Here is a 71,611-nt window from a genome sequence, read left to right as displayed (position 1 = left end):
CTTTCCCCCTCCCCCCAAGGGCTCTCCCCCAGGGCTCCCCCCCAGGTCCTCTTACCTCCATGAGGACAGCCCCAATGGTGGTCTTGCCCATGCCGAACTGCTGGCCTACGGATTGGTAGCTGTCTGGAGTGGCCAGCTTCCAGACAGTGATGCCGACCCGTTTCTCGACGGTGAGGGCACGTTGCATGGAGATGTCCTGGTGCCGTAAGGCAGGGGTGAGCCACTGGCAGAGCTCCAGGAATGTCTGCCGGCTCATGAGGAAATTCTGGAGCCAGCGGTCATTGTCCCACTCGCCGAGCACCAGCCGCTCCCACCAGTCCGTGCTCGTGGGGTAGCTCCACAGCCGGCAGCGTGTGCGGCGGGGAGGGGTGGGGGTGGTGCTGGGAGGGCAGCAAGGTCTGGGGCTGCTTCCTCATCCCCTGGGGGGCAGCTCTTCTTCCTCAAATAAAAGATGGTCAGCTGCCTCCTGCATGGCACTGAGCAAGGCAAGCATTGTTCCTCCAGGGGTGAATGTGTGGACCTCTGGCTGCTGCTGCTGCGGGTCCATGCTGCTTCCACGGGGTGTGAGTGCCTATGGCTCTACAGACCACATGCTGTGCAGGCTGATTGTGTCTGGGAGGTGCCCTTTAAGGGAGCGGCTAGCTGTTGCCCTGGAAGTGCTAGTCCACGCTGTGACCCTGTCTGCAGCTGTTCCTGGCACCCTTATTTCAATTTGGGCCACTTTGGTGTGTAGACGCTCCCCTGGAGCGCCTACTTCGATGTAGTGCTGCCCAACATTGACGTTGAACGTCGACGGCACCAGCCCTGGACGACATGTGGACGCTATTCATTGAAATAGCTTATTTCGATTTCGCTACATCGCTACAAGCTATTCGATGTAGCATCCCCGTGTACATGTAGCCCAGAATGGCACATTCACACAAATAGAGTAAACACGTTCGGGGGATTACAAGCTTTTCAATGATAGGTTACATGAAATACTTTGCATAAAGCGTATCTGAGTCAGTCATATTCATAGCCACAGGTGTATTTCCAGGAAGAGAAGCCAGGGTCACCAAAGGAATGAACTGATATCAGGCCATGTGTGCTCCTGCGTGAGCCGAGCAGTCATGCCCCGCCGAGCTTTCTTTGTTTCCCATAGAAAAAAAATGACATGGAAGAGGATGGGATTTTGTGTTCCCTGTGTGGAGTGGCTGGACTATGTCAAACCTGGCCCTGAAACCTCCCCTGGGTGCACGAATTTCAACTCCTCCCCAAGTTCCTGCACCCGTTGTCCTCAGCTTTAAGGGGAGTGGATCATTGTATGGGGAGCAGCTCCCCCATCCGCCTATGTCCTCTGCATCCAGACCCCCCAGACTCCTTGCCAAGCCTTACCAATACACCTACAACCCTGCTACCCATTCACACCCAACCCCTGCCCCACTGAGCCCCGCCCCCTACAGCTGGAGTCCTCTGCATCCAACCCCCCACCCCGCTACCACGGAGTCCCCCCCACCGAGCTCCCTGCACTCACACCGTGCTGTGTGAGCCCCTGCAGCATGACAAGGTGCCATAGCCAGACCTGCACGACACTGACCCCCATTCACCTCATTCGGACCCACCTCTCACCAAGCCCAACTCCCCAGGACCCCGATCCCCGACACTGAGACCCCCACACTGAGACCCCCACAGCAAGACCCCCTCCCACCCGCGAGCCCCAACCACCCTCCCTGGAAGCCCCTATGGAATCCCACTGCCACTTTTCCTGGCACCCCCCTAACAAACCGCTGTGCCCCCCACCTGGATCCCCACCCACTGAGCCAATTCACACGTTTCTCCTGTGGGAGCACGTCTGCCTGCCTCACACCAGGTGCACCAGACACAGAGGCAGGGCCCCAGGTGTCTCTGCGGCAGGCCCAGCTGTTGTGCTGTGTCAGGGTTGGGTACAGCCTCACCACTGAGCCTATGTCCTGTGATGGGGGCCGGGGGGGCTGCAGCGCGACCTCTCAGCATGGTGCAGCTAGTGGCCTCGTCTCCCGCCACCAGGCTGGAGCCTCCAGACTATTTTATCGACAAATAAAAGGTGCCAGAGTCTCGGAGCTGTTAATTTTTGGCCCAGAGGTTCATTGGTCGGTGCTGAACCCCATCAGGCGCAGCAGTAGTTGTGTTTTTCAGTCTCTGCGGCTGCCTCATTGCATTCGTCGGGTTCCTAATGGGAGTGTGGTTAAATGGTCAACTTGTCTCTGCTAAGTGTAGCCAGTTCTGAATGATTCCCAGCAAAGATTCCCTGGGCTCTTCTGACTAGTGCTGCACACGCAGTCGATGTTTCCAGAGAACTGTCCCCAAAGACTCCAAGGTTTTAGCAGCTAACGTTGAGCTGCGGGCTGGGGAGGGAGGGTGCTGATGTCCAGGAGTCTCCTGCCCTCCCTCCTCTTTCTGATGTGCCACATCTCTTCAGAACGGAGTAGTGAGGACAGGGCTCAGACTCAGCAGAGCTGCAGGAAGCTGCTGCTTTCCGAATGAGCCTCCTGACTCACGAGTGCTGCTGTCCTTAAAGAGAAAGTGCACAGCATTTTGCATATATTTCACTGGGGCTTTCTGTGGTGGGCAGACTCCCCCTTTTACTTCAATATTGGTCCACATAAAACAATCTTTCCACACAAAGGTGATAAAAATAGAGGGGCCTTGATTTAGAGCCCAGTGCTTTGAATGCGTAGTTGGGATTGTGTTTTCCCATCGGCGCTACACAGGACATTCGTGGGGGCTGACTAGGGCAGGGGTGTGCAAAGAGGGAGATGGGCACCCTGAGAGGAGAGACGTGTGCGAAATTGTGTAAGGGGTGCACAGCACGATCAGCTGCTGGGTCTCAGGCTCATCCATCTCATCAAAAATGCTGACATATATTGCTGGTTTCTGCATAGATATTCACATTTATGTGCCAACTAATAATAAGTTTACACTCTACATTATGGGTGTCCAAACTTTTGGCTTGCCTGGGCCGCACTGAGTGAAGAGGAATTGTCTTGGGCCGCATATAAAATATGTGATATAGTTAATGTGTATAAATCACATGATAATGTTAAAAGTTTACGATCTTGTGGGGCCGCGTTACTCGTTGTCCAGGGCCGGGGTTGGACGTGCCTGCTCTACATAATTGTTTTCTTACACAAGCCAAGTGTTTCTTTTTGGTTTTTTTCCATATCAACATAACTGACACTTCCGTCGCTTTGGATTACATTGGACAGTTTGGGGGCCCTGCTAACGGCAGGGGTGAAAAATGGGGACCAACATTGAAAGTGCTCCCCCTTGCCTTAGGGTGTCCAAGGACCCCTTCCTGTGACTCCTGTCTTCACCTCCAACTGGAGTCTTTTGCTGAGCTGCAGCCTAACCCCAAGACGACAGTGTCCCCTCTGCCTTCCTTATTTCTTGCTACTGCCCCTGCTTCTGACTCTTCCAGTCTATGTGTTTTAAAAGGGCTGGAAAAACATCTCTCCCTGTTCCCTTTCCCGAGGAAGTGCCATTCCTACCACGCCTGCCCTTTGACAGAGAAGCTGAAGAAAACCGGATTAACCTAGAGTTCATTTACTCCCTTCTTCTGTCTGGATTAAATATCCTTAGGGCTGATAGTCTTTAATGACCAGTCTTTTAACAGGTAGATGACTCTGCCCCAACTTCCTGCCTTTGAACACAAGGAACATGAGCAAAGTGTACAGGAGAAGCCAAAAGACACAAAAATACGGACAGCGCATAAAAGCAAGTGTGAGCTACTAGAGTTCAAATATCTGCTCTCTGTTCCATGGCAGTCAAAAAAGCCAACAGACTGTTGGGAATTGTCAAGAGTGGGATAGACTTTTGCTGTCTGTTTACCAGAAATTAGAAAGGCAGCAACCCAGTGAGCTGTACAAGGACTGATTCCTCAGGATGTCATGCTCAGGAAAGCGTTTATTGTCTTTGACCATCCAGTACATGAGTCAGGAAAGAGGGTCATAGAATCATAGGATCCTAGGGCTGGAAGAGACCTCAGGAAGTTATCACATCCAACCCTCCGCTTCAAGCAGGATCAATGCCAACTAAACCGTCCCTTTCAACTCTTTATCAAGCCAGGACTTATAAACTGTTAAGGATGGAGATTCCACCACCTCTCTAAGTAACATGTTCCAGTCCTTCGCCACTCTCCTGGGGAAACTATGTTTTCTAATATCCAACCTACACCTCTCCGACTGGAACCTGCGACCTTTGATCCTCATTCTATCATCTGTCACCTCTGAAAACAGCCTCTCGCCAACGTCTTTGTAATTCCCTTTCAGGAAGTTGAAAGCTGATATCACATCCCTCCTCACTCTTCTTTTCTGTAGACTAAATAAGCCTAAATCTCTCATCTTTTCCTCTGAAGTCATGTGATTCAGCCCCCTAATAATTTTCATTGTCCTATTCATGATTTGCTTCAGTACGTCCACACCTTTTTTGTAAAGCAAAGCAAAGAACTGGACATAATATTCCAGACGTGGCCTCACCAGTGTACAGTAAAGAGAAATAATCATTTTCCTAGATCTGCGGGCACAGCTCCACCTGATTCAGCCCAATATGTCATTAGCTTTGTTGGTTATAAAGACTCATTGTTGACTCATGTCCAGCTTCTCATATACCCTAATGCTCAAGTCAACATGCCTCTGAATGGAAATCAGTCTGAATCTCAGAACACAAGGAGAAAACGTTAGGTCCATTTACCAGTAAAGAGATGAAGCAGCCTGTCCTGGATAACTTTAGTCCTCACTCCGTAGATGATGGGATTTAGCACTGGGGGTACCAGGGTGTACACATTGGCAAAGAGAATATAGAAATATAAGGCCACATTGTGGCCAAATCGGTGTGTGAGGAAGGAGAAGAGAGCTGGAATGTAAGACACTAAAATGACACAGAGGTGGGAGCTGCAGGTGCCAAAAGTCTTGAGCCGGGCATCCTTGGTTGGGAGGTGGAAGATGGCCCTGACGATATGGATATAGGACACAGTGATAAAAAGCAGATCTAGACCAGTCACCAAGAGTGCCACAAAGAGGCTGTAGTAACTACTCACGCGGATGTCAGCACAGGCCAGCTTCACCACGGCTATGTGCTCGCAGTACGTGTGAGGGATGATGTTGGTTCTGCAATATGGCCACTGCCTGGCCAGCAAGGGATGAGGCAGCACGAGTATGATGCTGCGCAGCACCACGGCCAGGCCAACTGTGGCCACCACGCGGTCTGTCAGGATGGTGGAGTGTCTCAGGGGATGGCAGATGGCCATGTAGCGATCCAAAGCCATGGCCACAAAGATCCTGGAGCCCATTACTGAGAAGCAGTGAGGGAAGAACATCTGGGTGAGTCAGGCAGTGAAACTGATATCTCTAGAATTGAACCACAGGATGCTCAATAATTTGGGCAGAGTGGATGTGGACAGGGCCAGGTCACTGACAGCCAGCGTGCAGAGGAAATAGTACATGGGCTCGTGGAGGCTTGATTGTGTTTTCACAATGAAGAAGATAGTGAAGTTCCCCACAGTGGCTGTGGCATACATAGCACAGAAGGGGATGGAGATCCAGACATGGGCTGACTCCAGTCCAGCAATGCCCAGCAGGATGAAGGTGGAGGGGTTTATGTAGTTGGTTGTGTTGGAACCTGACATTGAGTAAGGCAGCAGATGTGCAGCTGTCAGGAAGAACAATGACTCCTTCATACAATGTATGTTCTGCTGAGCTTCTGTATGTGCCCAGGGTCAAGGGTGATGGTCAGAGTACAGTTCCTAGATAGAGAAGCAATGATAATATGAGCCACGACAGTCACAACTGAAGCATATTTCTACGGCTGAAGCTGATTGGTCACTCATCACAGGCTAAAAAATCTCAGCAGGGTAGTTGTGTTAGTCTGTGTCTGCAAAAAGGAATGAGGAGTCCTGTGACATCTTTGAGACTAAGGCGATGGCTACACTGCAGCTGTAACTCGAAGTAACTTATGCAATTGGTGCAGTGCAAACTGTGTAATTTATTTCAAGTTAATTTATATCATACTTGGTGCTGTCCACATGGCAGCAAATTTTAAAATAAGAGTCTGTTTTGAGGTTTCTGGTACCCTCATGCAGCAAAGGGAATTGGAACCCAAACACTGAGCTGCTATTTCGAGTGCAGTGCTTAGCCATGTTGCTGCTATTTCAGGATCTATTTGTCTCCTAAAATAGAGGCTGTAGCGTAGCCAGAGACTAACAGATCTATTTGGGCATAAGCTTTTGTGGAGAAAAAACAAGTTTGATCCAAAGAAATGTTTACTACCCATGAAAGCTTCTGACCAAATACATCCATTAATCTTTAACATGCCAGGGATTCCTCCTTGTTTAGATTGATAATGACCTTTTCAACATCCAGATAAATGTACTGTACATAACTAACTCTACCAATGCCAAGTCCATGTTCGATGGTGCTCCATGCATCAATAACTCCTGCACATCTGGGACTGTTTAGATATGAGTCAAGGAAGGGGCCACATGAGAGCCGAGAACAAAATGGAATTATGAGAACTGAGAACAGCTCCTTAACTGTAATGTGAATAGGCACTTCCTGATTTCAAAGGTCTAATTCTTCAAAGCCAGGAAAAATTTTACCCTGGGGTGGTTCTAGTGGGGTTCTGCAGGGATCTCATTCCAATGCTATTCAGTGTTTATGTCAGTGGTCTGGAAGCAACCGAAAGTCACTGCAGATAAAGTTTGTAGGTAACCCAAGATTAGCAGTGTGGTTGCACGCCAGTTGAGCTGATTCATTTGCACAGCTGGAAACAAAATGTTGGAATACAGTAAACTGCTGGGTTATGTCCCTAAGAACAAGAGAAGCAGGCCTGATGCCCAGACTAAGGCACTGTATTAGGAAACGCAGGGACACTGAGAAGTACATGGGGTCACTATGGACAACCAACTCTTTGGGAATGCCCAGGGCAAAGCTGGGGGCCAAAAGGACTGAAGTGAAACAGCTACCTGAACAGGTGGCTGGTGAGCAGGAGAAGGGAAAGGATTTCATCTCTGCCCATAATACTGGTGAAACACTGTTTGAATCCCTCATTTGACAAAGGTTATAGGCCAAATTGGGGAGGATGCATAAAAGAGCCACAAAAATGATGTGAGGCTGGAGAAAATTCTGGAGAGAAAGAGACTCAAAAAGCTTTGTCTATCTATATTAGTATAAAGGTAATCCAAAAATACATTGGTAGAGAGAAAATGGACAGTAACAACCGGTTCTAATGGAGAAAGGCCGAGAAAGGCCCGAGTGAAGCCGGACAAATTCCATGAGGAAATAAGCGTCACATATTATTCACGGAGGGCTACTAGCCATGAGAGCAAACTGCTAAGGGAAGGCGTGGGCTGTCCGCTGAGCCACATGTGCACATGCAGGTTGGATGCTTCTCTGAAAGATCTGCTTGAGGGCTTGTCTGCATTTGTAATGCTGCAGTGCTGCTGCCCCAATGCTTACACCAACTGTAGGGGTAGTCCCATCACCACAGGTCACCACCTTGCCAAGAGATGGTGCCTATGTCCATGGAAGGCTTCTTCCATTGACCTGACAATGTCTGCACCAAGAATCAGGTGGCACAACTGTTTCTCTCAGGGGTGTAAAGGTTTTGCTAGTGCAAAAAAAAAAAAAGGAAATACAGTTTTCATGTGCATTACAGAGGCAGAGTTCATGGTGGGAAGGGAAGTGTCAGTTATGCTCTACCCAGTGCTGGTTTGGCCTCAGCTGGAGCACGGTGTCCAGTTCTGGTGACTGGTTTATAGGAAGGAAATAGAGAAACTGGAAAGGATCCACAGGTGAGAGATAAAGACAAGCCAAGGGATGGAATAAAACTGATGTGAGCAATGGCTGAAGGAACTCAATGTGTTTGGAAGAGAGCAGATTGAGGAGGACATAACAGTGGGTTGCAGTCACTGAGAAAGATGACATAAAAAGGAGAAACTTCATTCTGACTTATACCTGTGGACATAGTGAAAGAGAACGAGTTCAGTCTGCAGGATTGATGGTGGCACTAAACATTAAAAAGGTTGTAGAGCAGTTTTTAAACTAAGAGATGGAGGAAAGCTGATTGGTGCAGAGGAACACGTGGATCATAGAATAATAGAAGAGTAGGACTGGAAGGGACCTTGAGAGGCCATCGAGTCCAGCCCCCTGCCCTCATGGCAGGACCAAGCACTTTCTAGGCCATCCCTGAAAGCCATCTATCTAACCTCTTCTTAAATAGCTCCAGTGATGGAGATTCTACCACCTCCCTTGGCAATTCGTTCCAGTGTTTGATCACCCTGACAGTTAGCAACTTTTTCCTATTGTCCAACCTGAACCTCCCCTGCGGCAATTTAAGTCCTTTGCCTCTTGTTCTGTCCTCAGAGGCAAGGAAGAACAAGTTCCCTCCCTCTGCCTTATGACACCCTTTTAGATACCTGAAAACTGCTATCATGTCCCCCCTCAATCTTCTCTTTTCCATACTAAACAAGCCCAATTCTTTCAGCTTTTCTTCATAGGTCATGTTCTCTAGACCTTCGATCATTCTCGTTGCTCTCCTCTGGACCCTCTCCAATTTCTCCACATCCTTCCTGAACTGCAGTGCCCAGAACTGGACACAATACTCCAGCTGAGGCCTAACCAGAGCAGAGTAGTGCGGGAGAATGACTTCTCGTGTCTTGTTCACAACACACCTGTTAATGCATCCTACAATCATGTTTGCTTTTTTTGCAACAGCATCGGACAGAAACTCCTCCTAGAGAAGAATTCATCCTCAAAGAGACTCTCAGCTTTAGTAAAAAAGAGAGGAGGGGAGATATCAAACAATGGGCTAGATCAGACAAACTATCACATATACAAGAAGCTAATACATCTGGGATGGGAAGACTAATAAGCAGAGGCCAATCTTTAAAATGCTTCTACACAAATGCTAGAAGTCTAACTAATAAGATGTGTGAACTGGAGTACCTCCTATTAAAGGAGGAAATTGACATAACAGGCATCACAAAAGCCTGGTGGAATGAAGACAATGTATGGGACACCATCATACCAGGATATAAAATATATCGGTAGGATAGAATGGGCCGTGTGGGTGGCTGGGTGGCACTGTATGTGAAAGATAATGTAGAATCAAATGAAATAAGAATTTTAAATGAATCCGAATGTTCCCTAGAATCACTCTGGATAGTAATTCCGAGCTCTACTAAGAATATAGCAGTAAGGATATATTATCGACCGCCTGATCAGGACAGTGATAATGATGTTGAAATGCTAAGGGAGATTAGAGAGACTACCGAAATAACATACTCAATAGTAATGGGGGATTTCAATTATCCCCATATTGACTGGGTACACGTCACATCAGACGAGACACAGAAATAAGGTTTCTCAATGCCATTAATGACTGCTTCTTGGAGCAACTGGTACGGGAACCCACGAGGGGAGGGGCAATTCTCGATCTAGTACTGAGCGGAGCGCAGGATCTGGTCCATGAGGTCACTAGTACAGGACCGCTTGGGAATAGTGATCATAAAGTAATAACATTTAATATTCCTGTGGTGGGAAGAACACTTAGGAAGACCAACATTCCGGCATTTAAGTTCAAAAGGGGGAATGATGCAAAACATGAGGAGGTTAGTTAAACAGAAATTAAAAGCCAGAGTGACTAGAACAAAAGCCCTGCAAGCTGCATGGAAGCTTCTCAAAGACACTATAATAGAGGCCCAATTAAATGTATACCCCAAATTAAAAACACATACTAAGAGACCGAAAAAAGAGCAACCAGGGATTAACACCCATGTAAAACAAACAGTGAAAAAAGGCATTTTTCAAAAGGTGTAAGGCAAATCCTAGTGAGGTAAATAGAAAGGAACATAAACACTACCAAATTAAGTGTAAAACTGTAATAAGGAAAGCCAAAAAAGATTTTGAGGAGCAGCTAGCCAGAAGCTCAAAAAATAATAACAAAATGTTTTTTTAACTATTTAGAAGCAGGAAGCCTGCTAAAAAACCAGTGGGTCCCCTGGACGATACAAATACAAAAGGAGCAATCAAGGATGATAAAGCCATTGTGGAGAGACTAAATGAATTCTTTGCTTTGGTCTTCACGGCTCAGGATGTTGGGAGATTCCCAAACCTGCACCATTTTTTGTGGGAAATGAAACTGAGGAACTGTCCCTTATTGAAGTGTCATTAGAAGAGGTTTTGGAGCAAATAGATAAACTTAATGTTAACAAATCATCGGGACTGGACAGCATTCATCCAAGGGTTCTGAAAGAAGGCAAATGGGAAATTGCAGAACTATTAACGCTAGTTTGTAACCTGTCCTTTGGATCAGCTTCCGTACCTAATGACTGGAAGATAGCTAATGTGACACCAATATTTAAAAAGGGCTCTAGAGGTGACCCTGGAAACTACAGACCAGTAAGTTTAACGTCAATTCTGGGCAAATTGCAGTTGAAACTATAGTAAAAAATAAAATTGTCAGGCACGTAGAAGAACATAATTTGATGGGCAAAAGTCAACATGGGTTTCTGCAGTGGGAGATCACGTCTTACTAACCTGTTAGAGTTCTGTGAAGGGGTTAACAATGTGCAGACAGGGGAGATCCATTGGATATAGTACACTTAGATTTCCAGAAAGCCTTTGGCAAGGTACCTCCTCAAAGGCTCTTATGTAAATTAAGTTGTGATGGGATAAGAGGGAAGGTCCTTTCATGGATTCAGAACTGGTTAAAAGACAGGAAACAGAGGGTCGGCACAAATGGTAAATTTTCCAAATGGAGAGGGGTAACTAGTGGTGTCCCCCAAGGGTCAGTCCTAGGACCAATCCTGTCCAAATTGTCCATAAATGATCTGGAGAAGGGGTTGAGCAGTGAGGTGGCAGAGTTTTCAGGTGACACTAAACCGTTCAAGATAGTCAAGACAAAGGCAGACTGTGAAGAACGTCAAAAAAATCTCATCAAACTGAGTGACTGGCCAACAAAATGGCAAATTAAATTTAATGTGGGTAAGTGTAAGGTAATGCACATTGGAAAAATAACCCCAACTGTACTTACAATATGACAGGTGTTAATTTAGCTATAACCAATCAGGAAAGAGATCTTGGAGTTATTGCGGATAGTTCTTGAAAACATCCACGCAGTGTTCAGACGCAGTCAAAAAGTCAAATAGGATGTTAGGTATTATTAAAAAAGGGATAGAAAATAAGAGAAGGAGTATCTTACTGCCCCTATATAGATCTATGGTACACCCACACCTTGAATACTGTGTAGAGAAGTGGTCTCCTGACCTTAAAAAGAAGATATCCTGGCACTGGAAAAGGTTCAGAAAAGGGCAACTAAAATGATTAGGGGTTTGGAACAGGTCCCATATGAGGAGAGGCTAAAAATATTGGGATTTTTCAGTTTAGAAAAGAGGAGGCTGAAGGGAGTGTATATATATATATAGAGAGAGAGAGACAGAGAGAGAGAGAGAGAGAGAGAGAGAGAGAGAGGGAGGTATATAACATTACGACGTGTGGGGAAGGTGAATAAGGAGATGTTATTTACTTGTGCCCATAATACAAGAACTAGAGGACACCTAATGAAATTAATGGGTAGCAGGTTTAATATTAATAAAAGAAAGTTCTTCTTCACTCAGTGCATGGTTAACCTGTGGAACTCCTTGCCAGAGGAGACTGTGAAGGCTAGGACTATAACAGAATTTAAGAAAGAGCTAGATACATTCATAGAGGTTAGGTCCATAAAAGTCTATTAGCCAAGGGTAGGAATGGTGTCCCTGGCCTCTGATTGTCAGAGGCTAGAGATGGATGTCAGGAGACAAATCGCTTGATCATTGTCTTCGGTCCACCCCTCTGGGGCACCTGGTACTGGCCACTGTCGGCAGACAGGCTACTGGGATGGATGGACCTTTGGTCTGGCTCAGTATAGCCATTCTTAGGTCCTCATGTTCTTATTGCAGCTACAGATGAAAAACTTGCTAAATATTAACAGGTGAATTAGGGAACCGTCACCTTGAGAGGTCACAGGATCTCCTTTGCTGTAGGATTCCAAACGGAGGCTGTAAAGACAGGCGTGCATCCCTTGCTCTTAGAGGATAAATTTGCATTTTATAATTGTTCCAGTGATAACTGCTAGCACCTCCATGATTTCCATTAGATAAATAACAGGTCATGGAGCTTCTATTAACAGGGTTGGTGTGCAGAAAGAGTGACAATTTGTACAGTGATACTGGAGCAAATGCTTAAACTGTGACAAAGGCTGTGGGAGTTTAATGGATGCATGAAGCAGAAAGGAACACAGACTTACTCTGTATCCAGTGATGCTAAAGCTGCACTGGGTTTGTCGAGTAGGTGACCTCCTCAGTAAAAGATGTCTACTTGTGAATCCTGAGACATAAGTGTCTTCACAGGGCATCCTGCTTCATTTGCCATATACCACACCTCTCTCAGCCCAGAATCTGTAGCTGCATGCCATGCCAAAAGTTGACACAGCGATAAGCAGCATTAATAATACAGATCTGTGTATTCCTGTCAGTCTCTAGAGGAGTAACAGCATCGAAATGTAAACAGGCTGGAAATAAGGTGGTCCGCGCTTCTGTACAATTAAACCAGTTTTAGGAGTAAACAGTAATTAAGGGCCCTTCCCAAAGGGACATGAGAACTCCTGGGCTCTGGGCTGAGTCAGAAAGGGACAAGCTATTCCATGTATTTTTGTAGATTTACAAATTATGGTTTATTGTGAGGAAAACTTGGCATAATGTTTAGAACTTCATTGGGCCTGATACTCCATAAAAGCCCACAATGGCTGTGTATGTCGTAGAGAGAAATCTCGCCATATAACTGAGAGGGACTTGTACTTTCTGCAGACATATGGCTCTTGCTAATTCATCACGTAACAGTAATTCTCCTCAGTGGCTACAATCATGTTCAGTGACTTTGACTGAAGGGCCTTTAGAGCACTGGAAAGGAAGATCACTTTGAACACATCCCTGTGATACAGAGATGTCAACTGACGCACAGGGAGCAGTGACCTGGTGAAAATCACACTAGGATTGTGTGGCACGTATCCAGACTTCCCTGCCTAAACTATCGTCTCACCATCAAGATAGGATGGAAATGGACTCCCACTCTGGCAGGAAATGTTCATTGGGTGGGATGCAGAGGAAAGGCTGGAAGAGGGAGTCTGGTCCTTCACCACCCTCTCCAGGAGAGGCTCAGGGCTTCTAAACCATCTGGTTTCTCTTATCTCCCCAATCCTGGATGCATGAACTCCAGCATTCCACCTGCCAGACCACCCCAGCCACTGTGGGCACACTGGGAGAAGAGCTGTAGTAAAAGCAACACCAACAGAATGGTCCTATGGACAGAGGGCAGCTGCTACTGTGGGGAAGCTCCCCAAGGTTGATTTCAACAAATATGGAGGAACTGGTTGACCATTTGGAGGTGGCAGGCAGCTTGGGCGGAAGTGATCATGAAATGATGGAGTTCACGATAGTAAGGAACTGAAGGGTGAACAGCAAAATAAAGACTGGATTTCAGGAAGGCTTTATTAAACTCAGAGAGCTGATAGGCAACATCCCATGGGAAGTAAGAAAAATAGGGAAAAAAACAAAGACATTTGGCACTTTTTCAAGGGGACATTATTAAGGGCCCAACAGCAAATGTTTCCACTTTGTAGGAAAGACAGGAAGTAGGGCCAGGGACCTCCTTGGCTTAACCAGGAGATCTTAAATGATATAAAATGAAAATAAAAGCAAAACAAAAAATATATAAAAAGTAGAAACTAGGTCAATGTACAAAAGATGAATACAAGCAAATAACCCAAGTGGAAGGAGCAAAATTAGAAAGGCTGAGAATAGGGCAACAAAAATGATGAGAGGCTTGGAACAGTCACTGAATGAAGAGAGTTTATAAAGACTGGGACTTTCTCTCTTAGAAATCAGAAGAATTAGGTAGAATGTGACAGACATCTATAAAATCATGGCTGGTGTGGAAAAAGGGAATAAGGAAAAGTTATTTATCTGTTCCCATAAGATAAGAACTTGGGGTCACCAAATGAAATTAATGGGTGGCAAATTTAAAACTAACAAAAGGAAGTTTTTCTTCATGCAGTGTATGGTAGAACTGTGGAAATTCCTTGTAAGAGAATGTTATGATGACCAGGACTTAACAGAGTTAAAAAAAGAACTAGATAAATTCATGGAGGTTAGATCCTTCAATGGCTGTTAGCCAGGAAGGGTAGGAATGGTGACCTTAGCCACTATTTGTCAGAAGCTGGAAATGGGTCACAGGAGAAGAAGGTCATACCAGGCCTTGATATTTGCTTCTATACGTGTTAACTATCCTTGTACAATATTCACCAAAATAATGATAACAACAAGGGAAACAACACAAACACAACACAATTATTGCTGTGATAATACACTTATGGAAGAGCGGAGTCCCTTGGCCAGGCGCTCGAACCCCGCCTACACTACACTAGCAAGTACATTCGAAATTCAGATCAGAAGACTGAGTTCTTTCGAAAGAACCCACAGAGCTTCTACGCTGACACGGCGCTCTTTCGAAATTAACTTTGAAAGAACTTCCCCATTCTTTCGAAGTTGGTCCTTCATCCCCGGGAAGGGAACAGCACCCTCTTTCGAAAGACTATTTCAAAAGAGAGCAAGTTTAGATGCTCCAGGGCCCACTGTTTCGAAAGAGGGAGTCCTCCATGGCCGCGATCAGCTGGCAGGCGGTGGCACCGCTCAGAGCACAAGCAGAGCTCTGTGGCTCCAGTGTTCGGCCGCCCATCAGGACGCAGGCTCCCAGAAACCCTCAGACAGGAAGCTGACAGCGTGAAGGCAGCAGGGAGCCCACGCTGCTGATCAGCCTGCTGCCAGCCACCACGCCCGAGGTGAAGCCTCAGTGCCACCAGCACCATGACCAGCAGCCAGGACTCCTGCCCATCCCAGGGGCCATCCAGGGTTGGGGGGAGTCCTCCCAAGAGAGGAGCCAGCCCCCCAAGCTCTGGGCTCCCTCCTGGACCGAAGATGAGCTGCAGGACCTGCTCACCCTGTGGGAAGAGGAAGAGGTCCTGCAGCAGACAGAGGTCTGGCGTGGAATGCGGCAGCGTTTGAGCACCTGGCCAAGGGCCTCACTGACCAGGGTCACCCCACCCGGGCCCTGGACCAGGGGAGCTTGAGGGTCCAGGAGCTCTGGCAGGGCTACTGCCGGGCTCGGGACATGGCCGGCGGTCAGGGGAAGCGCACACCAGCTGCCCCTACTTTAAAGAACTGGACTGACTCTTTGAGTCCAAGGAGGCGGGACCCCAGGCTGTGTACCTGAACACCACCAAGCCCCCGACTGAACCAGAGGAGACGGGGACCAAGGGGGGGACCGTCCCAGCTCACCGGCCACCCACAGGTGCATCCCCCGGAACCAGGCTAGCAGCAACGATGAGGGCTCGAGTAAGGGGGCCCTCGTCATTGACATCCCATCGAGCCTATCCAGCCTGGCTCCCTCCAACTGCATCTTGCCTGAGTTCCTGGAGGGACCCCCAGGCAGGTACCACGCACGCGGGCAGCCGAGGGGCCGGGGGAAGGGCATGCAGTCTTGTGTGGGGCAGCCACAGCCCATACACAGAGATACCAGCCCCAGGACACAAGCAGGCCAGACGGCCCTGCCACCCCATCCCCAGGGGGCTGAAGTGTGACATCCATCACCATGCGGGCCGGACAGCAACACGGGCCGCCAGGCCGTGGAGGGCCGGAGGGTGGCAGAGGGGAGCCAGCGCACCCGCAACCCAGAGGGGGAACCCTGGATGTGGTCCATGCAGGGCCTCTCGCATGGGGTGGGAGGGACAGGGGGGTCCAAGGGGTCCCTCACTGGGACTAATGGCCAGTTCCTCCCCCCTTATATCTCCAAAGCTCCAGCAGCTAGAAGCCAGACCAGCCCCATGATGGGCCCGGGGAGCCCGACCACAGAGGGTGAAGGGGAGCGGTACAGGCTTTGTCTGGGACAGCGCAGGGCCACTGCTGGTCTCTCCACCAGCACCACCAGGCCGGGGATGAGGAGGCAGGGGACACAGCCCACAGAGCCTCCCTCAGGGACCTGATGGGCGTCGTGCAGCAGTGGCTTGCCATAGAGCATCAGGCGTGGGACCAGGTGGAGTCCAGCCTGGACGCCCTCACCCAGACTGTGGTCTGCCACTTGGCCCCTGCCACCACTCCATCGCAGGTCACTCCCGCACCCACGCCCCCCTTCGCTCCCCACCATGTCCCATGCCCCCGTCGCCCATGCGTCCCCTCCCCTCCTCCCCAGCGGTTCCCCACCCCACTCCAATCCCCCATTTCCCTGCCTCTCCCGCAATGGCCCCCCCAAGGAATCCAACCTTGAGGACCTGCTCCCTCCTCACCTCCCCCCAGACAACCTCATCCACCTGGTCCACACCCTGCTGGCCAGGGCTGGCCAGATGGAGGCTGATCGCCCTTCCCCCCCAAGCCCTGCACAGGTGTGGGGACTGTGCCCGAGCCACACCCCTACCTCCCTGTGCCACCAGCCACAGTGGGGGCCCCAGACATGGGGAGGAAGCGGCAGGTGCAGGTGATGCGGCTCCCAGCCATCGAGCCCCATGGAGGGGTGAGGCTCCCCACCAGGCTCCCCATTTACTCTCCCTCCTCCACATGTAAATAGCTTCCCCTGGCTCCCCATTCACCCTCCCCCCCCACATGTAAATAATTCCCCTAGAAAATGAGGGGCACAGGTTTTTAAGTAAATAGTTTATTTTTATGGTTTACCCTGTGTCCCCCATGCATGCATGCTGGTGGGTGTGCATGTGTGTGTGTGCAGGCTACGGTGCGGGGGGCAGTGTTCGGGGTGGAGGGGTTACTGTGGCCCCCACTCAAAGGCCTGCTGCAGGGCCTCCCTTACACACACCCCATCCTGCTGGGCCTTGTGGCAAAGGGCAAAGGGGCTGTTCGTACCCTTGCCACGCCTCTGCGCCCCACCCCTGCATACAGGGCTCGTGTTTCACCTCCACCCGCTTATGGAGGGTGCAGCAGGCCCCGACCACCACTGGGATGGTGGGGAGGCCCAGCTCCAGCCTGGTGCAGAGGCATCTAAACTGCCCCTTGAGGCAGCCAAATGCCCGCTCGATGATGTTCCGGGCCTGGTTCAGCGTCTCATTAAAAAGGTCCTGGCTTGGCTGGGTGTGTATGGGGGAGGTCGCGTCCGCCACGACGCAGAGCAGCATCGTAGTGTCCCCGATGGTGAGCTCCCACGGGGGAATGAAGGTCCCCTCAGCCGTACAACGTCTCAGCCCTGAGTTCTGGAAAACCCTCTCATCGTGTGCGTGGCTGGACCAGCCCATGTGGATGTCCTGGAGCCAGCCGTTGGCATCGACCAGGGCCTGCAGGACCACCAAGTGGTAGCCCTTGCGATTCACGTAGGCCCCGCAGCTGTGCTCCAGGGCCCGGATGGCGATGTGAGTGCAATCCAGGGCCCCAAAGCAGTTGGGGAAGCCCAGCTCCTGGAATCACCGGATGGTGTGGTCCAGGTCCCCAACACGAACCAGCTGCCTCAGGAGCACCTTGTTGATCACCCTGTTGGCCACCCTTTTGTGCAGGGGGAGCGCCAGCCTCAGGTGTGTGTCCTGGTGCTGGAGGACCGGGGCGAGCCAGTGGCACAGCTCCAGGAATATCCCTTTGGTCATCCTGAAGTTCTGTAGCCACCGGTCATCACCCCAGTCTTCCAGCACCAGCCGGTCCCACCTGTCGATGCTTGTGGGGAAGCTCCACAGGCGGCGCATGACCTGGGGGACTGGCTGGGGACATTGCTCCCTGAGGATGGCGTGCAGGAGGGTGCCCATTGTGGTGGCCACCAGGAGCCGCTGCAGCACAGCAGCCAGCCATGGCTGCGATGGAGGGTGGGTGCTGCTTGGTGTCCATGGGGGTCTGGGAAGCCTCTTCTGATCTCTCTCTCTCTTGCTCTCTCTCTGCCCAGGGACAGGGTTGCTGGCCATCAGCGTATGCAGGCTGAGGCACAGGGGGAACCTTTAAGGGGATGGCGGGGAGTGGCCCCGGAAGGGCTTGTCTGCCATGCGACCCTGCCCATGGCGCTTCCTGCCCCTGCTCTTTCGAAAGAGCTCCCTGGTGCGTGTGGGCTCTCTCTTTCAAAATTGTGCTGGAGGGCTTTCGAGAGAACAGACCGAAGCTTAGGTCCCTGCCAGCTTGTGGGGATGCTCCATTTCGACAGGCCATCTTTCAATGTTCTTCTTCGAAACACGTTCTTTCAAAACAGAACTGTCGTGTAGACGCAGCCATGGAGTTCTGGTTTCTTTTTCTGCTGCCTCCATCTTGTCAAAAGAGTGTCTGAAAGAAAGAAAAGGAAAATTTGCTACACCCCTGGTGGGGACAGATTATAACCTGTGATTCAAAGTGATTCATTTCGGGATGACCAACGTTAGACTTCTTTGTGGTGTCCAATGTTCAGAAAATCCCAGTCATCTTCCAAGAAAGAAGCCCTTTGAAGAATGTCAGTAACTCAAGTAATACTATAATCCCTAGCTCCCAGAAGGCAGTTTTCATGACAGCATAAGAACAGAAGAGTGTCCATTCTGGGCAACACTGAAAGGCAGGGGTGGGGGGCAGAAGGAGGTGGGTGTAAGTATGAAGAGGTCGAGCACGGCTGTGGGGGAAGGGTCAGGTAGGGATAGGGCCTGTGTGGGAAAGGGGCTTGAGCACCCTGGGCCTGGAGGAAGCTGGTACCTCTAGGGTTATTAGCTACTGGGACAACTTACCAAGGACTGAAGTGAATTCTCGAGCCCTGGCAATTCAAGCATCAAGATTGGATGTTTGTGTACCATGTCTGAACTAGGTCAGCAGGAGCTGATTCAGGGAAAGACTGTGGTCTGTTACACCAGGACTCTGGACGAGATCGTCGTGATAATGCAGTCTGTTTTAGGCCAGGATGATGGTCTTAGTTTGTGGTGAGCAAGGACTTGGGGGTGGGAGTGTATACCCCAGGTTACTGCTTAAAGATACGCCCTCCTTTTACCAATCTCCTTGCTGATTGCAGGAGAAGGAGGGTTACCTGCATACTTCCCTTGTTCTGTTCCATGGGACAGGCCTGGTTACAATGGTTGCTCTCCTTAATGGAAAGGGTGACTTATGCCACTGGCCAGTTATGAAGTTACTGAGGTGTAGAGCCTGGGTTTTGCCTGCTGGACAACAGACCAGGTTTGCAATGGTCCCTGTGCCGCGCCAAGCTCCCAGGTTACGCACACATTACACTTGTATGGCAGTGTTACCAGGAGAACTTAACGCGAGATTTGTTTTCAGGTCCCTTTTTTAAGCTGTTTGTAATTTTTCCCACAAACACGCATCCTAGACAGGTTACAGGGATACTGACTAGCTTACGTCTCAAGGTTAATGTTACTGCTTTTGTACATTGTACCCTTGCCATTGAAAGGGATCAGAGAATCTTCCCATCATAACAATTCCTCCTGTACATACATCCCTGCAGGGGCAGCAGGTCAGGATAAGGCTGACTAATTCCAGAGCAGCTTTGTAACCCCTTCCTGCCCAGTGAGGGTATGTGTATCCATCACAGCCAGCAGCTGGGGCTTTACAGGAAAACATCAAAGCTGGCCTGACTTCTGATCCAGAGAAGAACATGTCAGTGTGTGATAATCTCAGCTCTCCTGGGAAGTCTTAATGAACTGCATACTGGGGAAAGGGCCGGGGCTGATGGGGCGCTGCAGGCAGGGGCTTTGAGACAGAGGAGCTGTTACATATCTGCTTGATCTGGGCTCAGCACAAGAGGAAGAACTGGAGACACCCAGACTCAGAGCCCTTAAGGGCAGAAGTGATCATCATGGCTGTCTAGTGTCACCTCTTGCACATTGCAAGTCACAGTCTCCACCCACCCACTGCAGGAGTAGGCCCCAAACCGCTGTCATATTCCTTTGGGAAGGTCCCTGTCCTACTGGATAAAAACCACAGAAGTGCAGCAATGGAAAGAGGCAAACTGGCTAGGGAGATGCCAGTCTCCACCCTGTTTACATTCAGATGCTGCTTCTTCCCTAGAGGCCGAGAGAACCCCGGTAGGACTGCACAGAGCTGGATTATAAATGGTGCACACCTCTATGTCAGCTCTCAGCGTGGGGTGCTGCTGCAGATGCTGGACTGAGAGATGTAGGACACTTCTACCTGAGGGGGATTCCCAGGGAAGATACTTCCAGCTCACAACTCACAGGTACCCAGCTCATGCTCAGGAGCTCACCTTCTTGAAAACCCCCTTACCTAGTGGAAGTGATTGGATAGAGAATAAGTCTGTGGTCCTTTGTGCCCTGCACAGACGTTGAACATCCTAGGGTGCTTGCTTTCGGAAATCAGTTTTCTCCAGTGTCCTGGGCCAAACCAGGTCTGCTCTGAACACCCACACCCATCCCAGGTGACATCCCCAGCTTGAAGGTGGCTGGATTTCAGTGGCACGGCAGATCTTTCGTGCTGAAAGGTGTTAGTAGATGTACAAGACAAGCCCAGATTCTGAGGTTGTGGCCAGTAGTTTTGTCCGGCCTCACTCTGACGAATCCCCCTGTGGAGTAAGAACTGGGTAAAGACTTTAAGAGCCTGCTGCATGCTGATGCCCAGAAACTGTCTCCTCCCCATTTCAAATTTTGGGGCTCTGGCTGTTCACTGAGGGAGAGTATGTATCTGTTTCCTGACTTTATGTGCTGGAAAAATGGAAGTGCCAGGCTCCTCCGTTCAATAGCTATAGGAATTGTTCCACATGGGCAGGGCACCTTCCCTCCCACAGTCATACGAGTCGTCTGCTGAACCATCATGGCTGTAGCTTTGAAAGAAAATAGTCAGGTGGAAGCAAACACCCAGCATGGGACATGGTAATCCAAATGGTTAGACTTGGCAAACTTCTATGAGGTCTTCTAATTGAATGTGTCAAGTGGCCCTAGGAAAAGTCAGTGCCACAAGCACCACTGACAATGAGCAACATACCAGAGAGGTAGCCGTGTTAGTCTGTAGCTTTGAGAACAACACGAAGTCTTGTGGCACCTTGTAGAATAACAGATATTTTGGAGCATAAGCTTTTGTGGGCAAAGACCCGCTTCATCAGATTCATGAGTGGGATGAGGTTCAGAGGGGTATTTAAGGAATGGGGTCCCAGTAAAAGGGAGGGGAGAGCTGACAAGGTCTGTTTAGTCAGGGTGGTAATAGCCCATTATCAGTGGTATGTATCAAAAGAGGAAAAAACAAGTCAGATCAGACAGGGGGGATGTAGCCCATTGTCAGAATCTAATGTGGAGATGTTAACACCCAGGGCAGAGAAGCTGCTTTTGTAAGGGGCCAGCCACTCCCAGTCTCTGTTTAATCCTTGGTTGATGGAGTCAAATTTGCAAATAAATTGCAACTCAGAGATTTCTCTCTCCATTTGATTTTTGAATTTTTTTTTTTGTTGTAGAACTGCTACGTTTAAATCTGCTACTGAGTGTCCGGGGAGATTGAAGTGTTCTCCCACCGGTGTCTGTACATTACCATTCCTGATGTCTGATTTATGTCCATTTATTCTTTTAAGTAGAAACTGTCCAGTTTGGCCAATGTAAATTGCAGTGGGGCATTGCTGGTACATGATGACATATATTATATTAGTAGATGTGCAGATAAAGAAACCCCTGATGGTATGGTTGATGTTAGGTCCTGTGATGATATCATTGGTGTAGACATGTGAGCAGAGCTAGCACCGAGGTTTCTTGCAGGGTCTGGTTCCAGAATTACTGTGTTGTGATCTATAGTTGCTGGTGAGAATTTGTTTAAGGTTGGCGGGCTGTCTGTAGGTAAGGACAGGCCTGCCTCCCAAGGTCTGTGAGAGTGAAGGATCTGATACATACCACTGATAATGGGCCATTTCCATCTTGACAGAATAGACCTTGTCAGCTCTGGCCCTCCCTTTCACTGGGACCCCACTCTTTAAATACCCCTCTGAACCACCCCCCCTGCCACTTATGCATCTGATGAAGTGGGTCTTTGCCCATGAAAGTTTATGCTTCAAAATATCTGTTAGTCTATAAGGTGCCACAGAACTTCTTGTTGTCCTTGAATGACCAACATAGTTGTGACTCCCATTCATCTGATGTCTTTGCTCCAGTGATATCTGGGGCAAGAGTTCCACAGGTCAGTTCTGGAAATTATGGTCTAATCAGCCTTACATGTTAAGCCTTCCAGGGTGAATGAATGTCACCACATGTCTGCATTGTGAGGAAGAGTACATAGAAATGCCTGATCCATTTCTTGTCAGAGTTTAGGCTCATAATGGATCATGAGAACATCCAGTCTGAGCTCCTGTGTAATACAGCCCATTAAATGTCATCCCGTTAGAGTCAGCAACTGTGGTGTTTAAATCATGTCAGACGGATGACTAACCAGGTTCCTTTGGGATACCTCCAGTGAAGAAGCTTCCAGACCCTCCCGCACCATTCCATCCAGTGTCCTCCTCTTCTCACAGCTAGGGATCTTTTCCTTTTCTTTTAGGTAAATCTGCTGCACTGTACTTTGAATGCAAGGTCGCCTGTTTTCCACTCTGCAACCAGAGAGAACAACTTCCTGGAATTTTCCTTTGAATGAATAGTATCAGAGCTAGAGCTGATATAAACAACCCACACTAGAAATTGCTTCCTTCCCTTTCACAATGCTTTTGGTTTCTTGGCTAGAGTTATGTGTTCTGTACTGGCATTGGAGTGTGGATATTATTTGAATGCTTTCCTGTATTAAATCAAAGGCCCCATGGAAATGAAACCCTAATCCATCCACACAGTTCCCTTAATCAACCAAATATGTACTCCCATTAAAGGATAAAACTGGCTTTATTTGAGAAGACCCATTTTGTATTAACTCATGTTGCTGGCCAGAATTAATTCTATGCCTAGACACTTTTAACAAATCCCATATGAGCTTTTATATTCTTTACTCATTTGTCAAATCTTTTCTTCCAAGACTCCATTACAGTTAACATTTAACAAAGAACTGCCCTATATTCTCTTTATTTTCTTTCTTTTTATTTTTTCTAGCAGCTGCCTGACTGCATAGATCTGGTTCTGAACATGATGCATGACTGTTCAGTAGTTTATAATTCTGATATTTATTTCTCAAAGGTTGTACTATAGCTCCTGGGGCTGCAGAAAAAAAAACTTCTTCTTGTACATATCCACTATTTTTAGGCAAGATTAACAAGTTTCCTTTCTTCCTCTAGGAATCAGCCTAACCCTTTTCAAGAATTTCTTTCCTTCTTAGAATATTTACTAAAAGTTTTTTTATGATTCTCCACCGTGACATGACTGGACTTCCCCTGATTTCTTTACTTTCAGTTTCTCTTGCTGTCTGTCTATTTTTCCAGCTTCCGGTTTGTTAAACATTACATCCCTCCATTAGTTGCTGCCTTTTGTTTGCCACTGAACTGTGCTTTTCTCCAAAATTACTGCAGAATCTTGGATTTTAACCAGCTAATGATTTTTTTTCAATATCTCCTACTTTGCCTTCACAGTTCTTCATATAATTTTTCTGCCCAATCAGTTGTGAAGATAATTTGCTTTAGCTTCGGGGAGCAACCTTTTGAAAGGGTAAGTGCCTATCGGTATTATTGGTTGGGAAGTGGTCTCTCTTTGTACAAGTGAATGTTTTCAGTTCTATTCTTTATTTTCCTCTCATCTTCCATATGCCCCACTTCTGTGTCTCTTCTTCAAACTAAACAGTACCAGTCTTTCCAGTCTGTCTGCATATGGCGACTTACCCAGTTCCCGTAACTTAACTTGGAAACCCCTTGTTGTATCTGCTCTACTGTTTACAGATTGTTGGTGAGCACGTGTGCAGAGAAAATTATTATGCAATATGCTCCTTTGACATCCCAAGCTTGTGCTTATTCTGCCTCCTTCAGCAAACGACCAGACATTTCTCTTTGAGCTTTTATCACTGATGTACCGGACTTTGCCCTTAATTCTCTTAGAACTGGGATGATTCCCCCAGGACCTCTCTTACCAAACACTAAATGCGGGATTTTCATTAATAGGATGAGTTGTTCACAATTCATTTTTTCTGAATTCATGTTTCGGCGTATGAGGAGGAGCCAATCTGCTACACACATTACACCAGTCTTCAGCAGGGCATAAGTTGTCTCATACTAACATTTTCTCTCCATTCAGGCATTTGTACTCTGCCCGTCTCTCTAGAGCCTGAGAACCTACACAAAGTTGGGGGAACGGACTTTACATGCAGGATACACCATTCTGCCTCCCAGCTGGACACCTTCTTCCCTTAATTCATGTCAGATTCCAACATCACAGACTTCACTAACCCCTCCACCTTCACCCTGTTGGGTATTGCTGGCTTAGAGGCAGCCCATGTCTGGATCTCCATCCCCTTCTGTTTCATGTATGCCACAGCCCTCTTGGGTAACTCCACCATCCTGTTCATTGTGAAGAGGGAACCGAACCTTCATGCCCCCATGTACTATTTCCTCTGCATGCTGGCCATCAGTGACCTGGTCCTCTCTACATGTATCTTGCCCAAAATGCTGGCGATCTTCTGGTTAAATTCCAGAGAGATCAATTTCAGTGCTTGCCTCACCCAGCTATACTTCATTCACTGCTTCTCAGTAATGGAGTCTGGTATCTTTGTGGCCATGGCTTTGGATCGCTATGTGGCCATCTGCCATCCCCTGAGACATTCCACCATCCTGACAAGCGATATTGTAGCCAAGATTGGCCTGGCTGTGGTGCTGCGAGGTGGCATATTTGTGCTGCCCTATCCCTTCCTGGCAAGCCAATGGCCATATTGCAGAACCAACATCATCCCCCAACTGTACTGCACTCACATAGGTGTGGTGAAGCTGGCCTGCGCCGACATCCGCATCAGTAATTACTATGGGCTCTTTGTGCAATTTAGTGTGATGGGGCTCGATGTGCTTTTTATGTCTGTGTCCTACGTCCAGATCCTCAGGGCCATCTTCAGGCTCCCCACAAAGGATGCCCGGCACAAGACTTTTGAAACTTGTGTCTCCCACCTTTGTGCCATTCTAACCATTTACATCCCAGGTCTCTTCTTTGCCCTCACACAGCGGTTTGGCCAAGATGTGGCCCTGCCTTTCCAAACTCTTATTGTCAATGTGTACCTCCTGATGCCCCCCATGCTAAACCCCATTATCTATGGGGTGAAGACCAAAGAGATCCGGGGCAGACTGTTCCACCTCTTCTCTCATAAAGGGACATAAGGTTTTCTCCTGGTGCTCTGGCTCAGAGATTGAGCTCCATGCACAGCTGCCTCGTAAGAAGGTACTTGGACTCCTTCTCTGAATCACTCACTGGGCTGTCACAGTGACAGTAGGAATTGGTCTGTGTACAGCTCAAGCCTCCTCTCCTGCCCAGACTATTCCCACAAGTACTTGTTCCCTTCTCCACCTCTTCCACTAAGGGCTGGTCTTTGTTCTTCCTCTTGCCTCAAAGCTCCAACCCTGTTTTTCATCCCTCTCCTTCCCACTTGCAGCCAACTACCTGCACCATCTCACCCCTCTGTGCACTCACCTGGGCTCCCCTGCTCCAAGACTGGGACAGGAGCTGCTGCAACCTGACAAGGAGCCTACAGGGAGGGATGCAGCACTGGTGCAGATGGGCCAATGAGGGCAGGAGAGGGAAGTCATGAAGCCAAGTAAAAGATGCTGAGGGTTGGGAGCAGGGTTATTTGTCTGGCAGGGGAGGCTGTACACCATACAGCTTCTCCACTGGCCTCTCCAGTGGACCTCATTCCAGCACAGAACTCACAGCTGCCAGTCCCACATTGAAATAGGCAATCTCATTGGGTGATTTCCCCGGACATCTCCTTGTTGACCACATGGAACACCACTAAGTGTCCCATTGCTTTTAAAGTCTCTGAGGCAGAAATTTGGACAAAGGATAAATCTATAATACACCAGCATCAGCAGACACCTGACTAATTCTTTTTCATATCAATTCTCCCCCAGTTACGAGCTCCTAGTCTGCAAAGTTAGTGATGATAAAACTGTGTGAGTGTATCCTAGCAACACTCAAAAGACCACTACTCAGTTTGTGACAATACCGCCATCTTCATACCCTGTTTCAACACTGATGGTGCCTATGTGGATCTATATAGCCTGATCAATAGGCTGTAAGAACAGGGCCTGAATCACGACATCATCTCAGTGATATTTGTGAGGAGGGAGGGGCAGGGAACCTTCCTTTTGGAGGATTATTTTGGGGATCTCAGACCTGAGATTCCACCAGATGAAAAACCTCACTGAGTTTGTTTCAGCAAGCCCAAAAGTTTACAGATACAAGCTGTCAGGAGGAAAGGCCTATATGAAAGATAAAGGATGATTCTGAATGTAGCAAACTGAATGCAGAAAGAATTGGGCTTGTTTAGTTTGGAAAAGAGAAGATTGAGGGGAGACATGATAGCGGTTTTCAGGGATCTAAAAAGGTGTCATAAGGAGGAGGGAGAAAACTTGTTCTTTTTTGCCTCTGAGGATAGAACAAGAGGCAATGGGCTTAAACTGCAGCAAGGGAGGTTTAGGTTGGACATTTGGAAAAAGTTCCTAACTGTCAGGGTGGTCAAAGAGTGGAATAAATTGCCTGGGGAGGTTGTGGAATCTCTGGAGATATTTAAGAACAGGTTCATAAGTGTCTATCAGGGAAGGTCTAGACAGTATTTGGTCCTGCCATGAGGGCAGGGGGCTGGACTTGATGACCTCTCAAAGGATCTTCCAGTCCTAGTATTCTATGATTGTATGATTCTATGAAACTATGAAACAAGCAACTTTGATAGTTTGAAAGAGTTAGTTCTGCATTATAGCATACACCTGGGAGAGAACACCCCAAAAAAGGTAGAGGTGCAGCAGCCCTCTCATAACAAATAGAAATTAGTAGCAACGAGAGACAAAGACTTAAGAAAACTCAGCAAGAAGGGATTAAAACCCTGCCCCGTGGATTTTGAAAATGGATATGTAGTGGAAACACCTATTTCCTTTCATTCTTGCAGGGCAAGAGTGGGAAAAAGCTTTTCATAAAAATTGCACTGGGAGGCACTGAACAAATGTTATAAGTTACACTTGAGAACACTGTGTGATGTTATAGTTGCTGGCAACCTATGTATAAAGAAGTGGTTGGAAAATATTCCTTTGTCAATTACATGGAGGGAGTGACCAACACTTTTGACAATGAGTGTTCCCTACAAATAATGTAAGTCTGATTATCGTAGAAGATCAGGTGAATTTTACTTATGGAAGTGATGGAATTGAGAAAGATTTACAAAGTACATGTGTCACAGAAACCTCAGCATTATGCATCAGATTCAGAACATACATTGTCAGGTTGCAGGTTTCCCATCCCTGATCTATGAGGTTCTTGGGTGTGCCATGAATGCAAGGAACTGGTCTTAATACTGTCATGATCATGAGGGTTAGCCAACAGCCTGGGAGTGAAAGAGTTAACCTCCTTAGCCAGGTGGCATTGGCCTATAGGAATGTAGGTAAGAATTGACTTTTTGGCTCCCCCCCTTTTCTGTTCTCTGTTGCTTTTTCTTTATTCCTGCCATGAGGGAGAGAGACACAGAATATCTCCCTCCAAGAACAGGCCCTCCAATCTACTGTAAGTAGGGCAAAGTTTAGATAAGTCCATTAGGCTTTGCTGTTTTATGGTTTGGGAGATGGGGTCTGACGTCTGTGCACTTTTTAGAAATGTTCTTTTACTCTCCTTGTAACTAGGTTCTAGGCCCATGGTGGAGACTCCCCATGTGTTTTACTTTGTGACTCTTCCATCTAGTCATGAGGCTTCCAACACGAATATTGTTGTAATAATAAAAGTTCTCTCTTTTTCTTTTTGTTAACCTGGTATTGGTTAATGTTTGTGTCCTGTTTATTTTTAATTTTGGCACTGAAATTTCCCAAGTATTCTCTCCCTGGTTTCCTTATTATTACTTGGGTGGTGGCAGCGAATTTTATCCCCAACATCTAAGGGTTTTAGGATTTTGGTGGGGGGGAGTTTATACCAAAACCTGGTAGATAAAGTTTTGGAGGTACTTTTGCTGGCCCCCACTTCTGCATTTGTCTTGCTAGAGTGGGGAAGGAGCTGTGACAAATACACTTTCCGGTTTTGTGATTCTCTAAGATAAACCTTCACCCTGCAGACCCCATTGTCACTCAAGTACCGCTAGTTACTCGACTAGCAAGCTTTTCAAAAGAGGTTGGCCAAGCCTGTTGAAGTCACCCAGAAGCAATCATTGGAAATCCTTGTCCACGGCCACAACTCATAAGGTGAAGTGCAGAAATGACACACACATGTGTGGAGTAGAAACAACCTCAACAAATCATTAGCTTTTCATGCACACCTTCCTTGACCCACTGCCTCCAAGATTTGTTGCAGAGGTAATAGCTGCAGCAATGATTTGTCTCTTCATTTGACAATCTAATAATATCACTCCTGTCTCACACCAGGCCAGGGAAGCACACCCATGCCGCCCAAATCTATGTCACCTCCCGCTTGAGCAAACATAGAGCCAGATGGGACAGTAGCAGACTGAAGCTCTTTCCCCTCATGGCCAAGTGTAGCTGCCTAGCATCCCAAGAGCCTCCCTCCTGTGCTCCCCCAGCAGCCGCCTGCCTTTCTGGGTGGGAAAAGGGACAAGGAATCACTGATGCCTCTGGCTAGCAAAGGAGACAGGTGGCTCACACCTCTTGCACACCCGACCTGGACTTCCCAGCAGACCATCCCTGGCACATGTCTGGTGGAGGAGATCCAGGAGCCTGTGGGGCTGCTTCTCACTTAGCAGCTCCACTGGGGATAAGTGGAGGCATGGGATAAACCAGGCTGAGTGACAGGGATCTGAGCCCTGGTCTTACACCTCTGGCTGGTTCACCAAGTGAGTTCTGGATTCAAAGAGTGCAACACAATGTACAGTCCAATGTCTGCACACAAGAAGGGATCTGCAGCTCCTTCCGGTTCCTGTGAAGGGACAGGCTATATCACGTCTCTTCCCTTTACTCCTTCCCAGCAGAGGATAAAGGGGTGTGGGCTCCCCGCCCCCGAAATGGGAAGTGAGTGTGGGAGCTTGAGCCCTCCCTCTTCACTGAGTAAATGGGCACACGCCTCCCTCAGGGCCCTCTAGATGTTTGAGTGAAGGGGTCTCTAGGGTTAGGCCAAGGCTGCCCCCTGCTCTGAGGCCTGGGGCAGCAACTCGTGGCAGAATCTCCCCTGCAGTCCAGACTCCTGCTGCATCTTCTTCAGATCCTCAGCTATCAAACAAGCTACAGACCAACAATTGCTCATAGTCATTATTCAGCAAGTACTTGAGAAGAACTGACACAATAAAGGAAGCAGTGAGATCACCCACATACATGATTGCTTGGGACTTATTTGTCTGGCCTTAAAAGAGAACAAAAGACTCAAGTCTTCCCTGGCACTAGTCCCCTGCTTGGCAGGGAGTGAGAGGGATGCAGCTCTCAGCAGATGTCTCAAAGGATGGTCCAGGTCACCACCAGAGGGGATAAGGCCCAGAGCGAGTCCATCCCTAGCTTTGGGATTGCCTCCCACAATGAAAGCAAACCCCACCCCCACAAAACACATAGACACACACACACCATCAACACAACCACTCCCATCATCATCATCATCATCATCATCATCATCATCATCCTTGGTGGAGGGAGAGGAGAAAGGAAAAGAGAAAGACGAGAAAGAGGGAGGGAAGGAGGAGAAGGGAAGTGATTTGACAGGACAAAGTCTTTAACCTGGTGATTTCTATGCCGAGAATTAAGTTGCTGCCAGGGGGTCAGACACAACAGGCAGCAGCCCCATTCCAAACAGGCTACACAGAGTCAGTGGTAGGGAAGGAGAAAATGCCGATGATGGTTCTCCTCAGGCTCACTTGTTCTGTCAGGGGGAAACTTGGAGCCCCCACAGGTTTTGCTGGAGGACAATCTGCTGAAACCTCATAAAAAGGAATGACCAGGAACAATGGGCCAGAACTTAAAGCCAGCAAGAGGATTTGAAGTGAAATCTGATGGCCAAGTGGCTGGGACCACTGAAGGTTATGAACAGGGCAAGGGCAACTGATGATGAAATCCACCATTCAGGGAAGGGACGAGAAGTGAGACAGAGGTTGTACCACATGGACTGACTGAAGACTTGAAAAGACCAAGAGGGACTCCTCCTCCTCATGTCTCTTTCACCAGAACTTCAGCTTAAGCGCTAGCCCCTTAGTCCAAGTGTCCCCAAGTGCAGCCTTTCTCCAACTGAGGGCTCACAACCCAAAAGGGGATCACAGGGTGAGTGTGGGGGAGTCATGAGTAAGGTCACTAGCCGAGCAGGCTTTCCCTGACATGACCTCTGCTTTGGCCCTCAAATCTTCCTCTGAGCAGATCTGGGAACTGTTGAAAACTGTCTGTGATTTTTCCTGGCTTTCCAAGCCGGGTGGCTGGGGAACAGTAGCCTCTGTCTGGGCACCCAGTTCGGATGGCAGACCACTGCTTGCAGAAGCACATCAGGAAGGGTGGCATAGTACGGTATTGTCACCTTTCCATCTGTCCTGCTGCTGGTGGCAGCACTGCCTTTGGATCTGGGCAGCAGCAAAGCAGTGGGCACTAGCAGGTCACTGAGCTCAGAACTCAGCCCTACCACTAGCCACAGCACAGAAGAAAGTCTGGAACTATATGGCATTGACTCCTTTCCTTCTGCGCTGCTGCTGGTGGTGGGGCTGCTTCTGAGCCACAGAGCCCTGGCCCACTGTCTGGGTACCCAGCGCAGATGGCAGCCCCACTGCCAGCAGCAGCACAGAAGGAAGGGTGGTATGGTATGGTAATGCCACTTCTTCCTGTGCCACTGCTGATGTTAGCACTGACTTCTGAGGTCCTGCTGTGATGTTATTGGGTTTATGGCATGGCTGCCGATTGTGAAAGGTTCCTAGTCAAGTGAAGCAGTACTTGATGGACAAAGGGCCTTATCGAATTCCAATCAACCTCCGAGGAACCTGGCTGTAAGGTGTAACCCAGCAGAGAATCAATGGCAGACCGCCTAAAAGGGACATGGACAGGTGACCTGGTCATGTGACAGGCTCCATCTTGGACATGGCTTCAACACAGGGAGAAACAATAGAATTCCCTCCTCTGAGATGTCATTGACTTCCTGAGGAAATTACAAAACATTGGAAACCTTCCTGACAGTACCATCCTTCTCACCATGGAAGTAGAAGCTCTCTACACCAGATTTTCACCAGATTTTATATAATTGGGTCCCTTTTTTTTTAGTACCTTTTTTGCGGCCCAAAAACATAAACGCATATAAAAAAATTAAAAATGAATGAAGTTTCACTGTTTATTATTTATTCACATTAATAATAGTACATAATGATAATCTGTATATTTTCTCAGGACCATTATTTTTTTTCCAATGACTGGTACTGGGCTGCAAAACACACTGTGAGAAACGCTGCTCTACACCAATATTCCACATCGATCATAGAATTATAGAATGCTAGGACTGGAAGGGACCTTGAGAGGTCAGTGCATCCAGCCCCCTGCCCTCATGGCAGGACCAAGTACTGTCTAGATCATCCCTGATAGACACATCTAACCTGTTCTTAAATATCTCCAGATATGGAGATTCCACAACCTCCCTTGGCAATTTATTCCAGTGTTTGACCACCCTGACAGTTAGGAACTTTTTCCTAATGTCCAATCTAAATCTCCCTTGCTGCAATTGAAGCCCATTGCTTCTTGTTCTATCCTCAGTGGCCAAGAAGAACAAGTTTTCTCCCTCCTCCTTATGACACCCTTTCAGATACCTGAAAACTGCTATCATGTCCCCCTTTAATCTTCTTTTCTCCAAACTAAACGAGCCCAATTCTTTCAGCCTTTCTTCATAAGTCATGTTCTCTAGACCTTTGGTCATTCCTGTTGCTCTCCTCCGGACCCTTTCCAATTTCTCCACATCTTTCTTCAAATGCGGTGCCCAGAACTGGACACAGTACTCCAGCTGAGACCTAACCAGCACAGAGTAGAGCAGAAGAATGACTTCTCGTGTCTTGTTCACAACACACCTGTTAATGCATCCCAGAATCATGTTTGCTTTCTTTGCAACAGCATCACACTGCTGACATATTTAACTTGTGGTCCACTATACCGCTAAAGATGGATTACAAGTGATCAGGAATATTATCCCTGATGTTACCACAGCTAATCTGGTGCCTGACCTCTGTAACTTTGTTTTCACCCACAATTATTTCCAGTTTGGGGACAATTTATACCTCCAGATTAGCTGCACTGATATGGGCACTCACATGGCCTCACAGTATGCTAACATTTTTATGGCTGACTTAGAACAATGATTCCTCAGCTCTCATCCCCTGGTACCCCTCCTCTACTTGTGCTACATCAATGACATCTTTATCATTTGGACCCACAGTATAGAGACACTGGAAGAATTCCAGAGATTTTAACAATTTACATCCTACCATCAATCTCTGCCTTTAGTATTCCACATGAGAGACATGTTTCCTGGACACCACAGTACAAATCACTGATGACCACATCAATACCACTTTATACCAGAAACCCACTGACTCCTACACTTACCTACATACTTCCAGCCTATATCTAGCACACATCACACAATCCATTGTTTACAGTCAAGCCCTTAGACACAATCACATCTACCCTGATCCTACTGACAGGGAGTAAAAGCTTCAAGATCTCTGCCAAACATTCATAAAACTAAATTACCCCCTGGGAGAAGTTACAAAAAAAAATATTGACAGGGTCAGACAAATACTCAGAAACCAGCTACTTCAAGATAGTCCCAAGAAGGTCAGTAACAGAACACCACTTGTCATCATTAAAACCTACAACCTATTCTGGATCAGGATGCTACGCTCCAGAAGGCCCAAGGTGACAGGCCTGACCTCTCCTATAGACAACCTCCTAACCTATGAAAGAATCTCACTAGCAATCACAGGCTATACCACAGTAATACTAATCCTGGAACTTTTCCTTGCAACAAACTTAGTAGCCAACGTTGTCCATATATTTATTCTCCTGATACCATCGCTGGCCCTAACCATGGTAATTACAAGATCAAGGGCTCATTCTCATGCACCTCGACCAATATTACATATGCTATTATGTGCCAACAATGCCCCCGTACAATGTTCATTAGACCAGCTGGGCGAACACTTCACCAAAGAATTAATGGACACAGAGCAGACATTAGGAATGACAATACATATAAGCTGGTCAGTGAACATTTCAATGAAGTGGGACATTCTGTTAAAGACCTGAGAATATGCATCCTACAACAAAGAGACTTTAACAACAGATTACATAGGGAGATTTGAGAACTGGGCTTCATATTCAAATTCAATATATTAACACTTGGTAGCTGCGTCTACACGTGCACGCTACTTCGAAGTAGCGGCACCAACTTCGACGTTAGGCGGCAAGACGTCGAAGTCGCTAACCTCATGAGGAGATCGGAATAGCGCCCTACTTCGACGTTCAACGTCGAAGTAGGGACCGTGTAGACGATCCGCGTCCCGCAACGTCAAAATTGCTGGGTCCTCCATGGCGGCCATCAGCTGGGGGGTTGAGAGATGCTCTCTCTCCAGCCCCTGCAGGGCTCTATGGTCACCGTGGGCAGCAGCCCTTAGCCCAGGGCTTCTGGCTGCTTCTGCGGCAGCTGGGGATCTATGCTGCAGGCACAGGGTCTGCAACCAGTTGTCAGCTCTGTGTATCTTGTGTTGTTTAGTGCAAGTGTGTCTGGGAGGGGCCCTTTAAGGGAGCGGCTTGCTGTTAAGTCCGCCCTGTGACCCTGTTGCAGCTGTGCCTGGCATCCCTATTTCGATGTGTGCTACTTTGACGTGTAGACGTTCCCTCGCTGCGCCTATTTCGATGTTGGGCTGAGCAACGTTGAAGTTGAACATCGACGTTGCCGGCCCTGGAGGACGTGTAGACGTTATTCATCGAAATAGCCTATTTCGATGTTGGCTGCACGTGTAGACGTAGCCGGTATGAACAGAGACAGCAATTACCTCATGCATTTCAAGGACTGTTTCCCTTCCTTTGATATTCGTAATGATCTCAGGCAAGACACTTAACACCCCCCACCCCTCACCCTATGCCTTCAGTTCATGTATGCGATTTGTCAGCTTTTATTCAATTTATTTTGGACCTTTGTACTATATAACTGGGTCTGGACTGGAAATTCTATAGTTCTGAGGAAGTGGGTCTGTCCCACGAAAGCTCATCACCTAATGAATTATTTTGTTCGTCTTTAAAGTGCTACATGACCGCTGGTTTGTTTTGTTACTATACATACAGCCATTGTGGGCTTTGGCGGGGTATCAGGCCCAATGAAGATCTAAACATTATTCCAAGATTTTTTCCTAATAAAACAGAGAGGTAGCCGTGTTAGTCTGAAGTCTAACAGAAGAAAACAGCCATGACTGCTGGTTTGTTTTGTCCTAATAAACCACAATTTTTAAATAAACACAAATACACAGAGCAGCCAATTCCTGTCTGACTCAGCCCAGAGCCCAGGAGTTCTCACCTCCCTTTGGGAAGGGCCCTTAATTACTGTTTACTTGTAGAGAAGTGCAGACCACCTTGTCTCAAGTCTGATTAAAATCAGATGCTGCTACCTCTAGAGACTGAGAGAACTACACAGATCAGCATTATAAATGGTGCTCACCGCTGTGTCCACTCTCAGTGTGGGCTCTGGCTGCAGATTTTGGGCTGAGAGAGGTGTTGGACATGGAGACTGAAGGAGGATACCACGGGAAGACACGTCTGGCTCAGGATTCACAGGTAAATGTCTTTTACTGAGAAGTTCACCTGCTCAACATACTAGGTGCAGCTTTGGCATCAGTGGATACAGAGAAAGTCTGTGTTCCTTTCAGCTCCATGCAGCCATTCCCAGGGCCCTTGTCACAGTTTAAGCGTTTGCTCCAGTATCACTGTACAAACGTCACTCTTCTCTGCACACCAGACCCTCCCAGCACAAGGCCTCCAGCCCCAAGGGGTTCCATTTCAAAGGCAGTGAAAGCTAGCATGAAAGGGGTTAGTAGACGTACAATAGCAAAAGCAAATTCTGACCCCACTGAGGCAAAACTCCCCACTGAGTAAGAAGTAAATAAAGACCTGAGGTGCCCGCTGTGTATTAATGCACCCACCCCGTCAGCTCCTCTGCTTGCATGTCAGAGCTTTTGCATTTAATAGAGGCTCTATTCCCTGATTTTTATCTGAAGGAAAGTATGTAGATACTAGCAGTTATCACTGGAACAATTTTAAAGTGGAACGGTGTCCTCTAAGAGCAAGGGATGCAAACCTGTCTTTGCAGGCTCCTTAGAAAACCTACAGCAAAGGAGATGCTCTGACTACTCAAGACGGCTTTTCTCTAATCTCCCGATTCTTAACCTTAAGAACATAAGAACATAAGAACATAAGAACGGCCATACTGGGTCAGACCAAAGGTCCACCAGCCCAGTATCTCGTCTGCTGACAGTGGCCAATGCCAGGTGCCCCAGAGAAGGAGAACAGAAGACAATGATCAAGTGACTTATCTCCTGCCATCCATCTCCTGCCCTTGTACTGAAGGCTAGGGCACCATACTTTACCCCTGGCTAATAGCCATTTATGGACCTAACCTGCAAAAATTTATTGAGCTCTTTTTTTAAACCCTAATAGAGTCCTGGCCTTCACACCCTCCTCCGGCAAGGAGTTCCACAGGTTGACTGTGCGCTGTGTGAAGAAAAATTTCCTTTTATTAGTTTTGAACCTACTACCCATCAATTTCATTTGGTGTCCCCTAGTTCTTGTATTATGGGAAAAGGTAAATAATTTTTCTATATTCACTTTCTCCACACCATTCATGATTTTATATACCTCTATCATATCGCCCCTCAATCGCCTCTTTTCCAGACTGGGAAGGAAGATAATGCCATTGCAGAGAAACTAAATGATTTCTTTGCTTCAGTCTTCATGGCTGAGGATATTACAGAGGTTCCCAAATCTGAGCCTTCCTTTGTAGGTGACAAATCTGAGGAACTCTCCCAGATTGAAGTGTCAGTAGAAGAGGTTTTGGAACTATTTGATAAGCTAAACAGTCACAAGTCTCCAGGACCAGATGGCATTCACCCAAGGGTTCTGAAAGAACTCAAATGTGAAATTGCAGAGCTATTCATGGTGGTTTGTAACCTATCCTTTAAATCAGCTTCAGTACCCAATGACTGGAAGACAGCTAATATAACGCCAATATTTAAAAAGGGCTCTAGAGGAGACCCTGGCAGTTACAGGGAGACCGTGGCAATTACAGACCGGTAAGTCTAACGTCAGTACAGGGCAAATTAGTAGAAACAATAGTAAAAAATAAAATTGTCAGACACGTAGAAGAACATGATTTGTTGGGGAAAAGTCAGCATGGTTTCTGTAGAGGGAAGTCGTGTCTTACTAATCTATTAGAGTTCTTTGAAGGGGTTAACAAACATGCAGACAGGGGGGATCCAATGGACATAATATACTTAGATTTCCAGAAAGCCTTTGACAAGGTCCCTCACAAAAGGCTTTTATGTAAATTAGGTGGTCATGGGATAGGAGGAAAGATCCTCTCATGGATTGGAAACTGGTTAAAAGACAGGAAACAAAGGGTTGGAACAAATGGTAAATTTTCACAATGGAGGGGGTAACTAGTGGTGTTCAGAAAAGGGCAACTAAAATGATTAAGGGTTTGGAACGAGTCCCATATGAGGAGAGGCTAGAGAGACTGGGACTTTTCAGTCTAGAAAAGAGGCGATTGAGGGGCGATATGATAGAGGTATATAAAATAATGAATGGTGTGGAGAAAGTGAATATTGAAAAGTTATTTACTTGTTCCCGTAATATAAGAACTAGAGGACACCAAATGAAATTAATGGGTAGTAGGTTCTAAACTAATAAAAGAAAATTTTTCTTCACACAGCGCACAGTCAACCTGTGGAACTCTTTGCCAGAGGAGGCTGTGAAGGCCAGCACTCTGTGGCTACATCTACACATGAAGCCAACATCAAAATAGCTTATTTCGATGTAGCAACATCGAAATAGGCTATTTCGATGAATAACGTCTACACGTCCTCCAGGGCTGGCAACGTCGATGTTCAACTTCGACATTGCGTGGCACCACATCGAAATAGGCGCTGCGAGGGAACGTCTACACGCCAAAGTAGCACACATCGAAATAAGGGTGCCAGGCACAGCTGCAGACAGGGTCACAGGGCGGACTCAACAGCAAGCCGCTCCCTTAAAGGGCCCCTCCCAGACACAGTTGCACTAAACAACACAAGATCCACAGAGCCGACAACGAGTTGCAGACCCTGTGCCTGCAGCATGGATCCCCAGCTGCCGCAGCAGCAGCCAGAAGCCCTGGGCTAAGGGCTGCTGCCCACGGTGACCATAGAGCTCCGCAGGGGCTGGAGAGAGAGCATCTCTCAACCCCCCAGCTGATGGCCGCCATGGAGGACCCGGCAATTTCGACGTTGCAGGACGTGGATTGTCTACACGGTCCCTACTTCGACGTTGAACGTCGAAGTAGGGCGCTATTCCGATCCCCTCATGAGGTTAGCGACTTCGACATCTTGCCGCCTAACGTCGAAGTTAACTTCGAAATAGCTCCCGACGCGTGTAGCCGCGACGGGTGCTATTTCGAAGTTAGTGCCGCTACTTCGAAGTAGCGTGCACGTGTAGACACAGCTTAACAGAGTTTAAAAAAGAGCTTGATAAATTTTTGGAGGTTAGGTCCATAAATGGCTATAAGCCAAGGGTAAAGTATGGTGCCCCTGGCCTTTAGTCAAAGGCTGGAGATAGATGTCAGGAGACAAATCGCTTGATCATTGTCTTCGGTTCACCTCCGCTGGGGCACCTGGCACTGGCCACTGTCGGCAGACAGGATACTGGGCTGGATGGACCTTTGGTCTGACCCAGTATGGCCGTTCTTATGTTCTTATGGATATGCCCCCTTCTTTGATTTGTTTCTAAACAGTCCCAGATGTGCAGGAATTATTGATTCATGGAGCACCATTGAATATGGACTTGTCATTGCTAGAGTCAGTTTTACATAAAACATTTATCTGACTAATTAAAAGGGCATTTTTCAAACTAAATGAGGAGGAATCTGTGGCACATGAGACTAACGGATGTATTTGGTCAGAAGCTTTCATGGTAAAAACCACTTCCTTGCATGCAGCTTGTTGTTTCCCCCTCAAAAAAATTATGTCTAAATAAATCTGTTAGTCTTTAAGATGTCACAGGATTTCTCACTGTTTTTCCCAGATAGACTAACACAGCTACCCTGCAGAAATTTTTCAGTCTGAGAAGACTGACCAATCAGTTTCAGCCATGAAAACAGCCTCCAGTTGTCAATTTAGTTTGTCATATTAACTTTGCTTCTCTGTCTAGGAATTTGTACTCCAACCATCCCCCTAGAGCCTGGGCTCATACAGGAAGTCAGCAGAACATACATTATATGAAGGAAACACTGTTCTTCCTGAGACTTGCACAGCTTCTGCCTTAATCAATGTCAGATTCCAACACAAGCAACTTCAGCAATCCCTCCAGCTTCATCCTGCTGGGCATTCCAGGCCTGGAGTCAGCCCATGTCTGGATCTCCATCCCCTTCTGTGCCATGTACGCCATAACTGTCGTGGGGAATTTCACCATCCTGTTCATTGTGAAAAGGGAGACAAGCCTCCATGAGCCCATGTACTATTTCCTCTGCATGCTGGCTGTCAATGACATGGTTTCATCCACATCCATCCTGCCCAAATTGCTGGGCATCTTGTGGTTCAATTCTAGGGAGATCGATTTCAGTACCTGCCTCGCCCAGATGTTCTTCCTTCACTGCTTCTCAGTGATGGCCTCCGGGATCTTTGTGGCCATGGCTTTGGATCGCTACGTGGCCATCTGCCATCCCCTGAGACACTCCACCATCCTGACAGACCGTGTGGTGGCCACAGTTGGCCTGGCCGTGGTGCTGCGCAGCATCATACTTGTGCTGCCCCATCCCTTGCTGGCCAGGCAGTGGCCATATTGCAGAACCAACATCATCCCTCACACGTACTGTGAGCACATAGCCGTGGTGAAGCTGGCCTGTGCTGACATCCGCGTGAGTAGTTACTACAGCCTCTTTTTGACATTCTTTGTGACTGGTTTGGATCTGTTTTTTATCACTGTGTCCTATGCCCACATCGTCAGGGCCATCTTCCACCTCCCAACCAAGGATGCCCGGCTCAAGACTTTTGGCACCTGCAGCTCCCACCTCTGTGTCATTTTAGTGTCTTACATCCCAGCTCTCTTCTCCTTCCTCACACACCAATTTGGCCACAAAGAGTCCCTATATTTCCATATTCTCGTTGCCAATGTGTACATCCTGCTACCCCCTATGCTACACCCCATCTTCTATGGAGTGAGGACTAAACTGATCCGGGACAGGCTGCTCCATCTCTTTACTGGCAGAGTGACCTAATGTTTACTCCTTGTGTTCTGGATTCCAGACAGATCTCCACACAGATTACCTTCTTGGCCCATCTTTCCCGAATCACTTACGGGATGGTCAGAGACAATAAACCCTTTCCTGACCGTGACAACCTGAGGAATCAGTCCTTCTACTGGGTTGCTACCTTTCTAATTTCTGGTAAACAGACCCCAGAACACCACCACCCCGCCCCATCTCCTCTGTCGAGTTCCACTCCTGCTTCTCCTTCGCTGCCCAAAGTCACTCCCTGGACAGTTGCTCTTCTCTTATCCATCCCTGTCATTCGTTGGACCTTCTCCATCTCTTTTGCGCAGTTGCAAGAGGTGCAGTGCAGCTTTTTATCAGGGAGAGGAAATTTAAGCATGATTCCAGGGGCTACTTAAGCTCTTCAAAACACTTGTTTTTGGCAGATAACTTATTAGATGTCAGGAGCACTGTATTTAATTCCTATTAAAAAGTATTGAAATTAGATAAATATTAGACCCACTGAGCTGTAATATTAGCATGTTCTAACATATTTTGGCATAGTAACGAAGAGGTAGCTGTGTTAGTCTGTATTCTAACAAAACAAACCAGCAGCCATGTAGCACTTTAAAGACTAACCGAATAGTTTATTAGGTGATAAGCTTTCATGGGGCTGATCCACTTCTTCAGGTCTGGAGACATATCATTTCTAGTACAGACCAACAGCTTGTATAACTGTATAACACACTATAACTGTCAGTCTGTATTGGAAATGCTGTATCTCCAGATTTGAAGAAGTGGGTGTTCCCCACAAAAGCTCATCACCTAATAAATTATTTTGTTGGTCTTAAAGTGCTACATGACTGCTGGTTTGTCTTTTGGCATGCCACCTAAGGACATTGGTTAGGTATAAAATTTTAATATATATTTTTACTTTGTTACTAACTTTGCAGATTCACAGACTCCCTGGGCAAAGAGTTCCACAGGTTAACTAAAGAAACTCTTTCCTTTGTTTGTTTTAATTCTTCTGTGTATTAAATTCTTTGGGCGACTACTGTAGTTCTTGTGTTATGGGAAGGAACAAACAGCACTTCCTATTTCAGTTTTTCCACTCATGATTTTATAGCCTCCTCTTATTTCATCCACTTAATTCTCATATCCCACCACTCATCTCTTTTACAAGCTGAATAGTCCCAATCTTTCCTCAGACCGTATGGCCATGGCCACACTTGGCCAAAATGTCGAAAGGGCCATGCTGATGGTCAAGTCGGAGGATACTAATGAGGTACTGAAATGAACATTCACCACCTCATTAGCACGCTGCCGGCCATAGCACTTCAAAAGCGTTGTGTTCCGATTGCATGCGGCTTGGCTACACAGTAGTCCTTTTCAAAAGGACCCCACAGACTTTGAAATCCCCTAATTACGATCAGCTAAGGGGATTTTGAAGTCTGTGGGGTCCTTTTGAAAAGACCCCGTGTAGCTGAGCTGCACGCAATCGGAACACAACACTTTTGAAGTGCTATGGCCGGCAGCATGTTAATAAGGTGCTGAATGTTCATTTCAGCGTCATGATTTGCCCGGCAACAGACCCAACATTCAATAAACCCCTGTGACTTATTGGTTGGCTGGCATCAAAGGAGCCAAACAAACACCCTTCTTTGTGGCTGGTCTGGGATGACTTTGGCAACACTTGTTTGGAAGAGTCATTGCAGCAAGGGGGACAGCCAGGAGCTTTGTGATGCCAACAGCAGCGTCACCTACACAATGAGTTGAGCTAGCAGGCTGCACCTTACATTTTAAAGTATACGTATTGCTAACCACAAGACATGTGACATACTCGTTTATCAGACAGACGGGTCTGCGTGTGAGAGAGGCTACAGCTCTGCACTCCACCCTGGATACCTAGGGAAGGTCCCTAGATTACACAATTGTCTCCAGCCACATAAGCCTATTAAAGACTCAGGAAAAAGAGAAACAGTATCAAGAATGAGGAAGAGGCACAGGTCACATGGACAGGTTAAGTCTACTGTGACTCAGGCTTAAACAACACAGGGGCAGATGCTTTAGTTTTAAACAGATCTGTTACGAATGAGGAAGAAAAGAATGATGTAAAAGCAGCATGTGGCTGTAGAAAAGTAAAGCATGCAACAGGGAGGGCTGCCACCCACATTTGAACAATGCTGTCTTGTGTACCCCATGGGAAGGGAGAACAATTACCAGAGGAGGTGAGCTGGGAGGTATGTGTTACTGAATCTTGAGCTCAGTATTGATGCTTCAATTTCAGCACAGGCCAGTGCTGGCCAAAAGTTATTGCTGTCTCTGCCGGGAACCTGTGCAAAATGAGGGAGTGGCCAGAGAGTAGTGTGTGAGGGACAGATGTCTACAACAGAAATGCCATACCCTGATGGCTTGAGGCAGCCTGCATACTGACTGCATGGTCTATGCATGCATGGAGAATTTTTGTCAGGGGACCTTTCACAAGCAGCACTGCCTGTGCCACTTGGCTAACAAATCTAGGACCCCATGGCTGTCACTGTGCTGCCCTTGTAAATATCTGGACCTTCACAGCAACAGCAAGAGGACTCAGATCCTCAGCTTCAAGCACAGACTTCTACAACATTAGCTGAAGTAGAATCTCTGGGCTGCAGTACTGGGGCTATGACAAACAATTCTGATTCCCTCCAGTGAAGGATAATGATACAGTTTAGATCTCTAGGGGCAGGGACGCAGACAATGTGTCTCTGCACAGCATGCATTCTGCCATGGAGACAGGCTGAACTAACAATGTTTTCAAACGTCTATTTTATATCTGCAACAGCACTAGAGGCTTGATATCTCCGAGCTGTTGAGCATCCACAGGTTCCTATTATAATCAGCAAGCCCCGAACCACCTTTAATGCCACACAGGATTCAAACTAAAACATAAAATGATTTTAATGATTTGCCCTTAAGCAAGGGTGCTGATCTCCAGCTCTTTCTACAATCTAAACCACAATGGCATTTTCCAAGCTACCTTTGTAACTGGCAGAAATCTTCTGTTGCGCAGGGCCCCATTTCTGGGCAGAAACATGAGCCAGTTATATTTAAGCATTTAAAAAAAAATAGATCCTGATTCATAAAGTGCCCGGCATTTTTTTTTTTTGGGTGGCCAGGAGTTGAGTGCTGCTGCTTTCCTTTCCGCAGCTTGTGCTTGCAATGTTACAACTAATATTAGATCACTTCATGTGAAAATGTGCCAAGTGCTGCAGCACTAGGATTAAGCTTCTGTGACATAAAATGACACAGACCACAACATTCCTTCCATCCCAGCATGGGTGCTAAAGTAATCTTCAAGTCAAAGGCTGCCCACAAAACACTGACACTGGCCTGACCCTTTACACAGAAATGCAGCCTGTAGAGATGACACATCCCTTCATTCACAACTCCATCTGGATTCAGGGGAGGCTGTTGGGACAGAGATGGACTGTGGTGCAGCAGAGACCTGTTGTCTCGCTGCATCATCCAGACCAAGATGGACCAGCACCATGTGCAAGGTGATGTCACGGGAGGGCAGTTCACATGGTGACCGAACATCACTTGCCTGGGAAGTGGATATGAGAGGCAGGGGAAGATCATGACCTCCCAAGCTGGGCAACAGGTCAGGCCCACACTTTGCCTCCTACAACCTTCCCATTCAGTGAGGCTCCCCCATTTCTATTAGGGTTTAAAAAAGAGCTTGATAAATTTTTGCAGGTTAGGTCCATAAATGGCTATTAGCCAGGGATAAAGTATGGTGCCCTAGCCTTCAGAACAAGGGCAGGAGATGGATGGCAGGAGATAAATCACTTGATCATTGTCTTCTGTTCTCCTTCTCTGGGGCACCTGGCATTGGCCACCGTCGGCAGATGGGATGCTGGGCTTGATGGACCTTTGGTCTGACCCAGTATGGCCATTCTTATGTTCTTATGTTCTTATTTCCAGGGGCTGCCTGGGCTTCAGCCCTGTGGTGGCTGGGGTTGGACGTTGCCCACACTTTTGGGTGAGGGGTGCTGCCCACCCTACCTCCCCGTGTCTTGTGGGGGGGGAAGGAGAAGACTGGAGGGGGCTCCTACAAGGGGATCACAGGTAGCAGAGGCAGGGGTGGGGCTGGGGGCTCTCCTCCCTCAATCCTAGGTTCACCCACTGCCCATGATCACGTGCTATGACTAACAGTAGGAGCTGCCATCTCCACGGCAGTAGCATCCACGCTTGTGCTATGCAGGGGACCCCCTAAAATAATAATCACAGCAGTGTGGTCCCTTCTGACCTTGCAGCTTAGGATCTAAGCCAGCCTGAGGGCCTGGCCCCTGCTCCCTTTCACACCCGTGCAGCAGGAGTTCCGGGCACACAGGCCGGTGCTGGGGGGCTGTTGCACCCTTGGTTTGGGTCAGTGGCTCTCAGCACGCCCACGACACGGTAGGACGTGCTGCAGCCGGCGACCTCGCCCCCTGCTGGAGTTCAACCCCCGCCTGGTGACACTGGCCCCGCCGCGAGCAAAGATCAGACTGGGGCAGCCTGGGAGGGGAAACGTGGCAGCTGCTGCACAGCACAACCACACTGCAGGTGGCACCGCCACTCTAACTGGCGGCCTCCTCCACCCCGCCCTCACCCTGATTGGCCCGTGCGGCCCTTGTCACTGGACGGCTGCAGCGTCAGTCAAGCTCCGTGGGGCCGGAGGAGGCCGCCCAGCCGCTGGCTCAGTGCTGGGCTGGCCTGCCCGAGCCCAGCGGGGCGGCCATGTTGAGTGTGGCCAATGGCCCTGGGGGGTGGGGCTGCCTGGAGGGCACGGGGGCTGAGGCCTATCCCAGCCAGCTGCAGACACAAGGCGGGGCCATTGCTGTAGCTGGGCAGATCCTGGGTGCCATGGGAGCAGGATTGGGGGTCACTGGCCAGCCTGGGGCAGGAGGGAAGTCCAAGACCCTTGGCTAGGGACACCCCTGAGCACTCTGCCTCTCCCCTGGGACCCCAATTTTAGTAACCCCGGCATACCAAGGGGGGCCGTACCACCACAGGCAGGGTCTGGGTGTGCTTGGTGCTGTACAAACCAGAGCCCCAGCAGCAGTCTCAGCCCCAAAGAGATGACCTGGCCTGTGAGATTTCATTATAGGGTGTCCAGATGTCCTGATTTTTAACCGGACAGTCCCAGTATTTGGTGCTTTACCTTATATAGGTGCCTAGTACCAATCCTCCAGCCTGTCCTGATATTTCACACTTGTTCCCTATATTTCAATTCTCCCCCTGCACCTCAAGTATTGGGTGTGACACATGGTCATAGCACAGCTGGATGGGCATGTTCCAGGAGAGATGATTTACATCAGCACAGTTCATGATGGGTTACGTGATGAATGAGGGGCATAAACTGGCCAGGAATAAATTCAGGCGGGAAGATAGAAGAGGGGTGAGGCCCTGGAGATGTTGCCTGTATAGGCACATGGGGATGGGGCAAATAACCACAGTAGTCACAAGTTTATTAAGAGGATTTTATGGAGGGGGGGTTGCCAACAACAGTAGGAACTGGCTTTGGTGACCCAAGAAGTCCCTATGATGTGCTGAGAAGCACTGACTGACCCAATCATATTCCATCAGATATGGTCAGACTGTGATGCCAGACTGTTATACCAGGACAGGGGTTGCCAGCATTTAACACGTAGCTGCACTGAGTGTTATGACACTGTGTTTTTTGCCACTTGTTGATTGAGGGGATTTTTAGTGCTCTGGAGAACCAGATCCATCGGATCATATCTACCCAATGCATGGTCCTCCAGTTCCCAGTGATTTCTCTTGCACTCAGGCCTTGCCTACGTTGGGAAGTAGTTGATGATGCTAAGTACCATTTGCTTCCCTTTGGCTTACCCAGGTGAACCACATGTCCCCAACTGGAGCTGTCCCAAGTGATGTGAGACTCACCCCAGTTCTGACAGGTTCCCCTCTTGCAGAGCGCCAGCTTTCAAGAAGTGAGGACCATTGTCTTTGAGCTTTTTAGTGATCTTTCTTAGACAATGAAAAGTTGTTGCTGTTCCCAGGGGGTCTGAATTAGAGAGGGGTGGGGTGGGAGAGGCTGGAGGGATACATAGGTGTAGTTTGACTTCTATCTTGAGGGATGGCTTCAGCCAAGCCACTGAGTCCAAATGTGGGTGGGGGGAGTGGCAAATTCAATAACAGGGGCATCATTTCAGATTTTTTTGGGTGGGGGTGGAGGAAGGAAAAATTCCAGGGGCTACCTGGGCAACTGAAAATGAGTATTTATTGCAGATAATGTAAAAATGTTCTGACAGGAGTGCTGGGTCTAATTTCTGTATCAATAAAGAAAATTAAGTAAGTATTAACTGCACTCAGCTCTAATGCTCACTTGCTCTGACAGCCTGTGGCAAGTCACTTGAGGGACACTGGTTAGGTTCAAAATTGTAATGGAGATTCTTTCCTGGTGTCTCTAACCAAAGTCAGAAGGGACCATCGTGGTCTTCTAGTCTGGCCCGCTGCATGTGGCAGGCCACAGACCCTCACCACGCATGCCGGTAATAGGCCTATAACCGCTGGGTGAGTTACTCAAACCAGTTCGCAAATCTTACTGATGTCCTCAAGTCATGGTTTAAGGTGAAAGTGAAAGTAGGCCCATGCACCCTGGTGTGGCACTGTGGTAAGAGATGGCCAGCTGGGGGCAGGGCTCTGGATGCTGCCAGCTCCTAGGCTAATCAGATACAGCGCACTCCGGCCCCAACCCTGGGGCTTGTGCAGCTGGGCAGCACATGGCTGCATGCCCAGCTCTGAGACCCCCGCACGTCCCAGTCAGAGCTGTCCTGTCCATGGGATGAGGTGGGGTAGCTGCCCCAGACCCTGTGCTTTTGGGGCCCTTGCAGCAGCCGCCCCAGCCGTGCTATGGAGGGGCTGGGGAGGATTACCTGGAACAAGGCACTGAGGGAGCAGCGGGTGGCTGCAGCAGCAGGGGGTCACCTCCCCCACTCCACCTGCACTCATTCAGCGCTAGCAGCAGCCTGCTTCGCTCCCCTCCGCCGCGCCCTCCCGGCCTGCTGAGACCCACTCCTCCGTGGCAGCGGGAAGCAGGGCTCAGCAGGCCGGGAGAGCGCCGGGGAGCGGAGCAGAGCGGAGCAGAGCAGAGCAGAGCAGAGCAGAGCAGAGCAGAGCAGAGCGGAGCAGAGCAGAGCGGAGCAGAGCAGGCTGCCGCTCACGCTGTGTGGTGGGTGGCGGGGGAGGAGCAAGGGGAGGTAACCCCCCATCGCTGCCGCTGAAGCTGCCCTCAGCCCTGCCCCAGGCAATCCCTGGCCTCGTGAGTCGGTAAGGGGGTAAGGTGGGGGCACAGCGGGGGTGGGGCAAGGCCTGTGTTGCTGAGCGGTTGCCCAGGCCCCCGTGCCTGAGATGCTGGGGGGAGTTGCCCCAGGGCCTGCCCCCCCTTGCGGCCATGCCCACAACCACCTGCCATGAGCCCCCCGTACCCCACAACACCCTTCGCTGATTCCTGCACCGCATACGTCTATACCCCTGCCCTGAGCACCCCATACCCCACAACACCCTTCACTGATTCCTGCACCGCATACGTCTATACCCCTGCCCTGAGCACCCCGTACCCCACAACACCCTTCACTGATTCCTGCACCGCATACGTCTATACCCCTGCCCTGAGCACCCCATACCCCACAACACCCTTCACTGATTCCTGCACCGCATACGTCTATACCCCTGCCCTGAGCACCCCATACCTCACAACACCCTTCACTGATTCCTGCACCGCATACGTCTATACCCCTGCCCTGAGCCCCCCATACCCCACAACACCCTTCGCTGATTCCTGCACCGCATACGTCTATACCCCTGCCCTGAGCACCCCATACCTCTTGCCCTGACTCCTGCACTCGCCACATCTCCAACCTCTGCCCTGAGCTGCCTTGTCCCTCAGTCTCCTGGGATGGCTCAGTGGTTTCAGCAGTATCCTTGTAAACCTGCAGTTGTGAGCTCAATCTTTGAGGGGACTATTTAGGGAGCTGGGGTTTAAAAAAAAAACCGAGGCAGGGGTTCTGCTTGGGCTGGCCAAGAGGGCAAGGGAACAGATTGATTCCCTTCCAGCTCTATGAGATGTGTATCTCTATTTATTAAACCCTCGGCCCTCTCACACCTAGATTTCTTACAGGTTCTCGCCTACTGCAACCCCTCATCCCACTGCCCTGACCCTGAGCCCCCTGCCTGGGCAGGGGGGTTGCAATAATAATAGTACCTGTAAGAAGCTGAAGTTACTTTCACCCCTGGTTTAAAGACTTCAAGTTACAGAGGATTCTTCATTTACACTAGTCTAAACCTGTGAGTGATCTACGCCCCATGCTGCAGAGGACACAAAAAAACATGCGGGCAGTCCTCCCAACCCAAATACAGCAATCAGTTAGACCCTGAGCATCTTAGGGATGATCAAATTTAACTGGTTAGTCAGCAAGCCTCATACTAACCAGGTAAAGCTTATGGTTATGGTTAACTGGTGTGGGCTGGAGCAGCCTGTCATGGCGAGAGGATTGCTTTAGCCCCATAAGGTAGCACTCCAGCCAAGCCAGAGTAGCCCCATCTATGGCAGGCCCCTCCCTCCCCCAGTGGGGGAGGGGAAGCTGGGAACAGTAGATGGGGCTGCTGGGCATGCCGCAGGCAGGGGTTTGCCAGCCAGGCTGAAGCAGCCCCAGTCGCAGTGCCTCCCAACCGGGAGCACTCCAGCCCAGTTGGAGCAGCCCCCGTCTGCGGCAGGGGACCACTCCGGCCCAGCTGTCCTCCCAAAACAAGAGACACAACGTACTCTGAAGCCAATAGAACTTATGGGGATCCAGTGAGGGAAGAATCAAGGTGAACATCAGCAAATAAGCACATAAAACATAAAATGTGCTCACTTACAAGGACATTAAACTCTATTGCAAACAGATGTTTAGCTGCTTGGATTCCCCACCCCAGCCCCCACCCAAGCAGTAAAGTACACAAGACGAATGGCGTTAGGGTACTGCACAAGCAGAGGGAGGAAGGTGATCCACCAATGCCAAGTGCCAAGGACAACAAGGACGCTTGCTTGTGTCCTATTAAAGCTTATTTGAGATAAATCACTTTACTAAGGGTCCATTTCCCCCTCAGTTCACTAGCAGCTCAAGGCTTGAAAGAGCCCCTCAGAGAGGTAGGTAGTCATGTCGGGGCATATGCGTCAACTAAATTAAAATAGGAACTGCAGTCTTCAGAATACTTTCTAATTCTGTTCCTAACCGGTGGGCTTTGGTAATGGTGAAACTTGACCGAGAAAGCGCTCAGGGCAGACGTTGTCATTGTACTCATTGTGCATTCCTTTTAACCATCTTGTCTAACAAAGCCTCTGGTGAGGAAGAGAGGAAATGGAATGATGAAGCTCAATAAAGGAGATTCACAGTGGGGGCTGGCCCTGTACCAGTATAACCAACATGGTTTCTCTCTAGCCATATTTAGAGGCTTAGAGCTCTTCTGCTTCCAGACTAAAGAGTATCAGCCATTAACTGTGAAGCTACAGGTCACGTACTCACATTGCATCTACATTTCAGTGCAACAGTGTCACACTAGGCTGTTAAGAAGACTACCACATCCTAATACCACCCACTGTTACCAGATAAAGAAACAATGAAGGGTCCTGTGGCACCTTATAGACTAACAGTTAGTCAGTCTATAAGGTGCCACAGGACCCTTCGTTGCTGCTACAGATCCAGACTAACACAGCTACCCCTCAGATAAAGAAACAGTTCTCAAGATCAATCATAGAATCATAGAACACTAGGACTGGAAGCGACCTCGAGAGGCCATCAAGTCCAGCCCCCTACCCCAATGGCAGGACCAAGTACTACCTAAACCATCCCTGACAGACATCTATCTAACCTGTTCTTAAATGTCTCCAGCGATGGAGATTCCACAACCTCCCTTGGCAAGCATAGAGTCTGAATGTAGAAAAGAAACTTTTAATGAAAGAGGCACAAAAGCCATCTGGCATAAGCTTGGGAAAATACCACACCCAAAGTTCATAACCAATCCTCAAGTAACTGTCCCAGCTCAGATGGATTGAGCAGTGTTCTTTGTCTCTCAGGACTACCAGTCCAATACTCCTCCTGCAATGTGGTTTACAGGGGTGTTGGAATAGTGCGCCCATTATCTTGAAAGTCCAAGTCCAATACTGTAAACAGCCAATCCACACACCCAAACTTTCTTCATATCCCCCTTTCTAATGCTCCGCTTATGACTCGGTCCAATCTGTACAGGCCGTAACACATCACCCTTATGCATTCCCTTATTGAACCTGAGGCAATGCCCTTTTATGCCGGTCCAGCATTCTGCTTGCTCCCTTCCAGCTGCCTCAGATGCCAGCCACCGGTCGCTCCTGCCAGCCACCAGTTGCTTCTTCTACTGGACGACCACCAGTTCCACCTTCTGGCTGGCTCCCAGTCACGTCTGCCAGCCATCCACAGCTCTTCCTACCAGCCATCCGTCAGTCGCACCTGCCGTCCGTCTGCTGTTCCTCCTACCGGCCATCCACCAGTTGCCTGCTGCAGTCTGCTGGGTTTTGCTATTGGCAAAACTCCACGATTCCATGATTTCAGTGATTTCAGCTCATAACAGCATTCAGCTCTTGGCTTAGCCACACCACCTCAATAGCCACTAAGGTGGATTCTGACAGAATAACTATAGACCCACCTTTACATCTACCTCTGAACAGTAGGGGGAGAACTAGTCAAACCAGTCACAGCTAATGCTTTGGGGGGGGGGAGCCCTCTGCAATCCATATTTTACACAGTAATGATGACTGCCCTGTACCCCCAGAAAACTTCAAACATTATTGAGACTCCACAGTTCTTACACTGGGTGATAGCGTACATTGTGACTTTAAAACAACATGTTGTTTTCAATAGACAAAACTCATTGCTTTGCCTGCTCCCATCAGGTTTTGTTTACAAGATATTACAAATGCACACCTTTCTATTTTCATGCAAATGATCTTTGAAGGACACATTATTTTGCTCTTTTAGTGATTTTGACTAAATCATCTCTGTAAACCATGGTAGTAGCCACTCTCCTGACCCCTTGCATAATTCATTTTATGACAAAGCTTCCACCCACTGTGATGGTACCGAGTTGCACATAGAGGTACATTTACATGACTGGCTCATGAATGGCTGGTGAAAGCATTCATATAACAAACAGGGTGTGATGCTGCCAGTGTATTGCTGTGTAAGTGCAAGACCTGGAGAGGATTTTATACCATCACGGACTCACTGCATGTTGACATCCATTTTAAGGCCATCTCTTCTTGTGCAAACTTTGGCTCTTAATTTAAATAACTCCTCACTCTCTCTGGTTCTTACCTCTCTGAGGTATTTATACCAAAAAAAAACCAGTCATGTAGCACTTTGAAGACTAACAAAATAATTTATTAGGTGTTGAGCCTTCCTGGGACAGACCCATTTCTTCAGTTTTTGTTTGGTTTTGGTTTGGCAGAAAACAAACTAACACGGCAACCACTCTGTATTTATACAGTGTTACCATAGCCCCATTCAGCCTTCCTCTGGTTGAGCTAAACAAGTCCTGCATCGGGTCAGGTCTGTTCACTCTGCAGCTTCTTGGTGGCAAGAGAGGGACATATGGGTAAATGGGTTCAGTCAGTTTCTATAAATTCTGCTTAGTGTGTCCTTGTGGTAAACTTCTCCCAGGTCTCGGAGGGATCATTGAGGTCACATATATGCTGCAGGAGCATCAGAAAGAGAAGCTGCTTTACCAGCTTTCCGCTGTTTCTCCAGTCCCTCCCTCCCTGTCCTTGTGCGCTTGATTGTCTTGGGTTGTCTTAAGATAAATTGAACTCAGCTCCAACAACAGAAACCCAAACACCACTTCCTAAGTCTGCATCTCTTTGTCTCAACAGGGCCTTCAACACCAACCAAAGATTCTCAACAGGGAACTTTAAAAAAAGCTCTAAAGATGAAAGCAAAATCCTTATACTGAATGTTTAAATTAATCTTGTACATTCAGGACTATTGATGGGGTTGGGGGCAAAGGGGACAATTCAAAGGGGCCTGGGGCTCCCAGCAATTACCCTTGCCACTACAGCAGTGGCAGCAGCTGGAGGGCTGGGCCCTTTACAACACTACAGGAGTGCCATACCATTTGCTCCAGGCTATGCTGTTGGCTGGCTGCCCCAGGCCTGCCCCTTCTCCTTTTGGTTCTCCTCTTCCAGGAGTGTGAAGCTGATTTCTCCCACCTTGCCCATGGGGCCCCTTGAAGGCTGTTGCAGGTTATGAGTGCTGTAACTTCTTTCCCTAAAAATCATAGACTCATGAGGTGAGAAGGGCATGTCTGACTCCTGCCAAACTGCCCAAACCTTTCTTTCTGTAGGTAGTAAAAGGTGAATATGTGTTTGATGGCAAGTGTTACCATGGGAACTGCCAGCTGTCAGTGTATGTGAAAGGCTGGACCCCACTGAACAATCTAATGTTACACCAACACCACAAGAGATCTATTAATCCCTTCTCCCCACCGTGCTTGAGACGCCCGCTTCCTCCTCACACACACAGAAGAACTAATGTGTAGGGCCAAAAGGACTTGTGCTCAAGAAGGTGATATCTGATCTTAGGAGATCCAACTGCTGCCCATTAGGGATGGTTAGTGAGTATGGGAGACAAAACTTGCATGGGAACTGGAAGGAACCCCAAGAGGTCATCAATCCAGCATCCTGCATTCATGGGAAGATCAAGCAGCTCGTGGTCCTCGTCTCCTGTATTGACTCCCAGGGGACAGCGGAATTGCCACCAGTCTCACAAAGTTGAAAACTAAAGGCAAAGCAGTGCTTTGAATTAGCTCCCAACCCTGCACCCCAAGCCAATAAAGAGAGAAAAAGTGTGACTGATATTTTAAATGAGTGGCACTTTGATTCTCTGTTGGTGGAGGATTTAGGAGTAAATAGAAATTTAGTTTCATGGGGTCCATTTATCTACCTCAGTGCAATTGGTGACATGCAGCAGAGAAGCCCACTTGCATGACCTATAGGATTATTTGTCATAGGCTGGATATTCCCAAAATATGTTGCAGGGAACAGAAAGGGTCTGCGAATCACATCCCTGCAGTCCAGAAAGAGGTGGCTGCTCACAATGGCTGGATCCCTTCTTAATTGCCAGCTTCCAAATAATAAGTGACAGGAGGCTAAATCTACACCACCTACATTCCCAATATTGCTTTTCCATGCCACTCAATGCTCTGGTTGCTTGAAGGATGTATTATGATAATGAAAGGGACAAGAAGGTAATGATGATAATGAATGGGAGAGGAGATCTTAAAAGCACCTGGTGTGGAAAAGGAGGATTACCCTTTTGCGGATCTTTTTGGTTCTTACCCCATAGATGAGGGGGTTCATCATGAGTGGAACCAGGACATATACGTTGGCTACAATAATGTGAACATGAGGAGCCAAGCTGTGGCCAAACCGATGGGTAATAATGGAGAAAAGTGCTGGACTATAAAACCCCAGGATAACGCCAATATGAGAACCACAGGTGCCGAGGGATGTGAGATGTGCCTCCTTGGAAGGGAGCTTGAAAATGGCCCACAGGATTAGGAAGTAAGACAGGACAATGAGCATTAAATCTATCCCTGCCATTAGAAATGCCACCAGTAGACTGAAAGTACTCATGATTGTCATGTCCACACAAGCCAGATTCACCAGTGCCATGAACTCACAATAGGTGTGAGAAACGATGTGGGTCCTGCAGTATGGGAGCTGGCTCAGCAAGATTGGGTGTGGACCCACCACCACAGCCCCTCTCATCACTACACCCAGCCCTATCTTGGCTACAACCCTGTTGGTCAGGATGGCGGAGTGTCGCAGCGGGTTACAGATAGCAATGTAGCGGTCAAAGGCCATGGCCGGCATGAACGCAGACTCCATGACTGACAGAGAGTGAAGGAGGTAAATCTGGGCCAGGCGCGCATTGATGTGAATGGTCCGGTCCCTGAACCAGAAAACAGAGAGGGCTTTGGGCATGACAGCGGTGGAGACGACCAGGTCAACAGATGCCAGCATGGCAAGGAAAAGGAACATGGGCTCATGGAGAGCTGGTTCTGTCTTGATAATGGCCAGGAGGAGGCTGTACCTGAGAAGGGACAGGACATAGATGGAGCAGAAGGGGATGGGAATCCAGACGTGTGCCTCCTCCAATCCTGGGATGCTGATGAGGATGAAGGTGGATGGGTGGGAGAAGGTCCATTTGGAAGCTGCCATGGTGGGGCCAGTTTGGTGTGGTCAGTTTGATGGCACAGCTGCTTCCTGCCCCTGTAACTAACCATTAAACAATCATTAACAACTCTCTGGTGGGAATAAGACCAAGTATTGTTTTCTCAGCAGTAATTAATGCAATAACTGCCGAGCATCACAGGGACGATGAATTGTAACAAATCTCTAGTATTCAGTGTGGGTTTACAACCCTGAGCAGTGCTAAAGGAAACCAACTCTATCTTTCCCAGGTCCCTGTGTAGAGGGTGGAATTTGCCCCATGTGGCACAAATTCAGGCCAGTGAAGAAGGACTGAAAGGTCCCTGGAATCTGTCACATCTGCAAGTCACTCACTCACACAGCACACACAGGGGTCTCTTTCAAAAGAGGGTCACAAGGCCACCTGTGGGGTCAGCCTAAGGGACGGGGACATTTAAACTGAGCTAATGTTCCCCAAATAGGTTCCAATGGATTCAGATATAGGACAACTCCTTTCCTAAACATCCAGAAGACAGAAAATCTGAGCTGCATTGAATAGCCCCAGGCTTTGTGAATTAAGTGTTGGCTCAAGCCCTGAGACCGAGGTGCTCGAATTTTTTTGCTTGTGTGATCCCAATTTAAAAAAACTGCTGCCACCTGGGGCCCCAGACAGCATGGAAATGTCACTTCGAAAAGCAAAATGTCACTTCCCCCCAGCCTGACTTTTTGCCTGTGAGGTCACACTTTGTAGAGATGCCATTTGGTAGAGCAAAATGGTGTCCCCCGTGCACCGTGACATTGGGTGCCCCATACCTGTGAGGTCACACTGTGACAATCAAAACGGAGACCTCTGCACAATAGGGATCGACAGCCTCATGTGCTGATGGTGCAAATCACGGTTTGTGAGCTGCTGCCCCGAGAGCAACCCAGGCTGCCTTCCTTCCAAGCAGCCTTCCAAGCAAGGTACGTTCAAGGTCTCTGGCCTGTCTCTGAGGTATGCAGTGGCCTGGGCCCAGCATTGTCTAAAAGGACTGAAATCCCTGGGATGAAGAACCAACTCCCAGGCTCCTCAGGCTCAACGGAAATCTCTAAAATGAGTATAAAGGTCATTTTTGTGTCAGATAGACCATTCCCAGGCCTGGACCAGACTGTGGAGCAAAACCCCAGGAGAACTAGGGGTCGCTCCCAACCCACCCCACTTTCCTGTGTAAACATCAGGTGCTCTGCTTGAAAAAGCCATCTCCAGCATAAGCACGGAGCCATGTGGGAATCAGAGGCTACGTCTACACGTGAAGCCTACATCGAAGTAGCCTATTTCGATGAATAACGTCTACACGTCCTCCAGGGCTGGCAACGTCGATGTTCAACATCGACGTTGAGCAGCACCACATCGAAATAGGCGCTGCGAGGGAACGTCTACACGCCACAGTAGCACACATTGAAATAAGGGTGCCAGGCACAGCTGCAGACAGGGTCACAGGGCGGACTCAACAGCCAGCCGCTCCCTTAAAGGGCCTCTCCCAGACACACTTGCACTAAACAGCACAAGATCCACAGAGCCGACAACTAGTTGCAGACCCTGTGCATGCAGCATGGATCCCCAGCTGCAGCAGCAGCAGCCAGAAGCCCTGGGCTAAAGGCTGCTGCACACGGTGACCATAGAGCCCCGCACGGGCTGGAGAGACAGCGTCTCTCAACCCCCCAGCTGATGGCTGCCATGGAGGACCCCACAATTTCGACGTTGCGGGACGCGGATCGTCTACACGGTCCCTACTTCGACGTTGAACGTCGAAGTAGGGCGCTATTCTGATCCCCTCATGAGGTTAGCGCATTCGACGTCTCGCCGCCTAACGTCGAAGTTAACTTCGAAATAGCGCCCGATGCGTGTAGCCGCGACGGGTGCTATTTCGAAGTTAGTGCCGCTACTTCAAAGTCGCGTGCACGTGTAGACACAGCCAGAGCCCCCCACCCTCACAAAACAAACACTCCACGTACCATGAAACCCTCTCCCCCAGCTCTGTGCAAGTACAGGCAAGTGTCTCTTTTGCCAACAGGGGCTGGTCCAGTAAAAGGCGTCCGGTCACCCACCTTGTCTCTCTAGATGTTAGTCACGTTACTTCACATACAGCCGCAAGGCACTCTGCTGCTGCTGCTGCTGCTGCTGCTGCTACAGTGGTGAAGGTGGAGAAAAACACTAACAGGTTAGAACAGAATTCCAGGCAGGCAATTTTGTGTTCCCTGTCCCCAGACCCTGAGCCCTCCCCTCTCCCAGGTCTATGGGCCAGGGAACAACCTGCCCAGCACGGAGCCCTTCCCATGCCCCAGCGCTGCACTTCCTATGCTATTGCATAGGGCAGGTGCTGATGGGGAGGCCATTTCTGAGCTCCAAGTCCTGCGCTCACCCAACTCCTGCTCAGCAGAGAGGGGCGGCTCCAGGCAGTGGGAGGTCCAGAGAGTCTCAGCGGTGTGCCCAAGCAACACTGGGCAGGGAGGTTTATAGCCGTGGCTGGGGAATCCCAGCAGGATTGGTGCCCCACCTGAGCAGCCACAGCTCAGAGGAGAGCGTGAAACAGACAAGCAGCCCCCTGCTTCCCCCCCTTCATGGGCGTACAGGGCTCAAAGGGCTGGGAGAGGGGTTCCCCCAGAGGCAGACAGAGACAATGGGAAAAGGTCCTTGAAAAAATGCTAAAAGCAATGTAGCGTTTTCCAACGGGTCTTAGCAGGAGAAGTCCTTCAAACGTCAGGAGGGGCCCTGGCTCCTGGTGCTTGGGTGGTGAGCGCTGGCTTACGGATTGCTTTGTTTGGGCACAGAGGCTTGGATTGCTCTCCCCTTGTGCTGGCTTCTCTCCCTCCGGCTGGCTCAGGTTCAGCCCTCGGAGACATGGGGAGATCCCAACATAGTCAGCAAGAGGGGCACGTGAGGGTCAGTGGAGAGAAGAATTGTACCAGACCTCTAAAGCAAATGGCTAGTGGTTGCTCTAGGCATCAATTGCATAGTGGAAATGTTTGTATTTCAGCAGCACCCAGTAGTCCAGTAGTGGCTGAGTGTCTGCTGGGCTGTGTTCCTGGCTGGACACCCACTGCGCCGCATTGTTCATAACTACCACTGATGTAGCTAACTCCCTCAGGACAGCTCACAGAGCAGGCTACAGGCTGCAGCAGGATTATGGGGATGGCTCCGCAGTTTGCCGAAATGCAGCCACGTACCAGGTAAACCAGATAAAATGCTCTCACAGCTGGTTAAACCTACATGGAATCTTTCAAAGGATACAAAGGTATGTATGCCTCAGGTTGGTAGAGGCTCCTAAAGCTTCACAGAGTGCCAGGGGATCTTGGAGAGCCACAAGTGTCCAGCTCCCTTGTTGTCAGTCTGACCAGCCCTCTGAAACGCCAGGGGCAGGCAGGCTGGCGTGGTGAGCAATTAGTGGTGTGAATGGGTTTGATCATTTACAGTGAGTTCCACAGATCCATTTCTGCACCACAGTCGCAATAGCAGCCTGCAGATGTGTGCAATGTGGTCGTGTGCTGGTGTAACTGCAGACGTTCCCAGAAAACACCCCACAGGCCACATACATCCTCCCAGTGCTCTCATTGTCAACAGACCATCGATGCTGCTCCTCCATGGCCACTGGGAGGGACACATCAAATAACTGTGCAAATTAATTGTTGTCCAGCTGAGCACATTCCATTCTCCCTATCTGTTCCTTAAAGGCTCCCAGGGGACCCCTCTCTTTCTCATTATTGGCGTAGGACACATGGGGGCCACCTCCGCTGCCATCCTGGCCCAAGTATTATGGTAACTATTCCACAGGTACTAACCCCCAGCTGAACATTTCCACAACTCTCCAATCAAGGCCTAGTCAGCACAGAGTAAAGCAGAAGAATGGCTTTTCTTGTCCTGCTCACCACACTCCTGTCAATCTAGGATGGAAGAACCTCTGTCTTCCATTTTTCTTATTATGGCCTTTAAAGGTACTTGACGACCACTGTCATTTCCCGCTTCAGCCTCTTCTGGTACAAATTAAATATGGCTTTCTAAGACTGGACATTTAACCAGATTTTTGTCCATTTTATGTGGTCTGAGCTGATGGTGGACAGCGTTTAGATTGTAATACGAATGCTCTTCCCCACTGAATCAAATGCTTCAGGGAAAAAAAAAAAAAAGCTCTTACATCTCTGCGTTTCCCTTAATCAACCAAACATCTGGTCTCACTGAAGGATGGAAATGGGTTTATTTGATAAGATCTGTTCCCCATAAATTATACTGTTGGCTGGAATTAATTATATTCCCAGACTTTTCTTAACTAATCCCATCCCAGCTTTTGCACTGTTTCCACAGCTTATGAAATCTTTTGTTCCAGTCTTATTATTAGTAGGTTACATGTAACAAAGAACTGCCATCTCTCTAGCTGTGTCTACATTACAGAGTTCTGTGGCCAGAAGTCCTTGGCTATGGTTACGCTGATGCAAACCACCAGCAGCAGTGTGCAAATAGGAGGTCTTGAAAGTGCAAATGGCCACTCATTTCCATATTTGCTCACCAGCGGACACCGCCACTGGCACAAAAAAAGCCACGTAAACGTGGTTCTGCCAACAAGCCTTCTTATCTTTCTCAGCAAGCTTTTAAGCCTGGGAATAGTCAGGTCTAAGAGGCTGCCGACAAAGGCGGCATTTTGCCAGCAGAGCCATGTTTACTCAACTTTTTTGGTGTTAGTGGCAGTGTCTACCGGTGAGCAAATATGCAAACGAGTGGCCATTTGCACTTTTGAGACTGCTCATTTGCATACTGTTGCCGGCGGTTCGCATCAGTGTAACCATGGCCACTGTTGACAGATATTTCCCGACAGAACTTCTGTCTACAGAACATGTCCACACCTAATACGGGCTCACCCTATCAATGCCCTCCGTCGACAGAGAGCAGCCAGGCTGTCCAGCCCTCTGTTCTCTGCAAACAGGACATCCCAGTGAACCGGCAGCCCTCTTTGTCGACAGAAGGCCCCGTAGCATCTGCACTATTTTTTGTTGAAGAATCTGTCGACTAAAGTGCTGTGCCTCATATGGTCAAGACAGAACTCGGCCAGGAAAACTGCTACCTTCTGTCGACAGATTCTTGACAGAACACATTTGTAATGCAGACGCTCCCCGGTATTGTTGACAGAAGGCCTCTTCTAGAGACAGAACTGTGTAGTGTAGACCCAGCTTCTCTGTCTCCTTCTCTCTCTCTCTCTGTTTGTATGTAACTGCATTCAGGCAGCAGCAGAAACCATATATGTAGTTTTGGTTCTGGTTCTCCATGTGATGCACAACTGATCAGTCAGTGCCTAACTCTGGGGTTTGTATCTAAAAGGTCCTACTGTAGATTCTATGTAATATTTTTCATGGCAGTTAATGGATTACAAAGTATTTTGACACCTCAAGTGAGATGAGTACCTCATACTGTTTATTTCCGCATGCACAATAAAACTGCTTCTTGGACATATCTACCATTTAGGCAAGAGTAATAAGTTTCCTTTCTCCCTTGAGGAATCTGCCAAAGCCTTTTCTGGATTTCTTTTGTTCTGATTATGCTGAGTAATGTGCTTTTTATGATTCTTGGCCCTGCCAAACATGGGTATTTCCATGATGTCTATAACATCTGTTGTCAATTGTCATAACTACCAGTTTCTATTGCTCCCTATTTCTATTTCCTCTCTTTCCCATTGGTTAAATATTGCATTTGCCCCTCCACCAATTGCTGCCTTCCTTTTGCCACTGAACTGTGGTCTTCCCCACAATTCTCTCCTTCATTGACTGCGGAATCTTGGATTTTTAATGATCAAGTAACATTTTCTTCAATAACTTCTAACTTACGTTCATGGTTCCCTAGGTAATTTTTCCTCACAATCAGTTTGTTTGAGCTATGGGGAACATTAGCTTTCTGAAGGGGTAAGACTCTATAAATATTACTGGTTGAGAACTTTTCTCCCTTTGTACAGTTTGGGTGTTTTCAGTTCCATTTTTTATACTAAACAGTCCCAGTCTTTCCCATCTGTCTGCATATGCCAGCTTCTCCCATTCCCACAGCCTGTCTTGGAAATCCCTTGTTTTATCTGCTCTATCTCATATAGAAACTGTATGAACCAAATCGAGTGCACGTCCTGGGCAGCTTATTCTGCATCCCATTCCTTAGGCATCTCAAGATCGTTTTTGTTCTGGCTACTTCTGCAAATAAGCAATTGTTTTCCATGAGCTGTTATCACTGAGGCACAGGGCTTTGCCCTTATGTTTTCTTCTATTTAGCATGTTTCCCTCAGCATCTGTCTTGGCAAAACTTTGCTTTTATTCCATTTTCTGACTTTGTGCAACCAAGACAATGGGGAACTGCTTACAGCATGGATGTTCCAGCCCAGCTTTCACTGCACTAAGAAAAAGCAATAGGTAGTAGCTGTGTCTACACTTGCATTCCTCTTTTGAAAGGGGCATGCAAATGAGGGAAATAGAAAATTCAAATAAGGTGCAGATTTTCATGTCTGGTGCCTCTTTTACATATTCTTCTTCTGAAAGAAACTTTTTTGAAAGAAGAAAAGCAGTGTACCCCATGTCAGAACCCAATGCTACTGGCTTCACCTCTTTCAATCCTGCTGGGCTTTCCTGGCCTGGAGGTGGATCTCCATCCCATTGTGTGCCATGTACACCATAGCCCTCTTGGGGAACTGCACCATCCTGTTTGTTGTGAAGAGGGAACCACAAGTCCATGGTCCCATGTATTATTTCCTCTGCATTCTGGCCATCACCAATCTGATTCTGTCTACATGTGTTTTGCCCAAAATATTGGCGATGTTCTGGTTCAATTCCAGGAAAATAGGTTTTAGTGCCTACCTCACACAACTGTACTTTGATCATGGCTGCACAGTGATGGAGTCTGGGACCTATGTGGTAGTGGCTTTTGATATTAATGTGGACATCTGTGATCCCCTGAGACATTCCACCATCCTGACAAACCATTTCATGGCTAAAATTGTCCTGATCATGGGACTGCATGGCAGCATGCTAGTACTGCCCCATCCCTTCCTGGCAAGGCAATGGCCATATTGCAGAATCAACATGAACCGCCAACTGTTCTGTGCTCACGTAGGTGTAGTGAGGCTGGCTTGTGCCAACATCCACATCAGTAGTTACCTCTTTGTGAAATTTTGTGTGATGGGTATGGAGGAGTTTTTTGTCGCAGTGTCCTGTATTCAGATCCTTAGGGCCATTTGCAGGTTCCCCACAAAGGATGCCCAGCTCAAGACTTTTGATACCTGTCTCTCCCAACTTTGTGCCAGCTTGCCCATTTATATCTCAGGTCTCTTCTTCACCCTCACACAGTGGTTTGACCAGAACGTGGTCCTACCTTCCCAAGTTCTCATTGCCAATGTGCACCTCCTGATTCCCCCTATGCTAAAGCCCATAATCTCTGGGGTGAGGACCAAAGAGATCTGGGGAAGACTGCTTTGTCTCTTCCCTCACAAATGGACGTAAGTTTTCTCCTTGTGTTCGGGCTCTGAGATCCAACTCCATGCAGAGATGTCTAGAGATGTGACACTTGGCCCTCTTTCCTGAATCTGTCTGGGCCATCAAAGTGACAATAGGAATTGGTCTGGGTACAACTCATTTGTCCATTTGACTGTCATCTTGGCAATTCTAGTGACTTGACCCAGAAGCACTGACACCTTCCCAACCTCTTCCCACAAGTCCTCATCCTGTCCCCCATCTCTTTCTCCACGGCCACTCCTCCTGCCCAACCTATTTCCTGAAGTACTTGCTTCCTGCTCCACCTCTTCCACAAGCGCCTGTCCTATGTTGTGCCTCATTCCACAAAGCTCTCACCCTGTTGCTCGCGCCACTCCTTCAAAACCCCAGGCCACTTGCAGCATCCTCACCTGGCTGGACTCCTGCTTCTCTGGAGCTGGCCTGGGAGCTGCTGCAGCTTGCCAAGGAGTGGACCATGAGGGCAGGGAGGACAGAGAGTACTGGGGCGGGCAGGCCCATCAGTGGCAGAGAGAGAAGCCAAGAAGCTGTATATAAACTGCTGAGGATTGAGAATAGGATTGTGCTGCAGGATGAACAAGGCTGTGCTTCAAGCAGCTTGTGGGACGTACAGCTCAGTTACAAAGCCCCGAAAGAAGGGACCATTGTTTGCTTCATTATTTAGCTTTCAGCTCCCTTTTGTTCCTCCTGGCTGGAGTCCAGAAGGAGGAACAAAGGCAGGTTCCCTGCTATCAGAATGAGTTGGCAGCAGAGCTATAGAGAAATACTTGGTGTCCTGACCTCCCCTAAAACCACTGCTCCAGCCATGAACTGGCATTGGTCCTCTGCCTTCTGCTAGAGGCAGTGAAACTACATGGCCTTCAACAACTTTATGCCTGAGTCTGCTTTTTTGCTTATCAGTAGAAACGTACCGGTCTGCTCCTGGAGCTCTAAGAGTGATCTTCCCGGGCTATGCTGAATAGGCAACACTGTCTCAGAGCTCCCAGCCTTACACACGTCAATGCTGCAGCAGGGTACTTCTCTTTCCCCTTCACCAACATGTTCTTATGTTAAGCACAGACATTGCAGAGCATAACCTGTGACAAGAGCAGCATCTAATAAGCTTTCAAAACGCAGGTCTGGCCCAGGTCCCAGAGACAACAGATTACGTATGTGGGGGAAAAAGGAAAAAGAAAAACTGCTGTAGGGGTTAAAATTTTTACCTTTTCCACAATAACCAGACCCCCCTCTGTGAGAGGAAATTAGGGGGTCATCTGCACCTCTTTGAAGTTGTTACCTTGTCACTTAGAGACAATTTACCCTGAAGACTCCTTTGTTTTTGTTATCAGGGACCTTTGTAGGGTAAACTGAGGTCAGCAGAGCTGGTGTTTGCAGACAGATCTCAGGATAACTTGGCTGAGGCTTTGGTATGTTAAAGAAGACAATTAATTACCAAACTATCCAAACAAACTGTATAAAAGGGCCTGAAAACTGATTCTCAGGGCTCCCACTTCTCTGGAAGCTGGCAGCCTGCATATATGCAAATAAACTTTCCTTTTAGATCTCGCTCTTGCCTCACTGCTTTGACCTCCAGCCTCGGACCTTTGGGGAACACTGTACCCCAGGGGAAAGTGGCTTCTCCAACATGTACTGCGACTCTGAAATCACAACGCCGTGGTGCTGATGGGGTTGTGCGTCTATGACACAGCCCTCACAACCCTTAGATAATTTCCTTAAAGAAGTGACTGAGGACAGCAGAAACAGCAACACGTACAAACAACCACATGTTGAATAGTAACAGAGAGATAGCCGTGCTAGTCTATATTCTATCAAAACAAAAAAGCAGTCCAGTAGCACTTTAAAGACTAACAAAATAATTTATTAGGTGATGAGCTTTCATGGAACAGACTCACTTCTTCAGACCATAGCCATACCAGAACAGACTCAATGTCTAAAGCACAGAGAACCAAAAATAGTTGTTGACAAAACAGAAACATTGTAATCAAGGTGGGTCAGATCAGAAGACAATAGGGGTGGTAGGAGGAGAGGAAGTCAAGAGTCAGATAAAACATTTCCCGGATACTACAGTACAGCTCAAGGATGGCCCGATCAGGACCACACTCTACCAGAAACCCACTGATCACTATACTTACCTACATTCTTCTAGCTTCCATCCTGCAAACACAACAAGATCCATTGTGTACAGTCAAGCCGTTAGATACAATCGCATTTGCTCTGATCCTACTGACAGAGACCGAAAACTACAAGATCTCTACCAAATATTCATAAACCTGAATTACCCACCAAGAGAAGTGAAAAAAAAATTGACAGGGCCAGACAAATACCCAGAAACCAGCTATTTCTAGACTTCAAGATAGGCCCGAAAAACCAATAACAGAACACCACTAGTCATTACCTACAGCTCCCAACTCAAACCACTGCAACACATCATTAAAGACCTACAACCTATCATTAATCAGTATGCCACAGTCCAGAAGGCCCTAGGAGACAGGTTTATTCTCTCCTACAGACACCCTCCTAATCTTATGTGGATTCTCACCAGCAACCACAGGCTGTGCCACAAGAATAACAATGCTGGAACTTTTCCTTGCAACAAGCCCCGTTGCCAGCTTTGTTCACATATCTATTCTGGAGGTACCATCACTGGACCTAACCAGGTTGCTCACAGAATCACAGGCACATTCTTATTCTAACCAGGGTGGCAATTACCTGGCCCATTATAAGGACTCCTTTACATACTTTATCTGACTTTTGACTTCCTCCCTCCTATTTCACCTCTTCTCTGTTCTGGGATGGCTGTGGTCTGAAGAAGTGGGTCTGTCCCACGAAACCTCACCGCCTAATAAATTATTTTGTTAGTCTTTAAAGTGTTACTGAACTGCTTTTTTTTAATCAACCACATGGGTATTTTTACATGCACAACATGGCACTGGCTCATGTATTTGCATGCTAAGCCTCCTTCTAAACTTCTCAGAACCATCATCCTCAACATCGTCTTCAAACGTTCATATAAGGATTGAGCACACCAAGACAGACCGAGTCACCTTTGATGTTGGATTGAATTCTGTGCAGGGCCTCTGTGTGCTCCAGAAAGGCAACTTTGAGCTTTCAAATGATTTTCAGAAAATACACAGTGTAAGCCCCCACTGCTCGTTTTCAGATTGACACAACCCGGGGTTGGTTCATAATACCCATTACGCCCCATCCTCGAGAGTCACATCTTTATTACTCATTTAAACTGCCACCTGCAGGGAAGTCTTAGAAGAGTCACATGACCCTGTCTGGACCAGTTATTCCACCTTTGGTCAAATAAATCGACACTCATGGCAGTCCCTGAGGGACTAAACCAATATCAGTTGGTAGAATGCAATGGGAGGAGTTCTGAGAAGGGTGCCGTGACACCTTTGCTTCCAGGCGTGTGTTCATCTTGACCGAGAGATACTATCCCAAGGGTGCAGGACTGAGGATGGCAGATGGATGGGGCCTGAGGGCTCGGGAATAGACCAGTGCTTGACAGGTGGTAGTCCCCTTACACTACAGCAGACCCCCGAGTTATGTGAGGGTTGTGCTCCTGTGCACCCTCATGTGACTCAAATTTCGCGCAAGTTGTGTGGGGAGCCAGGAGCCAGGAACCAGGCAGCAGCTAGGCTCCCAGCTCTCTTGGGCTTGTGGGAGCTGGGAAATTGACCAGCACACCAGTGCTGGTCAATGTCCTGGCTCCTGCCAGCTGTGGGGAGCCAGGCACGGCTTCTCCATGGCTTCTCCCAGCTGCAGGAAGCCTGGGAGAAACACAGATGCACAGCTGTCTGTCTGTCTGGCTTCCCACAAATGGGGGAGCTGGGGGCTGGAGGAGGGGGAATGTGGAGGATCCGTGCTCCCGCCAGCCCCCAGCCTCTGGGAGCCTCAGGAATTCAACTTGCACTTAACTCGCTTTAATGCACGTGATGCACGAGTTGAAATAGCACATATTGAGGGTTTACTTTGCTTATATTGAATAGATGCTGGAGGCTAACACTTCCTCTTCCAGCCTTTCCTTTGTACCCCACCCTACAAACAGGCCGTACCAAACCTAGAGGCCATTTCCCTCTCATTGTAATAGACAGACCGGGGCTCTGGTATGGAGTCCAGGAATCCCACATTCTCTCTGTCATTCTAGCACCCATTCTCTGTGTGACCTTTCCCAATTCCTGTAGCCACATGCCTCGGTTTCCCTACCTGTCTAATAGGGATATGTTCATAGTGACTTTCCTTTGCTAGACATTTTAATGATCCACCAACGAAAGGTGCTGCACTTGATGGTAGTTTCTGATGAGAATTATTGATCTGTAACCCTTTAGTGACAGCTCTGTACACATGCAGATAGTGTTCATGTCTCTCCCCAGTCATCTGTCTCCTGATTTGTCTGTCTTCTGTCTACCTATTGCCCCTGGTCATTTACAGGATGCCAGATACTCTGGAGATACAGGCATTAGCCTTAGTTTTCTACCTAGTCAATAATTATTTTTAAATATACACAAATACCCAGGACAGCCAATGTCTCTGTGGCTCAGCCCAGAACCCAAGAGTTCTCATCTGCCTGTGGGAAGGTCCCTTAATTGCTATTTATGCCTAAAGCTGCATAAATAGCTCAGAAGCGCAGCCAGGCCTGTCTCCAGTCTGCTTACATCCCAAGGCTGTTTTTCTCCTAGAAGCATAGTGATCCCTGCTGAGGATTTTATAGAGCTGTGTTACAAGTGGCGCACACAACTTCGTCAGCTCTCAGAGTAGGATTGTGCTGCAGATGCTGGGCTGAGAGACGTGTGGGACACGGCTACCCGAGGCAGAGCCCCAGAGAATCTTGCATCTCAGAATTCACAGGTACCCATCTCCTGCTAAGGCGCTCACCTGGTCTGCCAACCCAGAACAACATGGGCATGATGGGATAGACAGTAAGTCTGTGGTCCTTTCCCCTTGGCACAGCCATTAAACATCCCATGACCCTTACCACAGGGGATGACTTCGCTCCATTGTCACAGGCCAAAATGATATTCTCTGTCCCCTCACACCCCACTGAAGGCCCCCAGGCCCAAGATGCTGCATTTCAGTAGCACAGGGGATCCTTCAGTGTGGAAAGTGTTTGTAGATGTGCGATACAAGGCCATATACTGAGTCTGTGTCCTGTACTTTGCTCAGGCCACACTGGGGCAAAACTCTCTTTGGAGTAAGAAGACGCGAGGAGCCTACTGTGTGTTAACGTACAGCTGCCATCACCTCCCCTCCAGCTGCATCTCACAGGTCTGCTTGCTGGTGGGAGGGTGGATATCTGCTGGAAAGTAGGCAGGTTTTAGTGATCCTCACTGGAATAATTGAGAACAAGGAGAAGTCCTGTGGCACCTTATAGACTAACAGATATTTTGAAGCATAAGCTTTCGTGGGCAAAGACCTGCTTCTGAATGAGATGTGCAGTTAATTGATTGGTTCACATCTTTAGGGGTTCCACTGTAGATATAGTTTAACATCCTCCTGGCTTGCTTCTTTCCAACTCCAAAGCAAATCTATTTCTTGAACCTATTCTGTGTCCTGAACGAGTTTCCTTTCTCCTTCTGCAGATTGGTTACAGCTACCCTAGGATTTCTCTTTTTCCTCCTGTATGTAGCAATCTCTTTTTGCCTTGCCAACTTCGATATTTCCTGAATGTCCTTCAATGCCACCTATTAGGTTTTGTTTGTTTATTTATTTATTTCAGTTCTAGTGCTCATTGCTGGCTCTCTATTTTCTATTCTTCCCATTTTTTCATGTATTTCTGTTCTGCCCTGAATGTCTGCCTTCGCTTTATCATTGTACTGTGATTTTAACTAAAGTTGTCTATTTTTTTGTGTGTCAAATTGCACCATTTTCACTATCTAATAAAAACATTACTAACAACTCCCAGTTATGCACCTGCTTTTCTTTCTATCTAAACTTTTCATCCCAGTCTATTTTGCTGATCTTTTGCCCCAGTTTTGGGCAGTTGTCCTTCTGAAGTACTAAGTATCTGTAGATATGACTGGTTGGGAATGATTCTTGTTGTATATTTGAAAGTAACCAGTTCCATTCTTCATTTTTCTCTCCCTATCATCTGCCCCCTTTTTTGGCACTTCTCTAAACCAAACAGTCACAGATTTTTCAGTCTGTCCACCGATGACAGCCTCCCCCATCCTCCTACCCTGTCTCAGAAACCCCCTTTGTATGGGTTTTCTCATGTATCAGGAGTGGGTGACCAAAACTGAGTGCATATCCAGAGCAGGTTATTCTCCATTCCTGTCCTTAGGCATCCAAACATTGCCCTTGTTTTGACACTTCTTGGTTTTTATCTGATGAGCTGCTACCAGTGACACCCAAATCTTTTCCCTGAGATGTTTCTAGTTGGGATGTTTCCCCTGCAATATGTTTTTGCAAAGGTTTCAAATTCTTCTACTCTCAGATTCAGAAAAGCAGTGGAAGTGGAACTCCCTACAGCACAGACTTTTTATTCATTTTTCGTACTGGTGCCTTTTGAGTTTCCCCCCCACCAAAACACGTGGAAACTGTTGGCTCAATAAGTATCACAAAATTTGAAATTTGCATCAGTAGGGTCAGTGTTTTCATAAATCACTTTTTGGAATAATGAAATTGTCCTATTTCAGTGTGTGACAAGCAACCAAGCTGCTTCACCCATGAGAACAGCCTCCAGCAGTGTATGAAATATTTCACATTCACATTGTCTCTCCATCCAGGCATTGGTGCTGCAGCCATCACCTGAGATCCACATACAGGGAGTTAGGGGAATGTCTGGTACATACAGGAGACACCGTTCTGCCTCAGAGTTGGATATCTTCTATCCTACTACATGTCAGATCCCAATGCAACAAAATTCACCAATCCCCCCACCTTCATCCTACAGGGCATTCCTGGCCTGGAAGAAGCCCACATCTGGATCTCCATCCCCTTCTGCGCCACCTATGTCATTGCCATCTTGGGGAACTTCACTATTCTCTTCATCGTAAAGATAGAGCTGAGCCTCCATGGGCCCATGTACTATTTCCTCAGCATGCTGGCAGTCAGTGATCTGGTCCTGTCTACATCCACCCTGCCCAAAACGCTGAGCATCTTCTGGTTTAACTCCAGGGAAATAGATTTCAATGCCTGCCTTACGCAGTTGTACTTCATTCACAGCTTCTCAATAATGGAGTCTGGGATCTTTGTGGCCATGGCTTTTGATCGCTATGTGGCCATCTGTGATCCCCTGAGACATTCCACCACTCTGACAAACTATGTGGTAACCATGATTGGCCTGGCTGTGGTACTGCGAGGAGGCCTGCTCATACTGCCCTATCCATTCCTGGTGAGGCGGTGGCCATATTGCAGAACGAACATAATCCCCCACACGTACTGCGAGCACATGGCTGTAGTGAAGCTGGCCTGCGCAGATATCCGCAGCAATAGTTACTATGGTCTTTTTCTGGCATTCTTTCTGACTTGTCTGGATGTGTCTTTTATTGCCCTCTCCTATGTCCAGATCCTCAGGGCTATTTTCAGCCTCCCCACAAAGGATGCCCGGCTGAAGACTTTTGGGACCTGCAGCTCCCACCTCTGTGTAATATCAGTCTCTTACGTCTCAGCTCTTTTCTCCTTTCTTACACACCGGTTTGGACAGAATGTGCCTCTGCATTTCCATGTTCTCATTGCTAATGTGTACCTCCTGGTGCCCCCCATGCTGAACCCCATTATCTACGGGGTGAGGACCAAACAGATGCGGGACAGGCTGCTCTGGCTCTTCACACACAAAGGGGCTGAAGTTTTCTCTTTGTGTTCTGGCATTCAAGCCAAACTCGAGGGAGACCCGGCTGGTGACATGGTGTTGAGCTAGTGAGACAAGGTTAAAGGGATAGTCCCATGTTTAAGCTCTCCTGTAGGAGTCCTTAATTTTTTCTTATAAATGCCCATATTTTCTTACTCTTCCATCCCATAAGTACTGGTGGGCTGTTGTGCTGGCCAGATCCTTGGTCATCAGCTATCTGCTCCTGCCCCTTTCCTACTGCATGGTGCCAAAAGGCTGCTGCTGTCCATGTTCTGGAGGTGAATCTTAACAGAAACATAGCAAGGGGGCCTGTGGTACTGTGGGTCACCCCACGTGTCCCCTCTGCAGACAGTGTCAGGTACCAGGAGAGGCAGGTCTGTCCTGATGGCCAAGCCAGGCATGGAGAATGGAGAGCACTTGGAAAAGCGGGGTAGGGCTGGGTAAATTGGCCACCCCATTCTCATTTGAGTGAGGTGTAGTGGAGTGTGTATGTGTGACCTTTACCCATGCCAACCTTGAAGATAGGAAGGTACATAAAAAAAACCAGCTACACAGAATTACTTTTTAACATGCTTTCAATCCACTTGATGTAAACTTGATTCTTTCCTCTGCGTAATTCTGGTTGATTGCCTGTGCATGCATCTGAGTGGGGGCAATTTTACCAGGTGTCCCATATTCAGAATATGGAAAAGTGATCACCCTGTGCTGAGCCTTGTCCCCGACTTACTGACGGGGCAGTGAAATAGACATGACGTCCTTACAGAAAGTTGTAACCGTGACAAGCTGGGGAGTCCACCTGTACACAGCTCACAGTCTTGCCACCCTTCTAACTGCTGGTAACTGGACTCCTGAGGCCCTGCTCTTTTCCCCACCTCCCCTCTCAAAACTCCTTCCCATTCCACTTCTTTTCCTAGCACTTCTCTCCCTGCCCACCTATTCCCACAATGCAAAGCCCAGTTCTCCACCTCTTCCTGCGTGGCCAACACCGTCACTCAATCTTCTCAACTCCCCTGATCATTAACTGAAGATCCTTTAGAGCTGGGCCTGGAGCTGCTACAGCCTGACAAGGAGCCCACCTCCTGGGAGGATGCAATACTGGCTGATCAGAAGCTGCAAAGAATTGATGACCCAATGTCTTCCCCCAGCCAACAAATATTGCCAAGTGCACTCTTCACCCAGCCCTCCAGTTGAATCCTGGGAAACTGACAACCCTACATGCACCCAGACAGAAGCCAAAAACCAGAGTGTCCAGATAAAGACCCAGATGGTTGGAAATTGTATTAATTCACATTTGTAGAAACCATCTGTATCTCTTATTTATTTGGGCTTTTTGTGTCTTCTGTAGCAGGCAGCTGAGGTGCAGACATCTGTTTACAAATAGGCTTAAAGCCTTTCAGCACCTGACAGGCTTTCACTGGGCCAGAAGAAAGGAATAACTGCTTTCCAGCTCAAACACGTTTTCTCCAGCATCTCTGCACAGCAGTGAGCATGGAGGGAATGGAATCTCCCCTGAAGAGGAAGCTGAGGAGATGTTGATTCAACCCTTCAAAAATGCAGTGGCTGAATGAGCCAGGGGAAGCTGAGGCAGGAGAATGGCACAAAGACAGCAGTGGGGACTCTTTGGTTTCATGGTAATGGCTGGAGCAGAGAGACAGACCCCAGCTGAAGCAACAGCCATGAGATACGGGAAGCGGACCCTGGACACCTAGAGGAGTCTGGCCAACCCTCAAACATTGTCCAGGGTGGTGCCGACTTTTTGCACAGTGGAAAGTATAATTGCAACGATACATGCAAAAATGTTTCCTCTGTTTTTCCATCTATGTGTGTAGTCAATTAGTTATGATCAACAATATTGAGGTGGTATGAGGATTTGCTCCAGTGATTGAAACAAATTAAAAATCCCCCCAGATAGAGGGTATATTTTTAAAAAATTTCCATAGGGATAATTACTCCCATTGGGATAGTGAGGCTTTTTACAACTCACTGTTCAAAGAGTTAAATGTAAATAAAGGAGATTCATAAACTTACGAAATGCACACACCCATCAAACCACTAAAATAACAGCACCTTCAAAGAATGAAAATAGAGAAAGTATATGTGCACTGAAGGAGGTACCAAGAGGTAACAACAACTACAACAACAACAACACAAGCATATCCTGTGAGATGGATGTGAAAGAGACAGAGTGTGCGTGTGTGAAACAAACACAATATAGTGTCTATTTGTGTGTAAGGGAGGGAGACCGTGTGTGTGAGACAGTGACATTGCACAGGTGAGAGGGATCATTGGTCTAAATGAGCTGCTCCCACTCAGAAGAGTTCTTGGAATCTTTCAGAACAGTTCTCTGAAAACAGCCCCTCAACATACAGAGGCAACCTGAAAAGCAAACAGAGTGTCTGGTGTCATTAGGAAAGAGAAACAGGAGAACCTCAGACTTTTTAAGACCAGAATTACAAATCTGACTGCTCAACCAAGCATCTCATTTGGAACCGAATGTACATATGCAGGCAACAGCAGAGACAATTATGAATATTTCAGATCACAGATTGCAGCAG

The 71,611-nt window shown here is 48.1% G+C and overlaps 3 protein-coding genes and 2 pseudogenes across 3 annotated transcripts; 3 read left to right on the top strand and 2 right to left on the bottom strand.

Moving 5' to 3' along the window:
- Window positions 1-4,693: 4,693 nt before the first annotated feature.
- On the bottom strand, window positions 4,694-5,692 carry LOC142001868 (olfactory receptor 52R1-like; annotated as a pseudogene).
- An 18,607-nt stretch (window positions 5,693-24,299) lies between these two features.
- On the top strand, window positions 24,300-25,247 carry LOC142001860 (olfactory receptor 52B2-like). The gene has a single exon (XM_074977479.1). The coding sequence runs from the start codon at window positions 24,300-24,302 to the stop codon at window positions 25,245-25,247; it is 948 nt and encodes a 315-aa protein (XP_074833580.1).
- Window positions 25,248-38,529: 13,282 nt separating this feature from the next.
- LOC142001852 (olfactory receptor 52R1-like) lies at window positions 38,530-39,528 on the top strand (annotated as a pseudogene).
- Window positions 39,529-51,190: 11,662 nt separating this feature from the next.
- LOC142007156 (olfactory receptor 52K2-like) lies at window positions 51,191-53,779 on the bottom strand. Its single transcript, XM_074983706.1, has 2 exons — window positions 52,868-53,779; window positions 51,191-51,277 (listed from the first exon to the last, which is right to left on the bottom strand). Exons 1-2 carry the CDS (start codon window positions 53,777-53,779, stop codon window positions 51,191-51,193), a joined length of 999 nt encoding a protein of 332 aa, XP_074839807.1.
- Window positions 53,780-68,105: 14,326 nt separating this feature from the next.
- LOC142007140 (olfactory receptor 52E4-like) lies at window positions 68,106-69,125 on the top strand. The gene has a single exon (XM_074983691.1). The coding sequence runs from the start codon at window positions 68,106-68,108 to the stop codon at window positions 69,123-69,125; it is 1,020 nt and encodes a 339-aa protein (XP_074839792.1).
- The last annotated feature ends 2,486 nt before the right edge of the window (window positions 69,126-71,611 follow it).

Source organism: Carettochelys insculpta, chromosome 1, assembly GCF_033958435.1.
Source record: "Carettochelys insculpta isolate YL-2023 chromosome 1, ASM3395843v1, whole genome shotgun sequence".
NCBI classification, from domain to species: Eukaryota; Metazoa; Chordata; order Testudines; family Carettochelyidae; genus Carettochelys; species Carettochelys insculpta.
The sequence above is the reverse complement of the archived record's forward strand: the minus strand, read 5'-3'. Positions and strand labels throughout refer to the sequence as shown.

Coding starts and splice junctions, on each gene's coding strand:
- LOC142001860 (XM_074977479.1), top strand. CDS start 24,300: ATGTCAGATTCCAACATCACAGACTTCACTAACCCCTCCACCTTCACC.
- LOC142007156 (XM_074983706.1), bottom strand. CDS start 53,779: ATGGCAGCTTCCAAATGGACCTTCTCCCACCCATCCACCTTCATCCTC. Junction 51,278..52,867: donor CCAAAAAGATCCGCAAAAGG/GTAATCCTCCTT, acceptor CTGGTAAAGCAG/CTTCTCTTTCTGATGCTCCT.
- LOC142007140 (XM_074983691.1), top strand. CDS start 68,106: ATGTCAGATCCCAATGCAACAAAATTCACCAATCCCCCCACCTTCATC.